Here is a 72,089-nt window from a genome sequence, read left to right on the forward strand (position 1 = left end):
GTGTTTTGCTATTATAGGCCCATTATATGACTTTTTCCTAGGCTCTTAATTGTGCAGTTTAACTAAACTGTAACACCCTAAACGTGTCAAACTGATTCAACAATTCCTGATAAAATCTTAATTTTCAAAGATGCCCCCTCCGATAAAACAGAAAAAAACCGACTCTCTCATTCTTTCCATTTCATTATAATGAACCAAACAGTACTTATTGAACAGATGGCCCCCAGACAATTCAATTTGATAATTTAGAAATGACTCTCTAATGATGAGGGGAAACCAGAACTGATGGGGCGCATGAAAAGAGCTGCAACATCCTCACCCTCTGCAAGCTGGACATGGCTGCACAGTTCTTCATGCATGTGAGCCCTCCGTGCAGTTTCACGGTTCTGTGAGCAAGCATGCAAATATTTTTATTTCATACAGTTTTGTTTTTGAGCGGTTGTTTTTTGAGTGATTGCAATTTTTTGGACAGCGGGACACAGCGCAGTTTAGCTGTAATCCTCATATTTATGTTGGATTCAGCACTTAGTCCCGCAAGATTTATGTAATGCATCTAATCAAAGCTAATTTCAAACCATCGGGCTGTAACAGAAAAATGTGGGTAGCGGCTGCCAGGCTGTTTGTGAGCTGAAACTTTCTTAAGCTCATAATCTGCCAGAGTTGATACTCTGAATGAGCGCTTGGACTGCTCAACATGGTTGATTCAGTTCTTGTGAGGAAAATACAACATTTAAATTACATTTTAAATGTTCACATAAAGTGATTTTGGTATTTTTTCCTCAGAGAAACACTCATGCGCAATGTGGAAAATTCAAATACTGTCGTTCATTCGTTGATGTTGAATTAATTTGACACAAGTAAGCACAACTAAATCTGCACACAAGTGAGTGGTGCAACTGTCCTCAGATTGTTTCCTCTCATTGTGCTGTTGATGTTTTATCGCATAATAATGAGACAAAAATCTGCTTTTATCTGATGCTGGTGTAAACATTTGATCGGATTCTGTTTCGTCTTGTTTTGCAGACACGCGGGCACATTTTCATAGCTGCAGCTCAAGTGACAACGCAGCAAATAGACGATGGATGTTACAGCCTCACTCTGCCCTTTAGTCTCAGTGGGCAAACAGCATGGATTAAACTAATGTCCTCCCCTGAGTTGATGTTTGATAGTCGTGAATACGTTAATTGTCAACTCTAAACGCAGCGCACACACACGTACACACACATCGTGCACAGCTTCTGGCTAAGTGGCTGGGGCGGGACGCTGCGTGGGACGAGGCGGGGACAGCAGGCAGGCGGGCGGGCAGCGTGCTGGTCGGGTTGGTGGACAGCTGATTGTCCGTGTTATTAACTGTGTTTGGGGGCGTTCCTGCTCGCTTTGTAGACCACGCCTCCCTCACCTACTAGTTCTCTCCTGTTTGGCATCCCAGAGATGGTCCAAAGTGATTCCTCAGGGAAGAATAGAGCGCAAATCACCCGAGCAGGATCTGACGAGGAGCGGAGCCGCCGTTGCCCAGGACTGCCTCTTAATTGCGCGTAATCTTCCGTTTCATTCATCTGAACAGAGGAGAATACTTTGTAAATAAAGAGACGGAGCGAAGGAGGGTGAAACGCTGTTTCATCTCCTTGGTTTGCTTTCTCACTGTGGACTGTTTGTTGCAAAAAAGTGACATTTTGCTTGTGTTTTTGTCAGCTGCACCTTGATCCGGGGGACTGTCGCCAACTCAGTGCAGCTTCTCATCCTGCGCTTCCCCTTTCATCGCTCTCAACGTTGTTCATCTTCACAGCTGCTGCTTCCCCCTCTTTTTCTTGTGGAGTCGCTGACATGAGGTGCAGCTAACCCTGGATGCTGACAGCTCCCCTTTTCCTTCCACATGTCGCATTTTTTGTTTACTTTGAGAAACACGCGCGCAACTAAACGCCAAGTGAAATAGACCACGCCACTTTGCTCCTCTGACAGCGCGATCAAACAGACGCAAGAGGAGGAGAGGCAGAGGGAAAAAAGGAGGGAGCCAAGGAGAGGAGGATAGAGAGAGAGAGGAGAGAGAGTGAGAGAGAGATAGCGACAGTGTGAAGGTGCGTTTTGATGTTTGGCATCCACGAGAGCATCCAGAGGAGTGGGAGTAGTATGAAAGAAGAGCCCATGGTGGCCGGGATGAACGCGGTTCGGACATGGATGCAGGGCGCCGGAGTGCTGGACTCCAACACAGCCGCCCAGAGGTGAGCCTGAGGCGGCCTTGGCGCTGCGCTGACACCGGGGCGTGGAGACCGGGGGGAGAGCACGTTATGATCTGCGGTGTTAAAGAGACGGAGCGGCTGTATCACTTGGGGCAGCACGCGTTCCCAGAGGACGTATAGTTGGATAACCACTGTTCCTGCTGGCTTTATAAGTTTTTAGCTCCAAGTCCAACATGATATAATACTGTATGGCTCAGAGTGCTTTAGCATATTTCTGGATGGAAAGCACAGTTAGCTCCAAGCACTTTCAGGCTTGCAGGGTTTTAATGTAGCCTTAGATTAACTTTGCTGTGTGGAAAGTGTGCTGTGAAAGTGTGTTTAAGATTTTCTGCTCACTTTGGCGGTTGGTTGTCTTTTTTGGCTGTGATAAAGCAGAGTAGGTTACTTTTTGCATATATTTTCCAGCTTGAATTCAGTAGCTGTTTTTAATAAAATAAAATAATTTATTATGAATCAAGTTGATCAAGTTTAAAATAAAAAGCAGCCGTGTTATAATTAGAGCAAGTAATCTGTCCAAATTCTGCTTGTAATATAAATGAGTATAATTAACCCTTTAGGCCTGCAGCTTAATATTTTAACTTATTTGTTTCATTTTCGTTGATTAGGCTGAATCGGAAAGGGTGTTTGTGCGCATTAGAGAGAGATTTTGATTCAATTATATGTACTCAGGGATTTTAGAGTGGACAGTGACTGAAACATAAGCGTCTGTAGACTGGATTTTTAAAGCAGATCTCTCTTCTGTTGCATTTTTTATTGACTGAATTTATTTTAATTGCCTTCGTGGTGGATGGTGCTGGTTTGTGCTTGTGTCCGCAGCGGAGTGGGTCTTGCTCGGGCACACTTCGAGAAGCAGCCGCCCTCCAACCTTCGCAAGTCCAACTTCTTCCACTTCGTCCTGGCTTTATACGACAGACAGGGTCAGCCGGTGGAAATAGAGAGAACCACCTTCGTTGACTTTGTAGAGAAGGAAAAGGTGAGTTGGCTCAATTCACAAAATATGTATACATTTCCAGCACCTGACAGTTTGTAATAAAATCTTAAAACGTGCTTATAATGCGCACATTTTATTCGACTGATGCCCGACACAGTGCACCGGCCTGTTAAGTCAAAGTGATAAATTACCAGACGTGTGTTAACAAAGTGACCAGACGCACACAGCAGGGATCATGCTCCTGAAGGCTTCCCTCATGTGATTTTTAGATGTGGTTTCCTGAAAGATTTACAGACTTCTGGTTATTTTAGCTTTTCTTTATAATTGCAAAACCATCGGAATCAATTTTAAACCAATTTACTCGAAGGTGTAAATCAAGTGCATGAACACTTTTGCACCAATTTACCACTAATAATATTGAATGATATTTTTCTGACAGCACAGCACAGCGTGTTGCCTTATTCCTGTAGGTGTTGGGAGAGGCGAAATTTAATTTTCTAAAAAAAACGTCGATATTAACGTTTAATACATCGATCAGGTGTTTTATTGATCTGTTTGCAAGTGGCGTTAAAAGTGAGTGTTTTACTTTAAATGCTTGTTTTATTCAGCAACATTTAGTATCGACTTGTTTATTATTTATTAGATCCGAATGTCTTCTGCTGTTGGTCGGTATTATTTACATAATTTAATATTGCATTACATACACAATGTTAATTGTTGAATATATAATTAATATATGTCAAATTATTCTTTTTATTAAATTTGTTAAAAGCCTGGAGTAACACTGTAAACAATTTCCGTTTCCAGTATAGGAAAATAAAGCTGTAAACAGGCCTATTTGTAAATACATTGTTAAATAACGTAAAGAAAACTTGTACAAGTTACACACACAGCCTTTTTTGCTTTCTTTTGTCTGTGTGGATGACATAACGAAGTGCTTTAAATGTGATCACAGTTAGAGAGAAGTAACATGTTAATATTCTAAAAATACCAAGTTGTGGACGCGCAGTAAAAGTCCCAGGAGGAGATGGTTTGCCTGCTCTGACCGGCTCTGTTTGGTTTAATTTTCATAGGAAACGACGGGGGAAAAGACCAACAATGGGATCCATTATAGACTTCAGCTGCTCTACAGTAACGGTGAGTTTAGCTCCCATAATTTTTATGGAGCAATAACAAACGCAGTGAGTGAATGATACGCCAAACCAGCGCGAGGAAACTCAGGAAACAAATGTTTTAGGAGGTCACATCGTGTTTTGTTTTATGTATTCATTTTTTATGCACCGTGAGGGATTAGTGCTTTATTTATTAGTGCAAGTCAAATGCATTAAATCTTGTTATTTACACATTACTTTTATTATTACTAAATAATTATATTTTTTACATCATTCTTCTTATTATTATTATCATTATTATTATTATTGTTATTATGTGCTTGCTGCTTCCAGCAGTAAATATATCTTCTCTGGTCAGCAGTAAACAACCCAAGGCAGCTTAATAAAATGTTTCCCATCTTCCCTATTAACGTTTGTTTCTTCAGTCTGAATAATTAAATTATATTAATTATAACTCAGAAAAAAATGTGTGTGGTTCTCCCTGCTGTGCCCATTTCACAATTCAGTTGTAAATAAATGTTTTAAGAGATAAAATCAACAGGATTAAAGAAAGTAAATTAATTTTTTATGTCCCAAGCAAACTGACAGCATGCAACAAATATTGAAAGTTATTAGTAACAGTTTGGACTCATTCAGTTTCCATAAAGTGCCTCAGAGGGGAAGTCACAATGAATAAAACTTGCGATCTGAAATATTCCCCAGAATGGGGAAAGCTTCGCCTCAGATGTGATACGAAGCCTGCTGGTTACATTTGAACAATTTCTCCGTCTCTCACTTTCCTTCTCTGTGTGTCTCTGCAGGGATCAGGACAGAGCAGGACTTGTATGTTCGTCTCATCGACTCTATGACTAAACAGGTAAGAGGTTTGCATCAGGCTCAGAGAATTAACCTGTGCATCAGTTTAGTGGTTGTGTTGGTCTGAATGTTGCCCCTACCTCCAATTGCCACCCCCCCCTCCCCCTCGCCCCCACTGCATGCCTGTGTCTGAGACCCTCAACTTCAGCACAGCACAGCCGGCTTGATAAACGACCTGTCTTACCTGTGGAATACATTTACAGAGGCCCAGAAAAGTAGAGGACATGTGTCCTCATACTCTACCTCTGCACAGCAGCCAGTAAGTGGGGATGGTGTGTGTGTGTGTGTGTGTGTGTGTGTGACTGTGTGATTGTGTGCATATAGTGTGTGAATATCTCAGTGAGGTGCAGGAGCGGTTGTGTGTTAGTGTTTGAGAGAGACAGTGATGCATGCCAGCTCACTCTTTGAGGACCTTGACCCTCATTTCCTCAATGTGAAACAGAACAAACTATCCCAGAGTGTGTTATGGCCAATTCAATCACACAAAGAAATACAGAGCAGCACATGTGGGCTGGCGCACACTGAGGGAATTCTCTGGTAGGACGACTTAGATACGAAGAAAATAAGCCTCTTCAACGCTGTTTTGATATCAGGTCTTTTGTTTTGCCAATTCTGCCTCTAGTGCCATTAGGCTTGAAGAGAGTTTGCCTTAGAATGAAAGGAGTAGGAGGGGATGTTGTTTGTGTGAGTGCGTGTGTGTTTGTGTGCGTGTGTTGGCATGTTTATCGGTGTGTGTGTGTGTGTGTGTGTGTGTGTGTGTGTGTGTGTGCAGGGTGATCACAGCCCTGGAGAGCATGTTGAGTGGGGTTGGAGGGGTAACCAGACTAGATTTTTGGACGCTGTGCTGTATGGACCAGATGGTGCACTATACTCCAGTCTGGCAGTCCAACTGCTCACTGTACACAGCGTATAAACATACGTGCACGCACAAACACATATGCACACACAGGAGTACACACACGCACAGGCACACACATACACACACACACAAATGCTTTCTCTCTTACTGTCTCTGTCAGAACAGAGCGTTCCTGTTCAGGAGGACTGGATTCCAACGTTACACACATTTGCCAGATAGACAACACTGCTCCCAGATGAAACACACACACTTTTCTGTTTTTTATTTGCCCCTGTATCACGGCTCGCTGTTTTTTATTTCTTTCAGAATGCCACATAAAAAAATATAAATCAAGGTTATGTGATTTTTCTGTGATTTCTTTTTTTTCCTCCATCCTTCAGGCGATTGTCTATGAGGGCCAGGATAAAAACCCAGAGATGTGTCGGGTCCTGTTGACCCACGAGATCATGTGCAGGTAAGACAAAACACACCCCAGCTACAGCTGTCATTTGTTGGTCCAGCCGATGCTTTATAGTTTGGATCAAGATGAATGTTTTTCTCACATTGGAGGTGTCTGTGTTGGTGTAAAGAGGGGGCAAAGACACGAGGAGCACTGCTAAATTACAATAGAAATCTTATCATTTTCCTCAAAGTGGGTTGGGGAGATGGGCCCTGGCCTATTTCCGTTGGTAGGGATGTGTGTGTGTATGTGTCTGTGTATATGTGTGTGTGTGCATCCCTCTCATGTTCAGCTAATTAGGACAAGGAAAAGCTCATTACTCAAACCCATCCTCCTTAGTCGGTGTAATACATGCAGTTTGCTGTGTCCTGACAGTGAGCTATGTGCAGAGGGGGACAGACTCGGATTACACATAAAATACAGACACTCACACATTCACACACACACAGTCAAATATACTAAGGCAAGCACACATCTCACAGGGCGTCATTTACAATCAATAAGAGCATCACGCAGCATGTGATTGTCCCTCACAAACCAGCCATTTAGAAATACACGTAGAGTTACATGTGGAGAAATGGCCAGTGGCAAAGTGTAGCCACTTCCTGGTTATCACACAAGGCAATTTAGACCACTTGTTTTCATATGCTGCAGGAAACGGTCGAGATCAGAAATCTGATCTGGCTTTCCAAGCCTCCTGTCCTGGGGGACTCAAGAAAGTAGGGGGGAGGGTCAATCTGTCTCCCCCCTTTCTCTCGCTCTCTTTTGTGTCTTTCTCCATCTCCTCCCACACACACACATACAGTAGACACGCACATGCAGTCAGACACAGGTACATACAGACGTGCATACTGTACACACAGACAGAGAAGAAAAGCTAGACGGGATGATACTTTTTGGGGGAAACAGGGGGGCTGACGGCAGACAACAACACTGTTACATTCTGCTGCAGTCAAATGATTCAGAAAGGACTCGTCACATCAGTATGCAACCCCCTTCTACCCAGCATGCACTACTCCCCAGGTCCAGTGGGACCACTCTGTGACCCACTTCTGAGAGAGAGAAAGAGCGAGAGAGAGGGAGAGAGAGGCGGGATAGAGGGAGGGGACGAGCACTGAGGAAAAATAGAGAACATAAGATGTCTGGTTGTGTGATGTCTGACAGAAATGGAGCTAACCTGAGCCCTGGAGGCTAATTCAAGTTTGTATCCAGCCCCATTCAAGCTAGGTGCTTTTGCTCTCCTCCTCCAAACTTCTCCTAAAATCGCCCCGCTGATCTCACCTACTGTAGCGCAAGAGCCCCGGTCTTACCTTGGGAAGCCCGGCAGAAATCCAATTCATGTTGTTTCTTCAACTCTGCCAAAGTCTCACGCCCTTTTACTCCTCTTTCTCTTTCCTGCATGCTCATCTGACTTCCTCTCCCTCTCTGTGATGTACCTTATCTTTATTTCTCTGTTGTTCACATCTCTGTGACTCACTCTGCTTTGTCTCTGCCACCCCTCTTCTCTCACCTCCCTGCAGTCGATGCTGTGATAAGAAGAGTTGTGGCAACAGGAACGAGACCCCATCAGACCCTGTCATCATTGACAGGTAAGCAAACTTTGCCCTTTGACCTCGGCCGACGTGATGCTGTGCTGTCATCGCAAACACAAACACAACGCGTATGGCTGCCTATGAGTGTGAACAGGAACCGTGTGCAGAATACACAGGCAACAAATGTTGCAAAAACATACTGTAGATATAAAAATCATGACAAAATTTTCAGATAAATTTGCAGTGAAGTAAGAAGCGATTTTTTTCAACACGAGATTTGGCTGAGAAAACATAACCTGCAGGCCTAATAAAGCAGGCTGCAGCTTGTTTAAAATTTCAGCAAGTATAATCGACTGTGTGCACAAAATGTGTGAAACAGCAGTAAATAATATTCCAGTGGTATGTGTGTGAAGTGGAGGAGCAATCACAGAGCAGCTGAGCTCTGCTTCAAGTGTGGTCAAACAGTGTTTGTGTGGTTGGGCTGATGACTTAGCTGATGAGCAGTTAGGGTTACAGCTACAGCCTGGCGTGTGTGTTTCTGTTTATAAATCTCACTCTGGCCTGAGTGTGGTATACTGAAGGTTGTCTGCCGCTTTTAACACTGGCAGACACACTCCTGCTCACACACACTTTTCTTTGAGTGCACACCTTTCTCCTGCCTGTCATAAACTACCTCTGACCGATGCAGCAGCTCGCCTGATTTACAGTCAGTCGGGGAAAAAAAGAAAAGCCCTGTAGATTTACAGTCCGGCCTGGGCTGTGTGCATGCGTGTGGCACACGTGTGGACGCACAGCGTAAGGGAAATTATTTGTTTATACTTGAGCAATTGTTGGAGCGTGCAGATTTAAGGCTGCTGCAGGACAGAATGAGAGTAAAAAGGTACACTTTTCGTAAAGTATCACCTTTTCAGACTGAGTTTAACCTGTCCCAACAAATGCATTATCATGTAGTGCATTGTAGGTTATTTAGGTTTTATATCTGATTTGAATTTGTCACATTTGAGTGTGTTTGTGTGAGTGTTAATGAGGCAGTGACCTGTGCTATCTGATGAACACAGCTGTCCTGTGCTCGCTGCTGCTCTGTCAAAAGCTACTCTTTACCTGTGTGTGTGTGTGTGTGTGTGTGTGTGTGTGTGTGTGTGTGTGTATTTATGTGTGCGAGTTTGTGTGTGTGTGCGCCACCCTCGTTCCGCTCCAGTGAAGCGGAAGGCCTCACCTCAGCGCTCCCTGAGACAGCTGCACCCCACCACGTGGCCTCAGACAACACGCCTGCCCATCACTCTGTGCCACATTTCGGATTTTTGTTTTCATGTGTGCATACTTGTTGAATTTCTCATCTGTGCACTCTGTCGCTCTGTTTCTGCAGGCCGCCGTCCTGGCTCGCTTACGGTTCAACTTTTCCCTCCAGTTTGCCGCAGTAATAGTTTGAGCAGAGCCACCTTGGTGAAACAGGCTGATATCTGCTGTGAACAGCTTTCCCACACTGAGCATGTGTTGTGGTCGCTCGCTGGCGGTATTCCCCCGGCGCCCAATGGCTCAGGTGTGAGGGCAGCATTAACGAACAACAAATTAGAACAGGGGGAGGGAAAACAACAGCAATATCTCTGTTTTCCTCTCCAGCGAGCACTCTTTCTGGACAGGAAAATAGGTCAGGTGAGAGGAGAGCGATTGGGGGGGTTGGCTTGCTTTAAAGGGGGGACTGAAGGGGAATAAGGAGAGGAGGGTTTATACATTTGCTCATTTAGTACCAATATATTCTTGGCAGTTGTAATAATCAGGGATTCATAAACAAACAAACAACTGTGAGGGTGAAACTGACTCAATTACCACGAGTTCCCCTCCTTCAAATTCATAAAGAAATACCATCAGCAGCCCCTCTCCACCCTTGAAGTTATTTAGTTCGTTAAATAAGGGCTCGTTAGCCCTCTGCTGTTTCGCAGAGATGATTAGATTTTACAGCCCTAATTAGCTGGGCTAGCTCTAACTCTTCTGGAAGAGTAATGGGTCTGATTACCTAATTAGCTCTCTCTCGTTAAGATGGGAGAAACAGGCCACTGCAGCAAAACCGCAGGAATGAGGAAAAATAAAGTCAGCTAATGAGAAACTTATTTGATTGTTAGGAGAACAAATCTGGTACAGTGTGGATCGGCAGCGCTCTGGGTACTGTACTCGCTCACCGGGAGAATCTCTCTTACCCATCTCTTTATCTCACCTCCTGTTGAAAAGAGAATTTGTTTGGGCTTTAAAGCGTCTACAAGGAGCAATACGATGCAGATTTTAATTATGAAGCATATTTGTTTAGGCTATGATAGCAAAAAGCACTTTAACATTCTTAGATTTTAACTGAAGTTGAAAGAAACATCCCCCACAATCTGTCCTGTTTTCATGCTGTTTTGGTTTAGGGCTATTATGGTTGCAGCGACATCCAGTTTCATAAGTAGCGTTGTCGTCTCTGACTGTCTCAGATTTTCATAGTCCGTCTGATCTGAATCAGTCAGTCTTGCAGATGAGGACAACTCATGCCATATTTTATGCATTTAACCTCTGAGGTGGAGAGTTCTTGGAAATTCAGAGAGACCTTGGCATGACATGTCATGTCTCTATGCTTGACACTGGGCAGGGGAAGCAGCTGAAAGGGGAGAAGCCCGTGTGCGCCTCTCTATATCTTCCCCGGGGAAACATGTGTGGTCCACTTTAGGCTCTAACAGAGGCAGGATAATATGAGGGGAGCCCTTAACCCCCCACCTCCACTTCCACCTCTCTCTATCACTCCTGGTTAGCGTGGGGTTAATCATATGCAGCCACTGCTAGTCAGTCTATCATGTGCCTGGATGGGCCTCAAATCAAAAACACATTTCCCTCTCACCCGTGTACACCTTTGCCATTTCTCTGCATAGATTTTCTCAAAAGTGTCTCCCCACAGAAATGTATTTGTTAATTTACTTGCTGCACATCCATATAATTGTGGACTAATCTCTCAACCTGACTCGCTTTGGGGGTATTACTGTCCCTCCGGCCCCATGTGTCCTCTGTTGCCTCCTACCACCTGTGTCCCGTGGCCCTTTCCTGCACAGCCAGCTCCCCCAGGCCTGCTGCAGGGTGTCTCCCAGGCAGGGAGAGCCTCTCTGGAGGGGGGGAGAAACTCTCTGTGACCAGAGATAAGGATCCACTGGATAGCCTTGCATTTCCCATGATCCCCCTTTCCAGTGAAGGGTGGAGGGGTGTCAAGTTTACATGCGCCGATGATGTTGTTTCAGGTTTATAGCTGTTTTTGAGTGTGTGCTTGTGTGTGTTTGTGTTTGCACACACTCCTGCAACCCGCCGTTGATGTGGCCCATTTCCTTGCATGCGTGTCTGTGCTTGTGTATCCGCATCAATGTTGGTTGTTTCCCCAGGAGTGTGTGTGTGTGTTGATAGAGGCCATTTCCTGGCGAGTGTGTGTGTGTGTGTGTGTGTGTCTTGAGTGAAGAATGTCGGGCAGGAAGTGCTCCTCCCGGGGAGGATGATGTCATCATGGCCGACAGTTTCCTGTTCTGTGGGCCAGTGGAACAGACTGATTCTCAGCTTCACGGTGGGTAGTTAGCACTTGTGGACCAGGTTTTGGTTCATCTCCGCCGTGCCGTAGGTCCACACCTGCTTTGGTTTTACACCACATCGCTTGACACATCTGGAAGGAACAAGTAAACTTTGCAATGTCTTGAGGACTGCATTTTCCAAGCTAATGCATTTTTGCTGCAAAGCTTGTTTGTCACTCTCCCCCTCTTTGTCTTGCTCTGTAGTGGGGAACCCCCTCATTGTTTTGGTTGTTATGTTTGGATGCACTTCCTGGGGTGAGAGGTCATGTGTTGCCTTGGCTGGGCTAACGTGCGCTAGTGAATAATGTATGTCATTGACTTTATGTCAGCCCTGCCAGCCCCCCAAGCCGAGCCCACCCATGTTTAATTCATCCATCTCATTTGTGTGTGTGTGTGTGTGTGTGTGTGCGCGCGCCTGCGAATGTGTCTGCGAATATGTGTGTGTGTGTGTGTGTGTGTGTGTGTGTGTGTGTATATGTCATTTAGAGGCCCAGTCTGCACCTGTCCAGCCATTAGCCCTCTTCTCATTTGCATTTGATGCTAATGTGGTTTACTGGCAGCGCCTTCCGTCCCCTCAGCTTAGTTTCACTTTCATATCCATGACTGTGTTAGTGAGAAGGCGAAAACACACTTACAGTGCAGCTATCCTACATTCTTCTGACTGTATCTGCTGATGTGTCTGACGCCTGAATGTTGAGGTCTTCATTAATTCTTTTTTCTTTCCCACGTCCTGGGTCTGTTTTATCATCTGCATTATTGTCACTCTTTTCTCCCCTGTACGCCACTTGTTTCTCACAGCTGGTTTTCTATTGTGTCTCTGACCACCTATCAGTAGCTCTACATTTTCCTCCAAGACAAAGAGAAGCTAGAAACAGAGTCATGAGACCCCGAGGCTGACAGTATCTCTCTTTTGGTGATTTCTCCTTGGGGGAGGAGAAATCTTTTCAACACGGCCCTTCTCTCTTTAGGAGATTTTTGTTTTTTTTTTCTCGATGATGTGCTTTTTCTTTTGTGCAGTCTTGGGGGGGGGGGGGGGGGGGGGGGGGGGTGTGCAGCTGCATTAGATGTTACAGGAGGCTTTGAAAAGGACTGGCCCTGAGCTGGTTGTGGTGTTTGTGCAGGGCTCAGGGGCAAAGAGGCAGAGTTGCTGGCTCATCGATATGCAGGCAGAACTCCCCTCCCTCAGGTGTTGGCCGCCTCACAAATCTGCCACACACACACATAGACACAGACGCAGCTCTCACCCTCAGATAAACTCATAGTACACAAATTCATATGCAGACGCACGCATGCGCACTTATAAGAATCCACAGGCGGGCAAAAAATATAACACACATACATACACACACATTGACCTGCAGCTCTCTGCATCTGTTTGGTTGTGTTCTTTTTTTCCCTGCGGTGGTTCCCCCCCCCCAAGGGTTGGAGGAAAGCGCAGCCCCGAGGGACAGACGGCTGCGCTGATTGACAGCAGGGAGTTTGGAGGTCGAGGTGCCTCTAAAACAGCGCTGCCTCTTTCTCTCTCATCCAGACCTTCAACACTCTCACCCCCCAACAACTGGCCCACTTTCATTTGCCAACACCCCACGAAGAAATTAACACATCATTCTCAGAGTAAACACGGGTTCGTTTCCATGATATGAAATATCAAATTAACAGCTGTTTTCGTTTTGTGGTGAGGAAACAATGAGGGAACACTGGAATTAAGTATGTTTAATGCTGAAGTTTGTGTGTGTTTTAATTCTTTCTCCAATAAACTAAACAGAGCTGCTATCACACTTTATAGGTAGTTAAGCTAATGCTCCCCAGCTGAATGCAGGTAACAAACAGTTTATTAGGGCATATAAAATGTAATTTACAAATGTCAAAACAGTGAAAAAGTTCTGGGTTTCATGACATGGGGAGGCTTTTTTTGGCGAGAGCTACTGTAAATAGCGCTGTTGTAACTCTATTTTCTCTGCAAACTGCTTTGTCATTACTGCTTGACATTCCCTGCTTGACCTGGCCGCTCTCCTTGGCCGTTCCCACTGCCTTTGTGTCAGTGTTTGTTCTGTCCCAGAATGAAGGGGTTTAGCCGGCCAGAGCTGACCCAAATGAGTAGCGTCCTACTTCTCTGAGAGCTATTTAAGACATTTTTTGGTGTTGGAAATTGCAGGACGGAGAGATAGAGATAGAAGGGGAGGTTAAATAGAATGAAGATATATTTACCATATGAAAGGTCTCATGTATGACGTGTGAACGCGCGCAGTGCTGCGAGTGAGGAAAGGGTAACGTTTTCCAGGATTTAGTCCGTGACTCGCCCTGGAAGATGCGCTCAATTTGCTTTTCAAATGAGGCGTGAAGAGCGCAAGTGTGTGCCTCTCGGTGTGATGCTATACATTTAGACGTGCATGGTTATGTGTGTGTGGCAGGGGCAATGCTTTGTTTTCTCAATGCTCTGATGTGTGTGGACAGTCAAGCACACGGGCACACTAAGTGCTCTCTCACAGCCAATGTGTTACATGTCTGCCTGTGTTGCTGCTCGTAATTGAATAGACACAGCAGCTCCTCTCGGTGAAGGATACTCAGGCCTCCTCTCCCAGCAGGCTGAGCCAGAGTGCCATCGAGCAGTATAGCTTCCAGCCGCCCTGATCTCGGCCCTTCCTGACGATTCATTGTTTACTGATTATTTCTGCTAAGTGAGAATGCAGACTTTACTCCTCATGCCAGCTCTGTATACCCCCCAACCTGGCGTCTCACTTCCTATCAGCCAGTTTCCAGTCCAGACCCCCTTTTGGCGCTTCACCTCAGCTCTGTAGCCCAGGATGTGAGTCCAGGTGTCCAGGATGAGTGCTGGTGACCCGCTGTGCCCGAGCAAGATGTATAGTCTGTTGATTGTTTTCCATCAATCTGTCCAGGAAGAATGGATCGCTGGCCAGGCGCTGTGAGCGGCGCTCTCAGTTTCACACGCCACAATGGAAGGAAAACCTGCACGGCATGGGGGAGACAGGGAGGGAGAGATATGGAGTGTGATAGTGGTGGTGGGACTCTGCAACATAGGAATGATCCCTTTAATATAGTCTTATTGTTTTATGTGATATTTCTGCAGGATGATTTTTAACTTTCTTTTAAAATGCTCTGGCAGCTATATAGGCTATTTAGCAACCATATCATTATTTCCAAGTTCAACCATTTCATATTTGCTCATGAGTTTTGTGACATTGAGCTTGACTAATTTGAGCTGTAATGTTAAGAGACGAAAGGAAATCTTCAAGGGAGTATCTCTGCCGTAATTAAACGTAAAGCAGCGACGTCAACATGCAGACAATTATGGTCAACAGCATGGTTCGATCAAAGGGATGATATATTCTTACATTTCTAATATATTCTTTTTACTTTGCATTAATCATCAACAAATGAGACCCAAGCACATGTCACTGTTCCACTTCAAAAAGCTGAGCTGAATTTAAAGGCCTTTGTTTGTGTTTATGTAACTGATGAGGGGAGACAAAGTAAGGCGTAGGCAATCGACTGAGACACTTTGTTGTTTTACACCGACTCACCCCCTTTGTGTGTGCGCTGCTAACGTTGTTTGTTTGTTTACCGAGTGGCTTGACCTCGCTGGGAGGAATGTTCACTCGTTTCCTTTTCTTCTGCGTCTCCTAATGTGTTTGTCTTTCTGATTTTTCTCCATCCACGTGTCTCTCTTCTTCATCTCCCTTTCTCTCCCCCTATCTGCCCCTCTGTCTATGTGTCTTTTTTTTCTTTGGTCCTCCCACTCGAAACTCCAGATTTAACTCTGAAGGTTTTTTGGTTAATCACACTTGGAATCTTCCCCCTGCGTTTGAACGCTCTTCCTCAGCAGCGCGCTCTTCCTCGATCTCTGCGTGCGGCGCAGGAGAGAGTCACGCTAATTATCCCAGTTATTGGCTTCTCCAACGCCGAGGCTGTGATTTACATGAGGTGACATTCAGTTCAAACGTGCAGACCTTCGCAACCTTTTTCTGGAAAACAATTAACAGCGCCGCTTTCTCGTCTGCCTCCCTCCCGTACCCTCTTTTCTCTCGCTACACCACTCCCTCTCTCTCTTCCTCTGGCTATTGTCTTCACACAAACAGAGAAGATTTACTGCCAAAAGAGTGAGGGCTGTGCAAGGAGGTGAAACTGTTAGTGTATTTTCTATAACAAGTGATCACTTGCTTGTTAATTGACAGCTATTCTTTGTTGTAGATATTCAGAGAGGAGTAAAGCCGCCATGGCGAAGGTATTAACTTCACTTTTGCAGGGTTGTAGCTGATGGAAGTCCTTAAATTGTGTCACATTTGCACAATAAAAGAACCCAGCTTATACGCCTCCTCTACATTTCTGCTGCTGACCCTAGGAAATTCAAAAAACACCATTACACACTTGTACGGACAGACATGTAGCCCACACACGCACGTTCAAACACAAAGACAAACTTACAAGCATGCTGTTAATGAAGTGCGTCTCTCTTCTGTCATGACGCCCGTGTTAGCATGACAAGATGTTTACACACACAATCACGGCCGCGCCTCTGATGTGGGCCAGGATGAAAGAGAGATGAGAGGAAAGGGAAAAAGAGGAGGCAGAGACGTGACGGCGAGCGTCGTGGTATGGACTGCTTTTCTCTGTTTGACAGGAGGACAGTTGTAACAGTACCCCACTGAGAGCCGAGAGAGAAGGTAGAGAGAGACACAGAGAGAGATAGATAGACAGCAGAGAGGGAGGAAGATGTACCTGGAGGGAAATGTTCTGAAAAGGAAAGATGTTTTTTTTTTTGTTTTTTTTTTCACAACCACATTCTCAAATCAGGAGTAAAACAATTAGATCCACCCGCTTCCCGTTGTCCCGCAGTGTAGATTACAAATGAGCAAACCTGGCATTTATCACATCACTACAAACATTTATTAAAGCCGGTTCCCCTCAAAAGCTGCAGAGATAACAGTGGGTAATTGCAGAGACTGGCTCTATTAGTTAAGTATGCCTAATGTCACTGCCTCAGAGCATTAATGGACGCCGTAGTATTATGTTCCTGCGCTCATTACCACCCCACTCCCCTTCAAACAGATACACACACACACATATCCACACACCCTCTCCCCCTCCATTGACCCTGCAGCAGGAGTCTGTGCCACTCTAATGAGAAATGGAAAACACTACTCCGCAAGCTCCAAGACACACACACACACACACACACATACGGACACACACACACACACACACTCGGCGGGAGCCATTACAAGGGGACAGAGGGGTACAACAGTATAATCACACACGCCCAGGGAAACAATTGTGCCGTTATCAGAGTGATCACATTATAAAAGTTTAATAAACACCAAACGGCCTAATGGTGAATTAGCCTGCATCTGCCCTGTGTTGTGCCAGGCTATAATTAGTGATTTAACAGAGACAAACAAATGTTTTTAGCCAGAGCTTTTCACAGTCAACAGATTTTTAGTTGGACGTAAATTATTCGGCTTGTCCAGAATTAAAAGAAAATGCGCGGCTGGTGGTGATTTGTGAGAGGTTTTTTTGTTGTTGTTTTTTTTTTTGTTTTGTTTTTTGTTTTTTGTTTTAATCCCACAATCTTGACTCCAAGACACCAAAAGTCACACAAACACAGAACCACTGAGAGCAGAGTTTGGCTCAAGCCCCAGTCTGGTTTTCTAAGTGGCACTTGAGATGTGTATGGAGAGAGGCGGATGGGTGCTTGAGATTGTTGAGGAGGAGGAGAGAGTGAAGGAGGGAGGGTGAAGGGGGATAGAAAGAAGAAAAGAAACAGGAAGAGATGGCGTTGAATGACGTGGAATAAGTTAGTCAAGAGGAGGGAGAAAATAAATGCCACTCCTCATTCTCTTTTGGGCAAAATGAGCAGCTGTGTGTCTATTTTGATATGTGTGTGTGGGTGTGTGTGTGCGCATTTGTATGCATACGTATGTGGGAATTGACGTCAAATCGATGACAATCTATAATTTACAATCACAAGGACCTATCACTTTTTATAGGGCCTCCATCCCTGCTCATCAATATTACATCAGGACCCAGACTTTCAGTGTGAGGGAGCAGGAGGGTGAGAAAACGGCTGAGGAGAGAGAATATGGCTTTGGTCCAGTGTGTGTGTGTGTGTGTGTGTGTGTGTGTGTGTGTGTGTGTGTAGGGGGGGGGGGGGGGGGGGGGTTGTGGGCGCAGGGGGAGGGGGAGGGCATCTGCTGCTGAGGTTGTAGAAAACATCGCTTCCAGCATACACAAATGTGCAAACGCATACCCTACCTTGTGTGTGTGTGTGTGTGCGTGTCTGCATCTGTCCGACTGCCTTTGTGTGTGTGTGTGTCTGTGTGTGTGTGTGTGTGTGTGAGCTTGCCAGCTGAGTGACAGTTTAGTATTGATCTGTGGGAGGCCCCGGTGTCATTAGACCCAGTATGGACCAGCAGGCACACGTGGAGGTCAGGGCACGGAGTTTGTGCATGTGTCTGATTGAGAGTGTGTGTGTGTGTGTGTAGGCGTGGGGGGACCAAGTGTTCAGTAGTGACAGGCTCAAGCCTCTGAAAGAAAATCAATCGTGTCATAAGAGGAAGGTTTCCTCCAGCCTCCTTCTCCCTCTCTCTCCCCTCCTCCTCTCATCCTTTCTCCTCTTTTCTCCCCTTTTCTCCTTTTTTCCTTTTCATTCTTTTCAGCTGGGAGATCATCTACAGACCCTCCATTTATACTTCCCCTTCTTCTCTGTCTTTCTCTGTGTTTTTGAGTGTCTCTGCCTCTCTGCCAAAAACACACGCTCGCACAGGAGATGGCTCTCCTGGGTCAGGATGGGGGTTGCATGTGTGATGTGTGGATCAATCCGAGGGGTTATCCTGGCAAAAAGGAGCCATTAGTGACAGAACTGATCCTGGATCAGCCCTCATTAACTAAAAGGGCACAGGTGCTGTTTGTCCAGATAAAAGAAATGACCCCAAAGCAGGGCCAATTAACTCAGAGGGCAGAAACTAGTTGAATTGATGGCATGCGTTGTTTTGTTTAATAGAAGTTTGATGCGAAAGGAAGCTGATTAGACTTTGTTTTATTGTGAATTTAAGCTTGTCCCTCAGTTATTTATTATTAAGGATGAGCACACACACACACTCACACATACACACAGGGCAAGCCTCCACCTGTTCTCCTCTCTCCTCTCTCGCCTGAGGGGACTAGTATGGTAGATAACAGTTTGAGTGGGCCTGCTGCAAAACACTAATCAGACCTAACACTGCCTAATTAGCACAGAGTCCGCTGATTGGCTTACAGCAATAATTAACACAGGTGAGAATAATTAGCTCCCCATAGACCTGTTTGTGTGTGTGTATGTGTGTGTGTGTGTGTGTGTGGAGGATGTTATTATGCAGCCTTGGTCCCCAGTGAGACTGAGGAGGCAGAGAGAAGAATCAAACTCATTACTGAAACCAGGCCAACCTGTGTTAGGTGCTCTGCTTTCCCACACCCAGAGAATTAGCCACAGAGAGATCCACCTCCCATCTCTCCCTCTTTCCCTCTGTGTGTGTGTGTGTGTGTGTGTGTCTCCATCCCTTTCCCTTCAGCCCCCCCTCTGCTGATGACTGAAGGTGCGTTTGAGGAATCTCACCGCTAGGTGAACCTGCTAAGATAAGATGAAACACAGACACGGGGCATCTTTGTATCATATTCTGTCACTCTGGTGGTCTGCTTCTCTCTTTTATCCTCCGCCCAGCCCTCTTTCAATCTCTCTTCAGAATAGTAAGAACAAAATAGGGGGGATGTTGGCGAGCCCTGTCTTCCTCTCCATATAAAAAGCTTGAGCTTATAGCCTCTCCCTCTCCATAAAATTGTATACTGTACACTTCATGAACTACTACTTACCGCCTGGCTGTATATAGAAGATACTGAATCATGCTCAGCCAACGCCTCATGTTGCCTCTCCAAGAGAGAGAAAGAAGGAGATAATGAGAGAGACTGGGAAGGAAAGACAAAGAAAGGAAAAAGGGGGACTGTTTTTGCGAAGAGACTGGCCGTCGTTCATCAGTCTGCAAGCAGCATGGTGTCCTCCATCTCACTCTCCCTGGTTATTTTTGCCAAAGTGCTGCTTCTTTGATCAAGCCAACATCACAGAGAAGAAGACGGGCACGCAGACATTGAGAGGGGGTTAATATTGGAACACAATTGACGGCTTGTCACTTTTAGCTCCCAGGCACCAACATCGCCGAGTAGTTAGTTAGGTGCTGGAGAGGGAGATAGAGGGGGGTAACACACACACACACACACACACACACACACAGAGGTTTTTTTGCTAAATAAATAACAAGCGACGATGTAAATTGGTGTTTTCCTGGAGCGTGTGGCTGCTTCTGGGATGTATTTTTCATGTCAAGACATTTTAGAGTGGTTTAGGAGTGCAGGATGTACGGGTAATGAATTTAACCTGTGCACAGACACAGCTTTGCTCTCATACACACACACACGGGGAGGGGAGTTGAATATTCACCTGACCACAGGTGCATCACAGCGTCAATGTGAGGCACACCCATGCTGACTCCTGCCCCCACCTCCCTCTTTAGACTATTGTTCTCCACTCACCAGGGCCCGGGGAGGTGCCAGGGGTGACATCAGCCTATAACCATACACTAGTAGAGACACTGTGGGAGAGGAAGGCTCATTGTTGGCTGACTGATCTCCAGTCTCGCGGTGACAAGCCCCCCCATGTTTACTAGATTTGTTTTTTGTTGTGTTCGCTCCTGGTAAACACTTGCCTCTCAAAACAGGCAGCTACTACCTCTGTCACACTGAGGCTGTCAACACAACGCTCACCCGCACTGTACTCCACATCACAGTGAGCTGTACACATACTGTAGAGATGTATGTACGAGCTAAATGGATGTACTCAAAGGCAGCTTAAATGCATATAAGAGCTGTTAAAGCGGTGTTTATGGGAGGCATTTGCATAGTGTTCACAGCACTTTCTGCCTCCTGTCTCCTTTCCCCATACACACACATGCACAAGCTACACTTTTCCCTCTCGAATACTCTCGACATGCCTTCCTGACTAAAGAAACAAAATGAAAGAAGGTTGATTGAGGCAAAACAAGGAAGGTTGTTTTTTTTTTTCATATTTCCTGTTTCAATAATTAATATGCATGAGTTTTATGGCCGCTTAAGATGCGATCAATTATTCATTAACAGCATGTTAATTGCATCCACAGTCGTGAATATTTAACCAAACACTAAATCAATGGGGTCGAATGAGCAGCAATATGGACATTTTATAAGCTTTGCCAAAATTAGGTTAGGCTTTAATGAAAACAGCACAGAGCAGATTGGAAAGGGACAAATGTGAAGAAGGAACCAACTTCACGGAAAAGGATGGAAGCTGATGTTTGGAAAGCAGACCATATGAATAAATGCAAGGTTGTTGACTCGTAATAGTATAGTCAGTGACTCTTAGCCTTTTCTTCTGTTTTGTCTCTTTATTCTCATCTCCTCCTTTTTTAAATGGAGGGGATGTAATCTCTTCATCTCTGCCCACTGTAGCCAGCCTTTTTCGCTCTCAAAGACTCCAGACTCCTTTGTCCTGGATCTTTGTGTGCTTGTGTGTCTGTGCAGCTCTTGTTTGTGGGTGTGTGTGTGTGTGTGTGTCACAGCGGTGTCTGGACGTTGACATTTCTCTGCTTGGATAACCATCGCGCCCTCTGTCCCTCTGTCCCTCCAGCCATGACGCAGGGTAATGTCACCTGTCAGTCTCAAACTCCTACTTACAACCGCTGTCCCCCTTTACTCTCCCCACCCCACCCACATGGAACACCACCACCGCCACCACGAGTCCGCCACCCTCTCACCCCGACCCTAACCGCACCTCCTCTGGACCTCACCTGGGAGACAAAGCCCTCACCATCTCCCCCTTCCCACTGCTTTTGTCTTCCTCTCCAGTACCTCATATGACTCCATATCCTCCTGCTCTTTCGTTATCCAAATGGCAACTCACCCCTTCCTCCCCCTTCCATTTGCCCCCAGGACTCCAGAATATGGAATGGGAAGACAGCACATAGTGAATGGGAAAGTCAGGGGTGGGAAGTTGACTTTTTGTCTGGACCCCGGTACTTTCTGCGCCTGTTTTCAATTACTCTCCCAGCACAGGCAGGGTGGAGGTTTATGCGTTATATGGGAATGTAATTGACTATAACTGCCCTCTTAACATTAACCAGGTGTACTAGCTGAGTGTGTGAGATTAGGCCCCGGGTCTTGGCCGTTATGTGTGGACTGTCTATGTGTGTGTTGTTGTTGATGTATTTATACCCTGCTCCTGTGAGGTGCTGCCCATTAGCACCGCATTTAAATCTGACATTTTTCCTGTGTGTTTCTGCGCACATGAGTGTCTATGTGCGTTCACAGTCCTAGTACTTGTCCCTTTGTGTAAGTTTCATCATCCATCTGCCTCTGTGCATATAAGAGTGAGAGGGAAAGTAAAAAAAGGCAGGATACAGATCCAGCCTGCTTCAAGGGGGGGCCTGACTTTACAAGGACAAAGTCAAAATGGGCCCATTCACAAGGCTGACGCACTGTGATTTGTATGTATAGTGCTGTGCAGCCTGCGGGGCACTAGCCCAGGGGCTATCACAGACACCCAGACCAGTTCACGAGCATGGGGAGGTGTGTGTGTGTTTGTGTGCGTGTTGAAGGAGAGGGTATTGTGTGTGCGGTGGAAAGAGAAGCATCAACAGGCTGTCAATCACGGCCTGGCCACAGCCTGTCACTCCTCGATAGAGCTCGTCCAGGGGAGAATGGGAGTCCCTGGGACCCTGAGAGGAGAAAGAGAGGGAGGTGGTGCAGGAGAGGAGGTGGAGGAAGCAGGGAGGAGGTGACTGTCTGTCTGTCTCGGTGACTCGGGCTTGATTTGATATTTGATACCGAGCATGTGGCATTTGAATGCAAATCTATTTTGATTGTCCCACCGTCTGATAGGGTTAAAAGGAAACTATAGGGGATATGCATGTATGCATGTGTATCAGAGAGCTAGTCTGGAGACACACACACATACAAAATGATGCGAAGAATTATTCAAATGGATTATATTACTCACCAATTCACTTGCATCAGGCCTTTTGTTTTTTTTCCCTCTAAAAGCAATATAAAGATATTTAATCAGAAAGCAAGATAATGGGTCAGAGGTTACAAAAATGTGTAGTGATTCTTTTCCCCTTGCAGTAAAGTAGTTCCCTTTATGTGGAAAAACTTGGCGGTGTATGCATGTATACATCCTGTGCATTACTGTGTGTATGTTTGAAAATGTGAGCGTGTGCCGGATAATTATTTTTCCCCACGTGCATGTGGAGGATTGTGTTTAAAAGCAAGCATGCCAAGTAGGCAGACAGACAGACAGGCAGACAGATAGACAGGCGGATAAAGCCGGTATTACTGCAGTATGGAAATGCGAGGCTCAGTTCCCTCCCAATTAGAGCAGTGACTTCTGAAATGCCATAATACCCATTAATTAGCAGGCTGCTATTTTCTCAGTGATATGGCTAATTAGTCTGCGAGGCTCTACACTATCTGGACCATTATTATTGGGTTGAAGCCATGCAAACACACTCACGTACACACACTCCTGTTCGAGTTGACACGCAAACACTAGTGTACTCACGTTCGTATACATACGGTACAAGGGGAGGAGATACACATGCAGCGCACATTACAACAATTTCCCACAGTTGAATGACCCTAATTTAAGTGACGCCATTATACGCTTCAGTGGCAGCATAGCACAACATGAGAGTGATAATGGTGAAGAAGGGGATGTTGATGAACAGGCCGCACTCTTCTTCAACTATATGCTCCTCATAACGTGTTATTATACCCTGATAAAACCCAGCAAACAGCAACACTGCTCGTCCCCCCAGTGAGAAACAACAGGGAAACATTTCAACCCCCTGTAATGACTTGGCGTGTGTGTGTGCGGCGCTCTCTCTGCCTCGACAGTCCATCAGTGTCTCCCACCGGACAGACAGGCCACTGACACAGCACCACGAGGCCGGGAAACCTTTTCAATCACTGCCTCACTTTTCCCTCTCTGTCAGGTGGCAAAAAGGCGTGATTGATCTGTTGTTTCTCCACGGCGGTAAAGGAGTGGAAAGAAGTTGTGTTGGGTAAAAAAAAAAAGAGGTCTGGCATGTGTGACAACCACTTTCATAAGTTTATTAATCATCTTCATCAATAATGCAGCCCTGGACCTGCTGTTGGTTGTCATGCAGCTTGTGAGTGTGTGTGTGTGTTTGTATGCATGCGTGCGAGTGTGTGTTCACACCCCTCACAGCCCGATGAACTTCATAAGTGTCCCATCACCACTTTAATCAAATTACTTATGAACCAAAATTGACAGTTTTCATTAATTATAAAGGATTATTCTAATTGCGATTCAAATTTATTCATTTAGAACAGACGGCATTCAGTAATGTTTCAGGAAATTTGCATATTAAATGGAGAGGGTAGGCCATTAGCTATGCTAATATATGCATGATTCCTTATTTTGTGATTGGTGGGCCATATGTAGCAGGCTGGGGGTGTGCAGGTGAGGAATCTAGAAGGAGCTGTAATATGTTTGATAAACACAGAGGGATGCAAGGCCAAAACACACATGTGCACATGTCCACACACACACACATACACACACACATGCTCGCACACACCCGCCAAGCCATACGTCTCTGCTCAGTATCAATCTCCCTCCGTCACACACACACACACACACACACACACACACACACACACACACACACACACACACACACACACTCTCTCTGTCCTCACATTTTCTCTCCCATTCTCTGCTTCCATATTCCTCCCTCAAGACCCATTGGAGGGAACAACTTTTCACCCGAGAACAAACACGGCACACTAATTAAGTTTCTGATTTCTGATCCTGCTGCATTTAGAAACATAACCTTGAGCCTGTGTACAGTCACAGTCATAGTTATGATTTAATACGGTGCTTAAATGGAACAAAAAGAAAGAACTTTTGCAAGCGGCACATTCATCCCCACAATGTATGGGGCTGGTCCCAGGTTGACACAATGCTCTTTATCAAGCTATATATAGTCGATGCATTATGCATTAAGTTTAACATGTGCTTAAATCAACACTATTCAATATGAATACATCAGTCTTCAACTAAGGTAGAGAGGAGAACAGTTAGGGTAAATGACTGCGCGGGGAGGCATGCGGGTGAGCATAAGCATGCGGTCACACACACACACACACCTAAACGCGGTCACACACACCCTTCGGCTGTGCGGCGGCGTCTACCCAGGCTGATGACAGGGCCATTATTCACTGGTCAGTCCCACGAGGGCAGGGCTTGGGCTGGACAGGGTAGCAGAGTGTCCCAGCATGGCAGGACAGCACTGAGGTGAGAGGGACCAGGACCCTTCATTACTCTCATGGTCCGGGGGCCTGGAGCTTTTCTCCCTCTCTCTCTCCCTCCCTCTCTCTTTGTCTCTGTCTCCATCAGATTAATGGGCCAGGCCCCGACAGAGGAAGTGTTTCAATCAGCACCGCCTGCCAAGCTTGTCCATCACCCAGACAGCCTCTTATTCATCATGGCTTTGATACACATACACACATACACACACACATGCAGAGATGTTTATTTGGTTGCATTTTTTCCACGGCGTTCTGGTGTGAATTCAGGCCACAGTTAGCGACGTTATCAGGCTACAAGTTGTTGAACCCAGCACTCCTTTCTCCTACACTCCTGCAAGCAGGAGAGATCTCATTGCCTGTCTTTCAATGCTCCCTGCACGATTTCTCAGTTGAATTTTGAATGATCCTTTTCGGATGAAATGGATGAAACACAATTGGTTAAGTGTCTCTGGGACTTCTGTCCCCAAGCTGGGACTGGAGCTCCGGCTCCAGGGGGAAGCGAGGAGCAATCTCTCCCAAGTGGGGCCTCTCCCTTAGCGGCGAAGGCACAGCGTGGATCCTCCCTGACCCACCGTCTCCCTCCTCCAGGGTCCATTTGTTCTAAGAAATATTTAACAACGGGGCAAATTCAGCTGACATGACATGAGCAGATAGAGACGAGGAGGAGGATGGGACGATGCACAGAGCGAGCTGGAAATGAATTTTTCAGCGCAGTGAGATGTTCTATTTGAATAAATCATGACACTTAAGATAGACATGAGGGCAATATAGAGGTGCTCGCTGCTACTTTGAGGAGTAGCACTCCAAAGGAATGGAGCGCAGTGTGTGCGTGTGATGGTCTCTCTTTTTCTGTCTACCCCCATGTTTCTGTGTGTTCAGTGTGTGTTTCTGCATATTTTCTTTTATGTTTTGTCTTTTTTAAGTCAAGGTATCTTTGTATCTATCAGTCTGATATTTGTGAGGCATGTTGAACTGGATGTTTCTCTCCCAGTAAACTGGGCCACTGCAGCCTGTTACAGCCTGGTGTCCGAGGCCCAGGGCCAGGCCCAGAGACAGACCTGGTTCTGGATTATTAATGTTCCCCCCTATGGAGCCAGGCCCCCACCCCCACCCAGTGCCCCCCTACACCCGTGGGGTCAGCCTGCATGGCTCCTGGTGCAAGGCCCCCCTCATAAATCTCCCTAAATTAGTGTGTGTATGTGTGCATGTGTGTGTGTGTGCTTCCACACTTAAACATATACTGCAGGCAGGGAGACAGGTCACCATGAAAACAAGCCAGTCAGGCTCTTGGTTGAAGTGTCAGTGATGCATAGCGGAAAGAGTGAAAGAAAGAGTTGCAGAGAGAAGAAAGAATACGAGAAGTGAAACACAAGGGGAGGAAAAGAAAATACACAAAACAGGACTTGAGGAAGACATTTGATTCTCTGAGAGCGCCAGACTTCACTTTTAGTTTGCTCGCCTTTTTGTCAGCCCTTTTTTTGCGCCGTAACTTTATATTTGCTTACAAATATTTACACTTAATTTGAACTTGCCGCTGACTTCATTAGGATCGATTTCCTGAACAAATCTTAATGCTTAATAGCTGAAGTGCAGGATCTCCCATTCCTCTACCTGCCTAGATTAGTTCAACATGTCCCACGGTGGTAACAGGCATGGGGAAGTGCTGTTGTGTCACTTAGTTAACCCCCGAGACAAATGGCTCCCCTCCGGAGCACAGTGAATTACACACCTCATGAAGCATATTAGGAGGCAGACACAGTGCTTTTCTTCTGGAGATGATCTGTGCGGCAGAGATGGATGGAGGGAGACGGAGAGGAGAGGGCTGAGTTATGGCATCACCCTCAGCCATTTTTACAGCGCATTGGCATCCGAGCAAAACAGAGAGAGAGGAGGGGCAGAGAATAAAGAAATGAGGCACAAAGATATACAGCACAGTGTGAAACAAAAGGCTGAAAAGATGAATAAACTAGAACTACTGAGGAAGATAAAACCACACAGCTCTAAAGTTATCCATGTTAAATTTGACAAGGAAAACAACTCTTTACCTCATTTGTTGCTAATGTAGGAAAATTATTAGAAAATATAACAGAATTGTCCCTCGGAGGCTTCCTTGTTGTTAGCTAATCGCTTAGACAATCTTTATCACCACCGTAATAATATTTAGATGCTACAGGGATTACTTAAAAGTTGTGTTATAATTGCTTTCCTTGTTTTGTTTTTTATGGGCAGAGGGTGATTTTGTGTTTAATTGCTCCAAAGTGACAAATAATGCCCGTTATTATATGATGAAAGTGTGAGATCATTAAATTACTACGGCAACCGGCTGCATGTGTTTATTCGTTCGTTTTCGCTGTTGCAAATTTATGCCATGAGGCTTCAAGAGGCCAAGCAGTTATTTACACAAATTCACTTCCACAGCCATTCCTGGATTTGGGGGTAATTACGTGAGAGCAAAATGGTTTTATTTCATTTAATCCAGCCGGCACAGCAATTTGCAGTGGTAATATTTGTAGCTGTGGAGTCTGCACAGTAAAACAGCTTGAAACCAGCAAGAGTCTCAAATACAAACAAGGTAGAGGGGGCAATAATCAAAGCAAGAATGTATGCAGAAGACAATATTTTCTAGAGAAAACTGAAAATGTTTAGAGTTAAGATACAAGTCAAGTTTTGCAACATCATTTGTTTGAGTCTGAAACATTCAGAATGCATGTCCCCACATGTAAATATTTCAGATTTCTAATTTTTTTTTTTCACATTTTATTTATTCATTAAACTGTTTATCAATATCCTGTATGTTTCATCTCACTATATACTGATATAAATGCGGTTTCAAAGCTTTTTTTTCACTTTTCCACATTGCTTAAAAAATCATATTTAAAAGGTCATATTTAAAGATATACTCTTAAAAATCAACACGCGTAATTTTTGTGTAATTTTAGAATTTTTACAGTGGCTCCTAAGCTTGTTAAAATCCCCAAATTTCTCAAGATAGGGATTAATAAAATATTACCATACTTTGTCAAAGATAATTTCAGATTTCATTCACTACTTTCTGCTTTAAAAGCTGGATTGAACTAAATCTTTGTGCCATTGTGTAAAGCAGTTGTCAGGGGGTACATAAAAAGATTGTAAAGCAGCAAAAATATGTAAATAAAAATAGTAATATATTAATATTTTTGTGTTTAAGAGGAAAATAAGCATCCAAATGGGATTATAAATGGGTGTGATGCAGATCTTTAGTGATTTTATTATCACAATAACCAGTAAGCTACCAGCCACAGTAAGCTGACTGCCCGGTGCACACCTCCAGATAATAAACAATTCAAATAGTTAGCTAAAAGTGATGGATGATGCAAACTTGACCGAACTTAACCAAAGATAGACTTTTTAGTTGTAAAATACTGAAAAAAATGATTGCACCATGTTTTTTTTTTGTTTTGTTCAAGGTGTATTTATCTACAGAGACCCTGTTCTCTGCCTGTATTTTCTTATTTTCTTCTTATTTTGCTATGATAGGGACGTTCATGGGCACAGTGTGCAGGTGAGGTTGGGACTTTACTAAATGGTAGCAAACTGGTGCCAGACCGTAAGCAGCACGCATCCAAACGGAAGCTATGAAAACTGCGGATATGGCGCCGAAAAAACACAAATATAACAAGGCGAAACGCCAAGTGGACCAAGCTCGTTTGAATGGGAGTGTGAATCCGGGGTTGGCTTTAATTTTCACTTGTGTTGGCAATACTGTTTACCAACAGTTATCCACAAATCCTTCATAGTATACCTACAACACATTTGGAAAATGATGGGTGCGGTCATTAATACAGGGGTACTTGAGCTCATGGGGTGGAGATGTGAGGGTAAAAGGTTGTCCAAGTCAACATGAGAGACAGAGCAACAGTTGTGAAACAATAAAAGATCTTTTTCAATGATAGAAAGCGAGGAAAACATGATAATAGACAGCTGATCTGAGTAAATGAGAGAATTATGGGCTATCATCAGTTATCTGTCCATATTTACTGGTCAGCTGTCAATCAGATTATCCATAAATCCTTATGGTAATCTCTTTGCTATTGCATATCATCACGCACTGCTCTTTATCCACCCCCCCTCGCCACACACCCACACTCTGTTGATCCATGTAAATGTGTGCAGCGGTGATTCCAGTCCCCCGGCTCCCAGGGAGATGAGATAGAGCACCGAGGAATCAACATGCTGCAGTTTTGTAATGTTTCCGTGCGGCTGACTCCAGACACCTTAAGTCATGTAAATAATGAATCAGATGATCCACGCGTGCAGGAGATCGAGGGGACACGTTGACATATGGCTGAGCGAATGAGACATGCTGACTTTCTCTTACAGTCTCTTCTTTACACTCCATATCTCAGCGCAGTCTCACTTTTCCTCCACCTTCACCTCCTCCTCCCTCCAGTCCAAACTCTAATATTTAACCCCCTGATTTGGTCACCTCTGACTCTGGTGACCCTTACTTTCCTCTACCCACTTATCCATCATCCGTCAACTATGAATACCTCAGAGGAGGAGGAGGAAGAGGAGGAGGAGGACAGTTGGGGAAAAGAGCGGAGTCAATGAATTAAACAGGAGGTGCAGTGGGGAAGGTGGAGTATGTTGGACAAGTGGATGTGGTCCACAGCTGTCTGCGAGGCTGCTCTCTGACCTCGAGGAGATAAGAAAGTTGGGAGACCCTCAGCCTGTGGGGTCCAACAGCCCCTGTAAAAAAAAAAAACTCCATCTCTCTGCTTCATGAATTATTGAGATATTGGCCTACAGCTTCTAAAATATACAGGAGGGTGGTCTGCCTCTCCTTTCCGATTTCACAAACTCTCCACCTCGTCCGTCTGTCTATCTTTCTATCATTTTCTCCTCTCACTTTCTACATCCCTCCCTCCCTCTCTCTCCTTTTTCCTCTCCCCCTTCTCATTCAGATTTCGCCTCTTGCGCCAGCGAGATCGTAAATCAGAACACAAACAAAGCAGACGAAAAAAAAAGAGAGCGGCAGAGAAAGACAGTTTGTTATTCAGATCATAAGAGGCTTTTTCTTCGTCACTTGAAGAAGAGCGTCTACCACTAACCAGCTGTCATGCATTTAAAAGTTGTCAGGGATAAATTCACGAGTTCTTGTGTTACATCAGATGCTTGTAATGCGCACAGCAGTAAGCTGGCCCTTGAAATGAGACAGAACTCTGGTCTGTCCATTTATCTTCTTTGCGCTCTTGTTTTTTGCCTTTTTTTTCTCTTTCTAGATGAAGCAATTGTCCAAGGCACGCCGCTGCTTACTGTGTGTCTCTTGACATGTCTGTGTGTGTGTGTGTGTGTGTGTGTGTGTGTGATGCGTTTGCTCGTGCATGATTATATCTAAGGCAGTTGGCTCCAAACGCGCTGCCCAGTGCAGAATCCTAGCCATAACAAATGAACAGAGGGTAGAAAATAAGACATATGAAAGAAAAGCTGAGCAAAGGAGTGATTCTCTCTCTGGCTGGTGGAGATCTGTATTGTAAGCAGTTTCAGCTGTCAGCACTTCTTTGAGCTACCTCAAAGGGAGGAGGAGGAGGGGAGGGGACCGGGAAATGTTGTAGTTTTATTTTCCCCCTTTTGAGGGTTCCTGTTTATTTGTACACGGCGCTGTTTATTTTCGCGGTTCATTTGATATAGGTTTTTTTTCTCCTTTTCAGAGAGACAGACAATGCAGAAGGGTGAGCAGAGAGATGTGCAGTACTGTAGTTTCAGTTAAAGAAGAAGTTGTCAGGCTTAAAGCCTCGGGGTGGGGCTAGGGAATAAATTGTCAGCCGTCCCCTTTTTGCTTTTCAGGCCTCCGGTGCTCCCCCCTACACACACTCCCCCCTTTACTCCTCCGACCCTCCCTCCTCCCTCCCTCCCTCATTAAGTATTGATGTGGGTAGCCATACTTGCCATCTCAGCCTATTAATAATGCATGGCAGGTGCTGTTGATGTGGTCTCTCACACTGAGATTGAGAGAGGCAGGAATGGCAACACTGTGCTGCATAGTAGCTACAGCACAACCTCCGTCACACAGCTCTGCAGCTGGGAGGTGGAGGGGGGGGGGGGGGGGGGTCTGCCCCGGTGAGTTTATGGCAAGCTGTGACAGCAGCTCGGAGATGGATATACAAGGTAGCATCTTACTCAATATCCCGGAGCTGTTTTTACATAGAAAACTCCCTTTGTCATAAACAACTGATGGATGAGGGTGGGATAGTGTATGAGCCTTGTCTGCCAGTGCTGTTTTATTAGTTTTATTTGTATCTTGTGTTTTATTGAAGTAGCTCATACTGTACTTTCACTGACAGACAGCTGCGGTTTCACTAACTCATATCTCTCTCTGCCTCTCTCTTTCTCTGCACATGCAGGTTCTTCCTCAAGTTCTTCCTGAAGTGTAACCAGAACTGCCTGAAGAATGCAGGGAACCCTCGAGACATGAGGCGTTTTCAGGTGAGATGCAACTGCCTGCACGCGTACAGTGTGTGTTGTATAGAGGACGAGGACCACACTTTCTGGAACTGTCTTTCATAAATTTTTTTGCAAGGCATCAGACATGGCAACAGCATTACCTCCCAGCACTTGAAGAGAAACAAAGCTTTCACAGGGTCTCTCTCACATAAATGCTGAATGAATGGTTTCCCAGGGATGAATCCAGGGAGAAAGAGAGCACAGTATGCACTAACATTACAGACAAATAAAATGCTCATAATAAGCTGAACATACTTTAAAATTTTCCAGCCAGCAAACTTTAATATTTTGGTTCACTCTCACTGCTCACAGTCACAGTTTACAGCTGAAGCAGGCACTTTTCAATTTTAAAAAAAGCTCAATGTACACTACTTGTACAGCACCAAACAGACAAAGTTAGCAGCTAGCAGGTAAACACAGTGGAGCAATTAGCAACAAAAGAGCCAACTGTTCCCCTCAGGAGTTGATGGAGACCACAAACAGAACGAACTGGAGAATTAATATTGAATTTACATTCACCAGATCACAACTCCTGTTCTTTGTCTCCTCGATGTGTAAATAGGCAGCTGTTTGCTAACAAGTTTGATGTATAACGTTAATAATGTGATAAGATAAGTTTTGTGCTCACAGTTTGTCTTTGCTCTAACCAAAAATATTTTATTGTGGGTTTAAAATAACTCAACGTCACATTTATAGTAAAAAAAAAATCAAACAGAGTTAGTCTAGAACAAATATTTAAGGTTTGTAACACATACCATGGATGTATAAAGAGAGCTAGATACAGCATTGGAGGCAGGGCCCCATTAATTCCTATGAAAGTTGCTCAGTGGTGCACAAAGCCAAAAAGGTTCAAGTTCCTGGGTCTAAAATAACCCAGATCCTTCACATAATTTGGCCCCCTAGAGGCTTTTGCCTGTCGAGCGGCTTACATGTTTTAGCACTCCACTAACTTGAATGGGTATAAAATGATTAAATCATGTGGCTCTCCTAGACTTTTAAAATGTAATTGGACCAAATGTAACAAATTCTGATGAAAAAAATGTATCCACTGATTTACAGACATCTCTTTCCTAGTGTAAGAGACAGGAAAAAGTCATTTTGGGCCCTGTGGCATCACATGATGAACCCGAGGGTTGTAGTTACACAGCTTGGCCACTATGTCAAATTGGCCTTAAAGTCTGGCGCACTTCCTGGGGACCAACATGCTGTAAAATTTGTAAAATAAATCAGGTGCTTAACTTCCTGCGCACTAATGCTACATTAAAAAATATTTACTTTCTTAAATTATATAAACAGGTCTTTAGGAAGGTTAGGAAAAATGTGAAATATAACATTGGAAGTGTTACCATGTTCCCTTCAAAATAAAAGTCTGTGAGTCACATTAGATTTTCCAGGAATTCATAATTCCCAGTTTATAATTAGAATAAACACACGTGTACTCTACTAGTTATGTAATTTGCAAGTATCATAGTGAGACTAATTTTGGTTTCATGGTTACCATCTGTCTCCCCCTTTCTCAGGTGGTAGTGTCGACTACGGTGAGCGTAGAGGGTCATGTCCTGGCCGTCTCCGACAACATGTTTGTGCACAACAACTCAAAACATGGGCGCCGAGCTCGAAGACTGGACCCATCGGAAGGAACACCGTCCTACCTGGAACACGGTATTAAAAGCAGGAACAAAAAAACCCAGACTGTCTCGCCAAGCTTTCTTTGTCTTCTTCACTTTCTTTCTCTCTTTTCAACTCTCCTCCCCTTCCCTCCCTCTCTCTCCCTCACCCCCTTCCCCCCGTCTGGCTCCGCACTCAACCCCTCTTCTGTCTGCGCTCTATCCCTCTCAAGCCTGCTCTCTTGCTGTCTTTCTTATCTCTCTCCTGCTTCCTCCTGGATTCTCACTTTCCTCCCTTGTAGGGTTTCTAACTCAAGCTAAGAGAGGAGAGAGTGGTAGCTAGTGAGTCTCTTGTCTCTCCCTTGTGGCTTGCTCCCCTCAGGTCTCTGCCTCTGGGCCTTCTACTCTGCCTCGCATAAGCACTATGTGTCTTATGAGGTCTGTTCTGCTTAAAGCCAACACTGGCTTTATTTCCTCGGAGACCTGCTTTTATCCTCCAGCCCTCCATCACTCCCCATCCCTCAGGTTTTCAAACACACCCATACACACACACAGAAAAAGCCCATGCACACGCATACACACCCCCGCATGCACAGTCAGACCCAAACCTTTAATACTTCATAATGACATGTGCACATGATTTAGGAGCCCGCACTGATTCCCAAGTCCCTAATCCAGTTATTTTCTCATTTCGATTTCCCAGACATTGAATAAGAGAAACATATTTTTTTTTCTTTGAGGAAAGTCAAGCTCGGGGATGATAATGACAAAAAAACTAAGAAGGGATTTACATGATGGCCTCCAGTAGATTGCATTAAGATTGAATGTTATGGTTAAGTCTTTCTAATGACCATTCTCCAGAGGTAAGGTGGACCACTTGTCCCCGCGACTGGTCTCACAGACGATTAGAAAAGTTCACAAAGACGAGACATATTGGAGACGTCAGCCAGACTTGGATCTCACACTGAAAGGAGAGCACACACAGTACGCTAACAGATGTTTTCTGTGTCAGAGAGATTTGTTTGGGAATTTCCTCTTCTCTGATTTTCTACTCTCCTGATGACGGCGGGTGGAAGGAGGACAACAGCAGGAGACAACAGGAGAGAAAGAAGGAGATGGGGGAGATGTAGGGGCAATGAGAGGAAGGGGTAAAAGTGCATGATTGTATAAAGAGAAGATGAAATGATAAAAATGAAGACAGCAGTTTCTTTTTGTTTCTGGTGTGTGTGTGTGTGTGTGTGTGTGTGTGTGGGTGTGTATGTGCTGAGTTTGTGTGCAGGATACACAACTTTGGGGGCCCATTTCAGGCGGTAATAGATGAGCAGTGCATAGAGTTGAACAGATGGCACCGAGGAACACCCCAAAGTATAATCCTATCACATGGATTCACGTTCCACCATCTGGTTAATCCAAACACACACATACACACAAACACACACATGCACATGGAGCGCAAATAATATCAGCGGCTGTGAAAAGGGAGGCATCTTAGGCCATGATTACGGCCACAGATTGCTGCTTGGTGAACGTTGATCTCTGCAGGCGTATCGGGGGGCTAAATATCATTCCAGCTTGTTGGGGAGGATCAACAGAACAGGGAGTCAGGCAAAGAGCAAAGGCTAGGCTGCGGGGGGAAAAAAGTCAGCCTAGTCTAAAGTGGATTATGCCGCTTTACAGAATTACAGCATGTCTGACAAGCTGCATATCTGTTAAGGAGAGGAGATTTAGCTTGTATAAACATGTATTTTCCCAATGCTGTTCTTTTCTTCAATCACATCCAGTAATCTCCGAGTCCATAATACCAACTGATAAGGTCAGAAAGCACACTGAACACCAGTTATTGGAAATGTGGTTTATTATTTCTGTTATTCTGTGTACTTTGTCCGATAAGACATGAAGAATATGTTTTAAGAGAAAATATTGAAAGCTTACAAAACGCATTACAGATATCCAGGCAGGAGCAGAGATGACCCTGTGTGGTCAGACTCTCAGTGGCCAGGCGCTGAGATACAGTAGCTGCACAGATATGTGAAACAGACAGCTGAGCAAGAGCTAAGTATTTGGTTAATGAAGGCGGCGTATTCCGAGGGCAGAGCTACTGTTGGCTCTGCTCTGCTCCCCGGTCGCGTGGCCTTTGATCAGACACTCAGCACACCTGACATTTACACGCCTGCACGCTTTGCCACATGTCATAAAACAAGCGCACCGCCGCTGCCCTCACACACAGGGCAGGGGTGATGTTTAATAACGGGGTGCGTATAATCACTCTGATTAGTATTCCTTGCTCGCCCCCGACCCCAGGGAGAGAGGAGAGAGAGGTGATGTGATGTGTGTGTGTCTGTGCGTGTGCGTGAAAAGAAGGGGGGACTGTACATTATGCCGATAGCAAAGACCTTTATGGGCTGTCATTAGGTTAGTTAGCATCTAATCTATTTTGTCTGTGACTCTTGCAGCGACCCCCAGCATCAAAGCCATCAGCCCCAGTGAAGGCTGGACCACAGGGGGCGCTACCGTCATCATCATTGGGGACAACTTCTTTGATGGCCTGCAGGTCATCTTTGGAACCATGCTGGTCTGGAGTGAGGTTAGTCACCATCCAGTCATCTGAAAAACAAGCCTGTGTGTGTGTGTGTATAGAGGTGCAACAATCAATCAATTAATCGATTCATTGTCAAATAATTTAAGTAATATTAAGAAACAAATTAAAAATTCTTTCATTCCAGCTTCTTAAATGTGAAGATTTACTTTTTTTTTTTTTTTAACTCCTCTATGACAGTAAATTAAATATTTTTAGGTTGTGGACACAGTTAGACATTTAAGGATGTCATCTTGGGCTTTGGGAAACACTGATTGACATTTTTCACCATTTTCTGATATTTTGTAGAACAAACCACTGATTGATTTATCCAGAAAACAAAAACAAATGAATCAACAATGAAAATAATTGTAAGTTGCAGCCAAACTGCAGCTCGCCACAATAATAAAAATTTTCTGCAGCCAGGAGCTGTGCTCATGTGTTTCAGGCAGGAAGAAATTCTTGTTAACATAGGTCAACATGTCACTTGAGTCACAAGACTCTGTTTACTGATTGGCTGTGAATATTCTCAGGCCGCAATTCGCAGCTTAAAGTTAAACTATCCCCAACTTTTGGTGAGGCAGCAATTTGCTATCGCTCACAGCAGGCCGCACTTCACCGCTTAGTGAGTTTTTGGTGTTACCAAGAGCCATTAAACTGATGCCTTTCCACTGTAAACCAATAGGTCCCAACCTTTTTGGGGTTGGGTTCATTTATACATTGTAACAGGTTTATTCCTTCTCAGTTTGTTTAAGGGGTCTAACGCGTAGACTGTATATAAAGATGGATGCATGACAGCTCCCCGAAAGTGAAGCCTAAACATTTCGATGTCCCCCTGGTGACTGGCTGCAGTACAGGTCATGAACCCCCCACCTTTACCATGTTAATGGATGGGATAATGGGCCAAACTAAAAGATCAAACGTACAGATCGGACTAATTTTTCCCAAAGATGGTTTCGTTATTTTAGGTAGTTCTTAGCAAGTTGATGTACAGTACAGGCCAAAAGTTTGGACACACCTTCTCATTCAATGCGTTTTCTTTATTTTCATGACTATTTACATTGTAGATTCTCACTGAAGGCATCAAAACTATGAATGAACACATGTGGAGTTATGTACTTAACAAAAAAAGGTGAAATAACTGAAAACATGTTTTATATTCTAGTTTCTTCAAAATAGCCACCCTTTGCTCTGATTACTGCTTTGCACACTCTTGGCATTCTCTCCATGAGCTTCAAGAGGTAGTCACCTGAAATGGTTTTCCAACAGTCTTGAAGGAGTTCCCAGAGGTGTTTAGCACTTGTTGGCCCCTTTGCCTTCACTCTGCGGTCCAGCTCACCCCAAACCATCTCGATTGGGTTCAGGTCTGGTGACTGTGGAGGCCAGGTCATCTGCCGCAGCACTCCATCACTCTCCTTCTTGGTCAAATAGCCCTTACACAGCCTGGAGGTGTGTTTGGGGTCATTGTCCTGTTGAAAAATAAATGATCGTCCAACTAAACGCAAACCGGATGGGATGGCATGTCGCTGCAGGATGCTGTGGTAGCCATGCTGGTTCAGTGTGCCTTCAATTTTGAATAAATCCCCAACAGTGTCACCAGCAAAACACCCCCACACCATCACACCTCCTCCTCCATGCTTCACAGTGGGAACCAGGCATGTGGAATCCATCCGTTCACCTTTTCTGCGTCTCACAAAGACACGGCGGTTGGAACCAAAGATCTCAAATTTGGACTCATCAGACCAAAGCACAGATTTCCACTGGTCTAATGTCCATTCCTTGTGTTTCTTGGCCCAAACAAATCTCTTCTGCTTGTTGCCTCTCCTTAGCAGTGGTTTCCTAGCAGCTATTTGACCATGAAGGCCTGATTCGCGCAGTCTCCTCTTAACAGTTGTTCTAGAGATGGGTCTGCTGCTAGAACTCTGTGTGGCATTCATCTGGTCTCTGATCTAAGCTGCTGTTAACTTGCGATTTCTGAGGCTGGTGACTCGGATGAACTTATCCTCAGAAGCAGAGGTGACTCTTGGTCTTCCTTTCCTGGGTCGGTCCTCATGTGTGCCAGTTTCGTTGTAGCGCTTGATGGTTTTTGCGACTCCACTTGGGGACACATTTAAAGTTTTTGCAATTTTCCGGACTGACTGACCTTCATTTCTTAAAGTAATGATGGCCACTCATTTTTCTTTAGTTAGCTGATTGGTTCTTGCCATAATATGAATTTTAACAGTTGTCCAATAGGGCTGTCGGCTGTGTATTAACCTGACTTCTGCACAACACAACTGATGGTCCCAACCCCATTGATAAAGCAAGAAATTCCACTAATTAACCCTGATAAGGCACACCTGTGAAGTGGAAACCATTTCAGGTGACTACCTCTTGAAGCTCATGGAGAGAATGCCAAGAGTGTGCAAAGCAGTAATCAGAGCAAAGGGTGGCTATTTTGAAGAAACTAGAATATAAAACATGTTTTCAGTTATTTCACCTTTTTTTGTTAAGTACATAACTCCACATGTGTTCATTCATAGTTTTGATGCCTTCAGTGAGAATCTACAATGTAAATAGTCATGAAAATAAAGAAAACGCATTGAATGAGAAGGTGTGTCCAAACTTTTGGCCTGTACTGTATGTTCAAGTATTCGTTTGGTTTTAATAAGTTATTTGATGCTACAAAATGGGGGTCTGACGTCATGTTTGGCAGCTGTGTGAGTCAGTCGGTGTGCTTGCAATCAGTGGCACAGCTCGCAATTGGTCATATGGCAGGACCTCAACACCGATGAGATCACTCACTTACTACATTGCAGACTGGCTCCAAATGGCATCACCATGGCAATGATGGCAGAGGCCGTATCTGGGATATCTTGCCTTTATTTTTGTACAGTGAGAGGAGGTGGAGACATGTTGTCCATATTTATATACAGTCATATGTCTAAAGAGATGAAAGTATGCAATATTTAGACAAAAAAAAATGGAGAAAAGTCAGAAGAATTTTGTTCAACAGAAATACATTTCTTCTTTATTACTTCGATCATCATGTGACTTCATCACATATATAGCATATTGGGATCCCTAGGGGAGGAGCTGAAACCACAGGTTGGGACCCACTGCTGTAAAATAATGCTGAATTGATTAGTCAGTTAAGAGCTGATCAACACAATATAAGTCATTTTAAGTAACATTAGCTTTAGAATTTAAAAACTTTCCTCTTTTCTGTCGTTCACATCAGTGTAAATTGAATCCAATTGAGGTCAGGTGACTGGAAAAAAAGACAGATAAATTGATCACAACAATGATCATAAATTGCAGCCCTACTGTAAACCCATTTTTGAAATATATCAGAATTTCAACAGCCTGCTTTCTCACGTCTCACTGTACCAGTTTTTATTTTTGTCATATCTCTTCTCAGCTCCCTCCTGCCTTTTATTATATTAGTATCTGCCTTCTTGGAATATGTGCACACCACACTGTATGAATCTCTTTGTAAGGAGCATCTGCCACATGACTAAAATGTAAATGTAGTGTATGTGTGAAATTGAAGGTCAGTGAGCGGCGCAGCTAAACAGCTTTCTCTTTAGTAAAGGAATAATTCTATAAAAAGCTCCTATATTATCTCACTGAGAGGTGAGTGGGGGCCAGACAATGGTGGAATGAAAGCGTAGCTAAGTGAGCAATGAAAGGGACAGTTAGAACAACACACACACATATGCACACACACGATAGCTGCTGGCAGAGGCATTGATAGCTTTTGAGCGCTGCTAGCTTTGAGTGCTAGTTGACTATAGCGCACGGAAAATGAGCACTCAGTGAGGTCTCATCTGTGTTTTGTCTTGTTACCGCTTTCCTTCAAAGACCCTTCAGCATGCACACACAGACATATGTGGCGAGTGGGCTCATCAACCACAATAAGTGAGCCTGTTTAAGACACAGTGGTGCTTTAATGTGGCTAACGGCAGCTAGACAGCCTCAGCTGACAGACACAGAGACAGGGGCAGCAGAGACGAGGGTATTATACGTTTACTTATACTGTGTAATAGATGTATGCAGAGGAAGGTGTGTTTTATTCATAAACAGATAACTGCTTTTGAACCCCTCTTACAGAGTCCATGTCAGCACTGATAACCATCCTAAGCCTCACAGTGACATTGCCTCAGGCTACGAGGCCACCTGAGGGCTTTAGCGCTAACACATCATTTTCAGGCTGATTATACAAAGAAAGAAAGTCAAAAGCTGCGAAGGAAAGGTCTGAGGCGAGCCTAGAATAGTCCCCTGAGCACATGTTTGGATATGAAGTTTCATTGCATTAATCTTTCTGCCCTCCCTGCCTCTCCGTAGCTGATCACCCCCCATGCCATTCGCGTGCAAACTCCACCCAGACACATCCCCGGGGTGGTGGAGGTCACGCTGTCCTACAAATCCAAACAGTTCTGCAAAGGCACACCTGGACGCTTCATCTACACAGGTACTGTGCACTAACACTTACTAATGACACTAATTAACAGAGATAATGCAGCCCCAGTCTATCTGCTGGGTACTTTTATGCAATTTTAAACAGCTTTCCTTTAAAATAATAGAAAAGACATAATCATATAACAGAAGTCATGCAGTGACTTTATGTTTTATTACAACTGTATATTTGCAGTATCTGCTAAAAGTAACCTGGTGCAGTTCAGAAGCTGTCATTTTCTCTCACACAGTTTCTAGAGAAAATGTGCATGCTAAACAATTTGAAATTCAATAACACGCTAATAATTCAGTGCAGAAGGCTCCTGATCAGAGGAGGGAAAGTGTTTGCCCTCTTTTATGAAGCAGGTGAAGGTCAGGAGGAGGTTTAACCTTTTGATTAGAGGGATTATTGAGATTTAACCCTGTCGAAGGCGTGATTCACAAAGGAAGAGCCTGATTTTTGACGGCGAGTGCAGGGGCATGAATAGCTCGAGTGTTACATCAGAGCGTATCGGCACAGAGTTATAGCCGTGCGGTGAAAAGAGCGGCAGAGAGAGTGAATGTGAAGCGGTGATTAACCAATGCGAGGCCACAGGTCCCCAGGGAGGTTGTGAATCACATAAATCTGTCTGTAATCTCAACCACTGATAGACTTAGGCTGTAAGCCCTGGCTGGAATTGCCAACATTTGACAAAATCACAATTGAGAGAGAGCGTGTGCGTCACATCGCCGCCATGCATTTCCTGCATCTTGTGTGTGTCCTAATTACTGTGCATGGACAGAATCCATGTCCATGCGTCATAATTATGACTCCCTGTTTGTGTACTTACGGGAAAGGCTGCCATAGGCTGCCTGTGTTTGTTTGCACGTATGTATGTATGTGTGAATGTACTCCAAGCACACACATGCACGTTGACAAGTAACTGCATTACTAAGACAGAGGGCAGATGGGTGGGCAGCCTTTGCCATGCCAGAGCTGTCCAACAGCCCGCTCTCTTCCAAACCCATAGAGCTGTGTGTGTATATAAGTGTGTGTAGGTGTGCATATGTGTGTGTGCAGCCTTTTAACGTGCCAGACATGTGGGAACCGTATGCATAAACGCCCTATCTCTTCCCAGCCCTCCACTCTTTCCCCTTGTCGCATTCACTTATTCAAAACTTGCTTCTTTGGATGAATTTATCCCCTCTCTCCCCTCTCTGTCTGCCTCTTGGCGTCTACGGAGGCACATAGAAGAATCTCAACAGGTGAGGGGTAGCAAGAGGTCATCCAGTGGGAGCTGAACACACACACACTGTGCCGCTGCTTGCCAAGCGCTGGCACCTTCACGGTGACACAGTCAACCGTGTCAAGGCATAGATCCCAGCTCTACTCTTCACACACTTCACTTCAGCCACTGCTCTGTACCCTCTGTGGGTATTTGTACCTCTCCCACAGCTCCTTTATCAGCCCTTTTTTATCATATCACGTTCTCGTAGCGAGGGAGAACCTGCTCACATTTGGTATCTTGAATGAGAGGCAGAGAACAACTAAAGGATGAGCAGAACATTTGGAGCAAAAAAAAAAGCAATTGATGAGAGTGGAGAGAGGTGGATGAGAAAGGGAAGAGAGAAGAAGGATGGTAGAGAGATGGAGGATTACCATGGGCCATGTTGCCCTCCTGGGTCTGTTTGGCACCAGTTTGAGCCCAGTTGCCAGTGGGTACTAATCATGGAGGATTGGCAGCACTGCGTGGCAGCTGGCAGCTAGCACGCACACACACACACATCAACACATCCCCACACTCGCAGACATGCATATACTCCTATATTACATGTGCATGCACGATCACACACACACACACACACACACACACACACACATGCGCACACTGAATTACATTGGGGACAGCTGGCATTGCTAATCAACTTCAGCTGAGGAGAGGAAAGCGAGCAGCTCACAGACCTAATTAAGTCAACACATACCCAATACTGCTGCTACCGCTACTTTGCAAACATAGCCAACACATACGCACATACATAACCCATCTATAGCTTTACCACCCCCTCTCCACCCTCCTCTGCCTGATCATTGATACTCCACAACCGGCCGGCACTGAATGGAAAAAATTCAGCTGTAGTTCATGACGGAGGAGACAAGCAGGAGACTTTTGATGCAGTGGAGATTCAGAGAGAAGCTATTACAGTAATGTGTCCTCTGTCGTCTCTGAGGACTCCTCTGCCATTAGACTTCAGAAAGCTCCAATTAGACTCATCAAAGGCAATTAAGCTCTCCACTGATAAGAATAAAAGAATGTTATTTTTTTCATTCTCTGCTCTTCCTCTGTCTTTTTATCCCCTTATCCCCCTTCTGTTCCTCTCTCTGCCCTCTGCCTTACCCACCTCTGGGGCTGAGAGCTCTCCCTAATCTCCCTCTCTCTCTCTCTCTCTCGCTCTCTCTCTCTCTCCCTCTCTCATTATCAGGTCATTGCCCACCACCCTCTCCCCCGTCCCCCCTGTACAAATGCATCCCCATGTTTGGTTGTGCATCACCTTTTACTGGATTGCTGATTGCTGTAACATTCATCAGAGATGCTCTCCCTTTTCTTTTCTCTATGCAATATAGGGTGATAATACTCTCTACCAGTAGGGCCCATGGGTGTGTGTGTATGTGTGTGTTTGTGTGCTTGTGCGTATGTGTTTGTGTGTGTGACACAAGGAAACTGGCCATAGATTGGGGAAGCTGATGAATCGCCCTTGTCGTTCAAAAGGCAATCCCTCCCTCCTCAGTATGCAGCCTTGTCTGCTTAGTGCTTCCACTACAGCTTCTGCTGATATTAAAAGGCTCTGCTGGCTCACATTAAGGCCGGCACCACACGCGCCGACACGCATCCACACACGCGCACGCACAAACATTAGGGGTAGTTTTTCAGTGCTGAGTGCAGATTAGGTGTGTAGGAAACATCACTCAGTTGCAGTGAGGAGGAGCAGGAAAAGTGAGGTAAAAGACAAAAGTCAAGAACAGAATTTAAACCAGCCGGGATGCTGCTGAAATCTTCTCTCTCGGCCTGCCTTTGTGCTCCAAATTAGTTTTAGGAGTGGAGGAAGGACCGCCAGTTATCTGTCATTCTTTCCACTACAGACACTGGAGTGAAACACAGATGACACTCTGTAAAGTTTGTATTTATTTTAGCCCTAATGAAGCTGCTAAGTGATGAAATCTGCTTACCACACACACAAAGATTACTTTGCTTAGATGGTGCCTGAGTGCTTCGAATTAGTAACATACCTGACGGTGATTGTGTTGATATCTGCTGGTGCAATGTTGATTTGCCAGTGCATCAGTGAGAAAATCTGTTGTTAACGTAGACTCACAGACATATTCTTCATTCATATGCACATGTGATCCACCTACACTCATGCACAAGCACATTCACACATCACAGAAAATGCAGCATGTAGTCATCTGGCAATAAAAGTGGGGTGCAACCACGAGCTGGTCAATTACTCGTCTTGCTCCTATTTGTGAATGCTGTCTTTTATTGAGCTTGGGTGGAGGCCTGCTGTTGATTAAAACGGCTGGTCTCCAGCTGGAGACAGAGCCAGCTGAGATAGCTGCACACATTCACGTTTACTGCGCACAGTCTTAACTGTGAGGAAATTCACACCTCTATTTGAGATTGAGATTAATTTTCTGCACCATGTGGCTTGTCTCCCCTCTTTAGCGCGCTCCGTTCTTATTACAGGAGCATCTGGTCCATGATGATGATGTAAATGAATTTCGAACGAAGATTATTTTATACCCCGCTGAAATGAGCGGCGTTCACCGGGAGGGGGGATGATTTCTTATGTTTTCCTATATCTTAATTCAACCGCGCACTTTTCCTCCAGATTTTCAGAATTTGCATTCTCCCAGCGAGGATCCATGCTGTCAGGTATTGTTAACTGTCGACATGCACTTTTTGCAACAGATAATTAGAGCTTAGGTTGTAGTAGCATCCACACCTCCATTGATTTGTAGAATCTCTTAGCGCCCCCCCTTCTTCCTCAGCCTCTCCCTTCCTTTAGGAGCGAAAAGCTCTACTCATCTGTTTTCTGTGTATGAATTTCCAGCCATGCATTAGTCTCCCTGACATGTTCAAGCGATGCTTTATTTAGCTTGTCGGATTCTGCAAATAAACGCAATCTTGGGGTTTATGGAAAAATGGATAAAAATTAGATTGTAAGGTATTGATCTGGATTGTGAGTAGTCGGTGGGGGTGTGGTGTATGTGTGTGTGTGTGTGTTAGTGTGTGTGTGTGTTGTTGGTGGTGGTGATGGGGGGGTGCGGCTCTCATCTGTGTGAGGGTGAGGGGGGGAGAAATGAAGCCGTAATTCAGGACTATTGAACCCCCTGCCACTGGCGGCATCGATCGCAAGGCAGCGCTTATGAGATCACACCTGAGCACTGGAGACTGCAGAGGGGAGGGAGAGAGGGCGAGGGAGAGAGGGATGTGAGGAGGGAGAGGGGAGGCAAAGGAGTGAAGAGTGAGAAGGAGGGAGAAACAGAAGGTTGTGATATGATCAGCTCCTTTCCTACTGTCTGAGGGCCTGTTAAGGTGTTAACATCAAGCCTCAGAGCCAATTACCTAACCCTGCAAGTACACTACCCACTCACCACCGCCCCCCACACACAGTGTTGTGACACGGGAGGAGAAGGAGACAGGGCTACTGGACACTTACTGTAGCCTCCCCCTCCTCCTCCACCTCTCCCCCTCCTCTCTTGTGTTTCCAGGACGACTCCACCGTGCTGACCTCTCAATTATCCCTCATCCCCCCCACCTCCTACTCTTTGCACCCCCTCTTATTCCTCCCCTAAAGCTCATACGTCCAGCACCCCTCCACCCTTGCCTCCTCTCCTCCTTCTCCTACCCCCTCACCCCTTCATACACACTCCCCCTGCGGCTCTGTGGGTTATTATAGTGAAATATGAAGCGGTGTGGATTCTAGGCTTCATGAAATTTCCATGAGCATTGATCTGATCTGATGTGGGTGATTGCTAGGTGAATCCCTCCAGTCCAGGGCTGTTGCTCATCTATTCATTTATTTATGGCAGTTATGTTTTACTGGCTTTGATTTGCTCTTCTGGAGAGCGACAGCTAAGGATTATAAATATACCTGTATAGGAGAGTGTGCTTTGAATCCTGGAGTGTACCGCCACAACACTCCTCTTTCGAGGCAGGAGAGCTTTTTTTTCCTCCAGTACTAATTCCTGTTGTGAAATGTGAGATATTGAGCATAGATATAAGAGCATAAAACGCCAAGATAATCCCCAAAGAGACACAGCCAGGTAGTTAGTGGTGCGCATTGTCCCCCACATACTCCTCTTCTGGTTTATGGTCCTTGAAAATGAGCAGAGACAATATCACTTCCTCTCTCAATTACCAAAATTGTCTCTTTATTTGTAATAGGGGGTATCTCTGTATGTCTTGGGGTTTTTATGCTATTGTTCACTCGAGGCTCATTTGGCACATTGTGGAGAACTGATAAAAAATTCATCATAAAAACAAAAGCCTTTGAGACGAAAGAGAGGATGTTGTCGGAACAATCCCCTCCTCAGACTGCGGGCCTAATCCAGGGCAAATCCTCCTTAAGGCTTTAGAGAGATCAGAGAATGGGGAAGTAGTGTCAAATATTTGTCCTCAGAAATAATTCATAGTTTATTTGTTGCATGTGATCATCTCATTGTTTTGGCTTATTTTATCAGTAGACCAGCTGGCCTGTAATGCGTGTCATTCTTCAGAAGTTGAGCCTGCCTCTGGCGCCTCTACTTCAACTTTTTTTTTCTCTCCCTCCGTACTGTCTTTGCTTCCAGCTATTCACCTTTCCTTTCTCTCACTCTTATGGATTACTGGAACGGTCCACTGGGAGAGCTGTCCAAATACGTTTGTGTTGCCAAAACAGAGCAACACCGATTCTCTCTCCTTTTGCTCTCTTTTGGTTTGTGTGTCTGAGCGAGTGGCTCAGGAGGAGCCATGGTGAAGTCACTAGAGGTCCAGCAGGACAGCTTGTACTCATAGCCTCTAGGGGCCTTTTTTCTGGGGGCCGCCTAGTCAGCCTGGTTGCTCAGATGTGAGGCGAGCAGGGCATCAGCCCTCAGGAAACGTCCAAGCTGCGACCCACAGGGGAAACAGACGGACGGCACAGACACATACAGGCAATCCTCACGCATAATGGCTCCTTTTCTCTCACTTCTTTTACACACATCTAAATACAAAAACACACATGCTAAAGCTACAAACACAGGCACAGACTCTGTACAGAAGCAGCATCTTATCGGCTGTAGCCCAGAAAAGTAGTCAAGACTGTTAACCATGTATGTGCATCGACTCCCCAGGCAACCCACAAAGAGAAACGGAGGAGGAGGGTAAAAGACAGAGAGGAGAGAGAGAGAGTACATTAGGAATGAATTATGTGGAGAGAGCACTTATCCAACAATCCTCCTCTGAAGTGTTTGTACTATAAGCCTCAGATCTTCATTGTATTTATTCTAATGTTTAAATATTCATGGTAAATCTTCTCATATTCAATTACCGTAGCACGACCACAGCATGCCGAGAGAGTGCTTTCTCCCTGCTGCCTGGATGATCTGACTCTGTCTGTCTGTGTGTATGTGTGCGTTTGTGTGTGCATGTGAGTGTATGCGACTGTCTCTATGTATGCATGTGTGTGTGTGTGTGAGTGTGTGTGTGTGTGTGTGTGTGTGTGTGTGTGTTTAGCTTGTTCCCCGGAGCGATCAAGCCTTTGTTATATTGGAACCAGTCTCTGTAATTGCTTATATTAGTCGCTGATCAACGCAAGACCACAGGACACACACACACACACACACACACACACTCTGCCTGATTCCTGACAGTCTTTTTATTAACCACCAAAGCAGGCGACAGAAAGAGATTCATTACATCACAGGCAAACAAAGACACACACCAGACTTAATAGAGAACACCCACATTTTCAGCGTGTTTAGTTTAATGTTGAAATACTCGTGTAAAAACCATGCTTAATTCAGTCATTTCTACAGCAGGAGAGAATCGCTCGCTCCTCCTGCTGCATCTCTCTGTTGCTGCTGAACAGTAGGTGTTTTCATTATTAAGAATCAAGCATTAAACTTTACCATCTCTCTCTCTCTCTCTCTCTCTCTTTCTCTTTCTGTTTGTGATCAGCGCTGAACGAGCCAACCATAGACTACGGCTTCCAGAGGTTACAGAAGGTCATCCCCAGACACCCCGGAGACCAAGAGAGATTACCCAAGGTACTGTGCCTCCACTCCTCTCATGTGTCTGTGCTCATGCTGGTTGCCACATGCAGTTATTTTACAGGAATATGTCTTGGTAACATTGGTACAGAGACGTATTGACAACTTCTAGAGTTTCATAGCATGTATGGATACACATGGCACAAGGGCAGCATGACCTCACATATACAGAGGACTCACTGTGCACTACAGACAGTAGGCTATACATGACACTATGCAGTATGCATATAAACATTTTATCATATGTTCATGGTCATTTTCTGCTCAAACAAACGCTTTATTTGCATAGCGAACGCACAAGCGACTCTATTCATCCTTCCACTGAGTATAAGGTCATTTAGATTTGGCAAAGTGGGAGAGGAAAGGGATGGATGGAGGGAGGAGAAGAGGGAGAGAGGGAGGAAAGGAGGTTGAGGGGGAGAGAGAGGAAGAGAGAGGCAGAAGCAGGTTAGGTGATCCATCATAGCTGTCCAGTCTTACCTCCTGCTGGGTCAGTGGATCGAAGTCAACCCCGGGTGGACTTTATTACTTCCAGCACACACACACACACACACACACACACACACACACACATACACAAACCGGCGCACACATAGAAATGCACACACACACTTCTCTGTGGCTTTACGTGCGTGCACACACACACACACACACACACACACACACACACACACACACACACACTCAGTGGAGGGAAGTCACCATGAGGCAGAGATGGAGAGCCCAGGTAGATGCAGAAGGAAGATAGAGAAATCACTTGTCCTCGCTGTGTGTCATGTCTGGTGGATACAAGACTTGTCCTGGTGAGCTCTGGTCTTTAGCCTATCAACCCCCTGTATCTCTCTAAATATCTTTGTATCTATCCATCTCTTCTCCTCTTGTCCTCCTCTTCCTCCCTCGCTCCGTGGTGTCTCTTTCTCTTCTAAATGAACAGCGGTAGCTGGCAGGCCCGGTTGTTCATTTCAGCTCTATTGATTTGTGCCTTTATTGAGGTAATAACAGTTTGTTGACCGCACTTCTCTCAACTGTTGGCCTCAATCATCAGAGAGAGGGGCAGGAGAGGGGCATACACTGGCAACTTCCTGTGCTACAAACATCCACTCATGGTCACCTTGGCAAAAAGCCTCCTTGTGCTTGTTCTTCAGTCAATTTTTAATCGAGATGAAATTGATTGGGAATATAATGTATTCTGTTCTGGTTGCTACATTTTCGAGCGGATTCTTAATGAACCCACGCGCACACACTGAGCCGGGAACAAGCAGGATATCTGCCGATGCCTGTTCTATCTCTGTATGTTGTGGTAATGATCCAGTGTCCAGCTGAAAACAGCCCCCATACTGTGCTGTAGCTAATAGTCAGGCCGACAAGAGTGAGGAGGGAGTGCTGGGTAGCTCAGGCACAGCCAGACTGCTAAGGCTGTGGCGGAGCTGGGGGTCTGGGGCCAGCTAATGAGTGACCGCCCTGCCAGACGAGGCCAGGCTCTGCTCTGGATCAGGTTCCCCTTCCTGTTGACGTCTCTGTGGGCCTGACTTTACGGGAAGAGACCCTGCGCCCAGGAAATGGTCTCCCCTTACAGCGGCAGAGCTAGGGAGGCAGCACGGCGCTAACCACATTTATCTGTTTATCAGAACGACTCTGGAGCGCTGCCTAATCGCGTTTAGCTACTGGACAGATCCCTTTGCTAACGAGAGACTGATAGGTACAGACAGGGCACAGGACCACGAGAGAGAGTGATTAATAGGGGGAATGGGGGAGAAGAAGAAGAAGAGAGACAAGAGAAAATAGTTTCAGGTGAAGAGAAAGTGCAGGAGGAGGTGGAGATGGAGATGCACAGACAGACAGGAGGTCCTAAGGAGAAAGAGCTGAACGTCTGTGAGACTCATAGCTGGTGCAGAGGGAGCAAAAAAAATGTTTTAAATGAAGTGACTGAGGTTTCACGTGTCCTCCCTGAACACCGTTACACTCCAGCTGCGGATCTGTTTGTGTCCTAATGCCTCACACTTCCCTCATTTCCCCTCCTCCTCCCTCTCCCCCTCCTTTCCTTCATCCATCCATCTACCTATCTAGCAATCCCTGGGAGGCATGGGGCGTCGAGGAAAAGCAGAGAGAAGGAAGCGAGGAGCGGTGCATACATACTAAAGAACCACTTACCTTCCTAGGGCCTCTACATCTCTCAATCACACCGAGCAGGCCTCCTCTCTGGTCTCCCCTCTTTCCGTCTCTCCCCTCCTCCCTCCCCCTGCCTCCCTCTCTGCCTCCCCCAGATAGTGCTAGTAATGGGAGGTTAACACAGAGGCAGCGCTCCCATTATTGAGTGAATTTAGCACCTCGGACAGCGCTCTACAATCTTTATTGCTTTGCTGACCCTCTCGTCATGTCCTGGGCGTGCTCGACAGCCTCCACATGTGCGTGGCTGAGTGTGCGGCTGTGCCCGTGTGTGTGTGTGTGTGCGTGTGTGATATGAGGTCTGATTGAAAGGCGGTGTGTCACGGAACAGAGAGCACACATGCTCCAGGGCTTGTTCACAGCGAGGGATACACTCAGGAGGGTATAGCGCTCAGCGTGTGTGTGCGCGAGTGGAGGAGAGGGAGGGAGAGAAAGAAACGAGAGGGAAGGTTGGAGGGGAGGGGGCTGCAATTTTCTGGTTGTCGCGCCTCCAGCATATATCCTGGCCCCGGCACATTAACTTTTAAAAAGGGTTTCGTAGGGCTGTAGGTGTCTACATCACACACACATATAACGACTGCCTGGAGTCACACACTCATACACTCAGGGAGGGGAAAGAATAGAGACAGGGAGAGGAGAGAAAGGAGGGTAAGCGGTAGAAAATGAGCGCAGAGGAACGGCAAACACTACAGAAGGATAAATGTTTGATGTGGGAAATTCCACTCGGCGGTTTTCACCTGAGCAATGATGTTCTACATTTATCACACAAAGTGGATGCAGGGCTATTCACTTGGATCATTACCAGGGTTAATACAGGGCAGGAGACGGGTGTGTCCCCGCTGACGAGGGGAGTTGTATAGCCGTCAACCTGATGATATGTTGTGTTAAATGAGATTGATGTGTGATCACGTGCAGTAGATTCATGATCCGGCAGTGACAGTAGGGAGGAGAAGATGGCTGACTGATAGAGAGATATAGGCTCATGTTTTATTCACAGATAACAGTATCTTACCTCTGCTCTTCCAAACTGCCCCGGCTAGTAACAAAGTGCCGGGACAGGCCCATTTCTCTTCCTCTCCCTTCCTCTGTCTGCCTCCTTCCTCTCTCGCACTCTCTGTTCTGCATTCACAGCATAATGTAAGACGTGAAATGTAATAAAAGTGACTGAACTCTTTGAGCCGTCACACTCGTGATCAATCCCTTCCCTCTTTCTGCGCTTGATTGTTAGGAGGTGATCTTAAAGAGAGCAGCAGACCTGGTGGAGGCCTTGTACGGGATGCCGCACAACAACCAGGTAAACACGAGCACGAGCATGTACGCAAACATCAATACGTGTTTGTGGTTCGGACCACATGGAGCATCAAAGGCGGTGTCTCCGCCAGCCCGGCAGCACCCTGCTGTGTTCATGCAAGATGTGGGACCCACAAAGACACACATGGGAATAAGTTGGTGCTTTTACCAGCTCATGTTGAGGAGGAAAGGAGGAGATGTGCAATGAAAACTGGATGTAGAGAGAATGTTGGAAAGGAGAATAGGAAGAGAGCAGAAGGAGGAGGAGGAGAAGTAGGATTAAGACTGGGAGGAAGAGAGGAAGAGGAAGGCTAAAGATTTGATGAGTCTGTTAATGAGGCTTTCCTCCATTTACTGGAACCAATCCCACCACTCCCAGTGACCACTGATAAAAAACACTCAGCCTACTAGGTTTACATGCACAATATCTCAAGTGGAGATCTAGCATTCTTGTGAAACCATAAAGCCTGCATCAAGGGCATATTTCCTCCTCTCCTCTCCTCTCCTCTCCTCTCCTCTCCTCTCCTCTCCTCTCCTCTCCTCTCATGCCCCCATGTTGCTGACCACCGCTCTTTTCTTTTCTTCCTCATTGTCAGGAGATGATCCTGAAACGAGCAGCAGATATCGCAGAGGCCCTCTACACAACAGTGCCACGGGGGCACAACCAGCTAGCTGGCCTTGGCAGCGGCCCCGTCCATGCTGGCATGATGGCCGTAAACTCCTTCACCGGGTCAGAGGTGGCGCAAACAGCCAATCAGGGTGAGCAAAGTCAACAGGAAACAATTAAAGGCTATTATCATGGGAAATGTGGCGGTGGTTTATTTCTTTTTTTCATTTTGTTGAGAGAGGGATGGATAGTAAAGATGAGGAGCGTGATAGGGTGATTTTTTTATATTTCATGTAGGAAATTCAGAGAGGGTGATTTAAGAGCTTGGAGAAAATAAAGAATATTCTGAAAAAGGAGGACAGGAGGAGGAGGCGGCAGTAAGAGAGAAACGGGGAAAACTTGAGACGAGGAAAGAACGAAGGTGAGAGAGTGAAGAATGGAGAAAAAGAGAGCCGTGGATGGAGTACGATGGAGAAATATGAGTGGGTCCTAGGGGTGTGTATATTAGACTGGGGTCGGCCCCTGTCTGACAGAGAGAGATGTGGGTGCAGTCAGTGGTGATTCATCACATGTATCAGGGGAAGGAGAGGAGAGTGGATGGACCAGCCTCTGGATATGTCTCAATACTTCCAATGAGCTTCCTCTGTCCTTCATCTTCATCTGGAAACATGCTCAGATGTGAGGAAAACAACAGATATCAGCTGTGTGACTTCCAGCCCACAGTTTCCAACTCATAACAGATGAGGACAGGGAATTGGTGGAACCTAATTATCAAGAACTCGCAGCTCTCGTTGGACTAGAGAGTAGGAATTCCTGATGTTCAGTTCCAGCTGTTTTTCCTCTAGTGTCAGCACGTTGAACCTGAAATGTATATTTATAGTCTCGTTTCCATCTTGTCCTCTTTCTGGTTGCTGCCCCTGTAAAGCATAAAGAAGAGAAAGGTCCTGTCAGAAATACTGGCTTCATTTTTTATAAACTACAGGAGAGCTGCAGAGCCCTTTTAGTGTTAATTGCCTTATCAATAGATCTAATTTTGGAGATGAGCCAGTGAGGTTAAAGGCCTCGTGTTTCAGTAGTTGGATTGCAGCTAGTTCCATCTCATATCACTCTTCCTCTGCTCTCTTCATTGCTTCCTCGCTCTGCCATATGCTGTCTAAGAGTTTCGAGAATTTCTTTTGGCTTATGTTGCTCTGTCCATTAGCCGTGCAGGGGAAAGAGTATTTGGCAGCATTGCATGTTCTCGTTTTGTTTTGTCTGCCATCTGCTATACCCCTAACACCTCTTCTCTCTCTGTCTCTCTCTCTCTTTCCTCGTCCATAGGTTTCAGTAGGAGTACAAGCAGTGTGTCCCCTCACGGTTATGTCCCCAGCTCCACTCCCCAGCAGAGTAGCTACAGCTCTGTCTCCACTAGCATGAACGGCTACGCTAACTCTGGCATGGCAACCTTGGGCACCTCGCCCAACTTCCTCAATGGATCTGCAGGCAACTCACCCTATGCTAGTGAGTAAATACACCACATCCTAGACATGAAACCAAGGGGGTGGGGGGGGGGCAAAATGAAAGCTTGGAAAACGAAAAGATTGAGTTTGAGCTTTTCGGTCATAAAAGAAAAAGTATTTGACAGGACTTAAGAAAGGGAGGTGAGAGGTGGAAATAAAGAGTGACACACAAGGGGAAAGTCGCAGTTCAGCTGGCTCATCTGTTTCTTTAAGAACAGAGTCAAACGCAAATCCCCACTTTATTGGCCAGGGGAGCAGATCACCTAGCAGCCCCCACCACACACACCCCAGCACCTCTGCTCACACACACACACACACACACACACACACACATTCACCCTCTACATTAAAGACCCTTGATTAAATCAATAAACTAATTGCTAGAGAAGCAATTCCATTTCAGCTCTTTGATTCCTGGGTGTTAACAAGTATTTTAACAGGCTCATCGGCCCCACACAGACACTTTCAATCAATGGCCCCTCAGCCTGCCTTTGTAGGTCCAATTTTCATTAATTGATTAGTTAGGCCCCTTCATAAATGGATTATGACTTTATTGCGAGGATTTGTCAGGAAGAGCCATAAAAGCTAAGTGTTGGATAATAACAACAATAAAGGCAGGAGCAGATATCAGAGAGCAGGTGAAATACGACTTGGTTGATTGTAAAATCGCTGAGGGGGAAAATGCTCTTAGTGTATTAGCAGACAAAAGACAAACCCAGGAGGATGGATGGGATGATGTCAGAGGGAGACAGGATTTGGGTTGTGAAGATAACCTTCTGGTCATATTTGTCAGGGGATGAGTCGAAGCCAAAATCTGGCTCACAGCTATCTTGTGTAAAGCCTAAATGTCATAAAAATTCTCTTTGGAGCTTTTTTTTTTTTCAAAATGTTGCGCTGTCTTATGCATGTAATCTTAACAAAATTTATTCCAGAGCTCTAAAGATGATGTCATTCATACTTCCTTTACCTACAAAGGTAGATCCGTTCATTTCAAACGTCGTCACCGTCACTGCCTACATACTTCCATGCATCTGTCATGTTGCCACAGATATATCCACTAAGTGGCAATAGAGGGCGCAATCGAAAGTTTTTGATAACAACAAATGTGGTGACGGTGGAGGAGGTCATAATAACGTAGCTTTTAACAGAGATAGCCCTGTAGAAGGCAGTGGTCTTCGTCATCCTAAGGTTGTGTCTTGCTTGAACTACGCTACACTGTCCTGAGGGTTTCTGGTTCCGCTCCATTTGGTCTGTATCAGTAAGCTATTAGAAAACATGCACAGATACAAATGAAATAAACGAGCACACACAGAATGCTCCATCCATGTCCGTTTACATATTTGACGTTGGGCATAAATCAGCCTTAAGAAAGAGAATTGCCAAAAATGCCAAAAAACAATGGCATACCATGGCAATAACAATCATTTTCCGTCCATGTTATGTGGCAGAGCACCCGGACCTCATTGTCCCCCCAATTTGCAAATATTTCCAGTTGCTGTTCATCCCCTTTGAGTTAGCTGCTAACTGCTATTGACTGCTTTTTAAATCTACTGGTGGTGGGCTGCACACATAACACATTGTCAAAATGCCACACCTTTCCCCTCCTGCCGATTCATACGTTTTACACAGATGTTGCCCCCCAGTTCCATGTTGGTACCTTTTATACAGAGCAGTGAGACGGCATAATGGAGCAATATTCCCGCCTTAAACAAGTAGTGTAAAAGGCACTAGTGATTATTGTCAAGCAGATGTTATCAGCCCACATGTTGGATTTTGCTTTGGTTGTTCAATGAAACCTTTTGCATGATTTTCTATAAGGAAGGTGATCTGGGGGAGTCTTGTTTTCCCTGAAAACAAATTACGGGTACAGCACCCCAAGTTAGCGAGATGTTTATCAAGTTGTTGCACCCCTTGAGCAACAAGATGAGTCATCAAAACAGACTGATCAGAGGGGGAAAAAAGCTTTGGGCTGTTTTCGGTGCAAGTTTCCAACTAAACACGTTTTTGTCTTGCTTAACAACAACAAAAAAGATTGCAAAAGAAAAAGTCTGAGCCAGTTGATCTGAGTCCAAAATATCATCCCTCCTGTCATCATCCATTGACCAGTCCCTTTCTGTTCGTCCCGTCTGCCCGTCCTCTGCCCTCGGCCCTCTCTCTAACCTTGTCTCTCCCTTCTCCATCTTCATCTGTCCTCCCTGTCCTTCTTCCCTGACATGCTCCCTTTGACCCCCCTTAACCCCCCTTTCCTACCCGTCTCTCTTCTCTCAGTCGTCCCGTCAAGCCCCACCATGGCCTCGTCGACCAGCCTGCCCTCCAACTGCAGCAGCTCCTCCGGCATCTTCTCCTTCTCTCCAGCCAACATGGTGTCTGCCGCCGTCAAGCAGAAGAGCGCCTTTGCCCCCGTCGTACGACCCCAGAACTCCCCTCCACCCACATGCACCAGCGCTAATGCTAACAGCCTGCAAGGTAAGCTGCTAAACAGGTAGCATTCATATACGAGTTCAGAGCTACTGTTTCTGTGTGTTCATATAGAAAAAATGTACTTTCTTCATCAAGCTTAGTCGTGCTCTTCTTCACCTCCTTATGATAACAACTTTTACTCCCACTTCCTCCTCCGTTTTCCCCTTTCTTCCTCCTCTTCACTCCCTGTTTTGCCTTACTTTGCCCTCCTTGAACCCCTCCACTCTCCTTCCTCACTGTAGATCAGTCTTTTGTGGACTCTAGCAAGTACTCATCAAACAACTCTCTGCAGGGCCTGGCCTTCTCCTGAAGTACGTTAAGTTTCTTCCTTCTCTGTTCTTTTCCTCGCCACGCTATCCTACAATGCTCATTTGCACCACCAGCTCATCCTGCCCTACCCTTCCTTCTCTTTTCTGTTTTTATTTGTCACTCTTGACTTGTCAGAGAGACGGCACACCACGCCACATGTGTTCCATTTCCTGTTTTCACTTCCTGCTTCCTGCCTGCGCTCCAGTGGTTGTCTCTGAAGGGGGGGTGGTGTTGCGCCACCACGGGTCATTCTGTTCTCCCATTTCCATCGAATGCAGCGCGGGGTCTGTTCGTCTAGGCAGGATGTTGTATGGTGTTGAGATCCTGAGAGAGAGAAATGATGGATGGGAATCTTTATCAGAGCCCCAAGCTAAGCACTTCCTCACTTCCTCTGTCGGCGTTGATGAGCGCTGACCACAGTGACCCAAAGGGCCATTGGCCACTGTGCGCTGATCACACTGACACACACATGCACGAACACACACACACCATTCTGTTAATCCCAACAAGCTGGAGACACTTAGGAAATAACCAGGGAATTAGTGGATTGAAGGGAGAGGGGAATCAATAGGGAGCCAATATGTTATATGAAAAATTCCTCCCTGTGATGGCTTCTGTGTAAAAAAAAAAAAAATGGGGGGAAGGGAAAGGGTTGGGAGCGAGGAGGTGAAGATGTCGGAGCTAGTGGAGGGCAGAGCGTGATATAAGAAGGTAAAAATGTGTATAAAGCTCATGGCTTCCATTTCCATGTTCAAGTGTTGAGCATAATTTCATCACCTCTGTCATCTCACGTCACTCCCTCTCTCATGTTTGAATTATGCACAATGAGCCTACACAATGTAACTGCTAACAATTAACAGCAGCAGCTCTTGCATGAAGCTATTCAGAGAGCCCTGCGAAAAGTTGAATGATGTTGTCGGCGCACGCCAAGTTAGCGGCGCAGTGGAGAAAAATGTTTTGATTTCGGGGGCCTTGGAATGAAGAGATAATGAGGGAGAGTCGTCTTTGTTCGCCAGATGCTGGAGCACATTTCTGTTATGTGACTGTTGTGATGACAGATGAAACCCAGCAATCACATGACTGACCTCTCTTTCTTTCTTTCTTTCTTTCTTTCTTTACCCCCACCCCCCCCCACACACACACACACACACACACCATCTTCCTCCCCCTCTTTTCCCACAACGCAGCGATTCCCGGGATGATCGTTCCACCCATGTAGAGGATCTGGGATAGCTGGAGATTTGGGAATGTTGAGAGGAAAAGACACAGTAGCAGAGTCTGGCGAGTCTCTGTTGTGCTCCGGAGCTGAACTGAAGGAAGTCAAGATAAGACGCAGGACTCTGTTAAACTCAGGCCTTTCCATTGGGATTTCATCTGAAGGGTTAGGGGAGGAGAGAAAAAAAGGAACAATACGAACCTTTGTGATGTTATTTCCCTCTTGGTTGAATTAGTGTAGCTTCTCTGACACCGCGTTGGATGGAGTGTATAGAGACTGATAGTTTACCCACAGTGTGACACTGACCTCATGAAAAGAGCATTTATTTATCTTTATGTTTATGCCTGTAAGGTTTGGGTTTGATTACTGGAGGCCCCCACGCCGTCTCGCAATCCGTAACTCGCACAAACAACAGTGAAGTGTTGGTTTGGCCATGACGTTTACGTAACCTCTGTCACAACAGAGGACGCTTTCCTTAGCTCAGCCTGCTCACTTAAACCACATAACAACACACCGGCCAAATGGGACTAAGGTCAAATCAACGAAATACAGAAAAGAACAAAATCAACCCTCAACTTTGCTGCTAATTATCCTACAAATCTAAAAAACGGCATTACAAAATCGGCCTATGTTAATTCAACATCAGAAAACATGCCTTTTTCCCCCCCCCTATTTTTTTTTTTTTTTTGAATTTTAATAAAACTGTGAGGATTGAGCTGTTTGCAATATGCTTTTCTGCTTGTCATGTGAAGAAAAGGTGATGATTTAGCCAAAATTGACTTTTCGTCTGAGATTTTAGTGAAGACTTGAAAAGCCCGAGGGTGTGTGCGTCCAGCCAGCACTGTACTGAAGGAGTCTAGCAAATATCAAATTAGAATAAATGCGTGATATATGTGATATATTTTTGTATATAAAAAAAAAAAAAAGAAGACGTTGAATTTTTCTTTTCATTTGACATTTCTTTTCTTTTTTGCGATAGCTATAGTTTGAAATGTAAACATTAAATGTCTTAAGGCAGCTTCTCAGTACAGAAGATAGATTTACTGTGTGTTGTCAATATCTCATCTGCTAAACATGACAAACATGGATTTGGATACAAAAAGGGGATTCCTGTAAAATATCCTATAAATAATGTATTTATCCCTTGTATTTGTACATTGCCTCTCACCCTCGTTTAGTTGTGTTGTGTAAGTTTAATACAGTAAGTGAACATATTTCACAGTGTTTTGTTTCATTATTTACTGTTGTCTCTCACTATTTAAATGTGACTTTTTTTTTATCTTTTTGTTTCGTTTTGTATGTTGATTGTTTTGCATTGGTATACCATGCTTTCATTTGTTGATTCAAAAACATGCCATTGTCTATTTTTGTATTATTTGTAAGTTAATAAAAAAAAAAAATCAGTTTTTTTTTCCTTATGAAAATGTTTATTGTATGGCAAAAAAAAGTAGCATCTTATTCAGAGTATTTGGTTGAAGTAGATTTTTTAAGAATATATACACACATTAATATATACTGTAAATCTATATCTTTTTGTTTGAACTCTTTGAGGCTTTCAGATTGATACTGTTCTTGAACTGATAATATGCATGGGTTCTTCTCTTGAGTGACACTTTCTTTTTTTTCGTGTGTGGAAACCAAGAGAACTAAGAAATTGCTCTGTGTTTTTCTTTCTTTGAGTTCCTCTTTTTCCCCCCTCTGTTCTTTCTTTTCCTATGTTATTTATGCCTGCTTACACACTGTATCTATATACTCTTTCTTTTCTCTGCCACTGTAATCTTTACCAGCAGTCTAGATGCCTTAACAATGCAAACCCATTCTTCATTCAATCACGTGTACAGTTTTCTACCCTCACCACAATTGTCTATTGCCACAGAGGAATTCATGGGAACTTGGGGACAAAGCACAAACCCACTCTGTTTGGTGGTGAAGCCAGACTAGAATACAAAGAGCCATAATTCAACAATCACACACACCCCGATGTACTATAATACTACAGCAATGGCACGCTTTGAAGGACAGTCGACGCTGAGAGGCCTGTCTCAGCTGTGCTCATTGCACTTTAGTGTTCCCAGAAACACTTTCTTTTGTAGCCATTATGTAGCTTTTTTTCCGATTAATGAAATAATTTCAACCGCATGTTGGTAATATTTCTCATTAACCGCAGGATCACAACAGAATGACAACGCGGAGCTGTTTTAATTGTAGTACAAAGGGGCGCACAGTGAAGACAAGCACTGTCACAGCACAATTTTAATCTCACACATGGAGTCGTAGGTCTGACTCCAGTATCTGACAGCCGATCCCCCAGTCCCTCTCTCCATGTTTTAGCCTTTGGACAATACAGCTTCATTACAAGCTAAACAGAACAAGAACAAGAAGTGAGGAAGCATGAAAGGGAGCTCCTTGGCCCCTCGGACATTTCTGTAGTCTTTTCTTTGTGTCTGCCGTGTGTCTTCAAGCTGTTGCTGGACAGAGAATAGGGCTTTTCTCTCTGCTTTTCTTTTCTAGAGCCTGGTTTTGTTAAGTGGGTAGAAAGGACCGTTTTAACAGAGGCGCCTGCTGACAGACGAGTGTTTTTCAGGCACTTGTGTGCCTGTGCTGGTCGGGGCCGGGACGGGAGGGGCCGCACCGTATCTGTTTCAAATGAACTACAGAGGTCTGTTGTCATACAATGGCTTCTTTGTAAGCAAAGTTCCATCCTGATTATGAATATTGGTAATGGGTGACAAAGTTTTGTATTTAGGTAACAAACAAACAAAAAAAAGAAGATGCAAACCAAATAGCTGGTGTCTATTTTTCCCTCTGTTTTGTCTTTGACTGCAAATACACTGAACAGCTCTATGATATAAGGGAAGAAAAAAAATTCTACTGTATAGATTGTTATTGTTTTTGATGAAAATTGAGCTGTAAGATAACTTTTGGACTCTCACAATGTTGAATTAAAGTTACCTCTTGTCTGTGACCTTGTCAGTTGTCATTCTGTTTTTTTAATGTGCCACATTACGGATTTCTGTGACCACATCACCAAACATAAAGTTTGTTTCACTCAACTACGGTTTCTGGGTTAAACATGTTTCTTTGAGACAGCGTGCAGTGGGCTTTGAGGCACATTTTCTGGTGTTACCCAATCAGCAGCAACATATGTTCAATAGATCTTTAGTAACTGTACTTAATATTTTTGTTTTATATTTAACACTTGCTTTGGCAATATGTCTCCTGTGCCAATGAAGCCCTTTGAGTTGAATCAAACCCTACTGTACTAAAGGCAGTTCGCTTCTGTAACACAACAGGGTGTTAAACGCACAACTGTTTTTATTTAAATAAACGTTTTGCTACTTTTTGTCAGGCCTGAGTGCAGACCACGAAAAGGGTTTTTGAGACTTTCCTGTCTTTTGTTGACTGCAGACATTATCTCCAAATGGCTGACGGGAGGTTGACTAAGAATAGAGGAGAACTGGCTAACACTAATTCCACAGGTCAGAAACAGGCCGGCATCCCCTCCCCCACCAAGGCTCCTTTCTCTAATGAATCTAATTCATTAATGCATTACTGATGGCATAGTGAACATGGTTAGCCTGACAAGTTTCCTCCTAAACATATTAGTTAATGATGATTCCAAGGTTATTAATTGCGAACGCACCAGCCCACCATAATTGAGTCATCATTTGCATACCCGGTCATCAGCAGAAAATTAATTTCTTTTTTATTTTTTGCATATCTAATTTAGGGGCCTGCGATTGGATTAGCTTGTGAAAATAGCGGATCCCAGGATTCTGCTGACCTCAAAGTGTTCCAGGGTCTCCACGGTAACTGGAGGCTTCCGCAATGCCGAGGGGGGGAGAGAACAAGACGACCTGGAAGTACTGATGAAATGAGGACTCGTAAACAGCGTGCATGCTTGTGCGAGTTTGCCTCCTTAATTGCCCAAAGGTTCCCAACTGCAGCGGGCTTTTTCTCCTGTATATCTAATAACAGAGTTGATAGTTTGCTGACAAACAGTAAAGTGGGCTGTATAGTGTGCACGATTTAGCAGTAAGAGGTGGGATATTGAATTATGGAGGTTACACACTCAGTGCCGGAGAAAATGAGTCCTGGAGCCTAATGTTTTTGATTAGCGAGCCGAGCACCGCTGCCATGTTGCACCACGCGGCTCCAGGGATTCCGCTTCCCCAAATGCGGCTTGCAGAGCAACACACACACACACATTCAAACACACACTCATAAATCATAAATACACATAGACAAAAGGTGAACCCACTTTGCTCTTTATTTCCAGCAGCTTTTCAGGCCCAGATAGACTGGTCAGTGTGGGAGGAGGACAATAGGAGTGGGAGGCCGAGGGCAGCGCGGAGCCAGCAGACCTCAGCCCTCTGGAGACATAACATTAGACACTATTCCTGGAGAACTGCTCCTCTGGATACAGACGGCAGAGCTTCCGCACATCAAGAGAGGTGCTGTTCAGGAGCTTCTGTGCTACGAGTATCCTAATGAAATATATTAATGCACATATTCCTCACCATCCCACTCTCCTCCTCCTTCTTTTTCTCATTCTCCTCCCTGCATGGACACATGAAGGGAGGAAGAGCGGAGAGGCGTGTTTGAAAGAAAAACAGGAGTCCCCATGGGGATCCCGGATAAAGAAAGGAAAGGAAAGAAATGGAGAGGAGAGAGGATGGGATATGCGCGGGGGGGGGGGGGGGGTATTCAGAATGGAGGCAGACCTAGACAGTGAGCAAAAGACAAGGAGAGGAGGAATGAATATTAATAATATTCTATGTTGGAAAATAGTCACAATGGACATCATAAAAAGATGAAGAGAGGCAATGGGAAGCAAGTTCCATTCCCGGGCCTTGCTCAGTATATGGGTGTGTGTGTGTGTGTGTGTGTGTGTTTGCAGGTGCACACTTTCTGCATCTGCATGAACACGCCTGCCAGCAAGACAGAGCATATTTGAGTGCAGGCATACCTAGTGTGCACTCACATTCAGGTTTGTGCTCTCGCTTACGAGGGTGTGTGGTCGTTTCCCACAGTAATTATCCACGACGACTGTGGGTGTCTGTCTATGATCTGTGTGGTACCTGTCAGAGGGAGCCCGGCAGAGCCCGTGCTTTATATTCCCTGTAATTGCTGCTGCTAATTTACTGTGCGTTGGCCTAATGAGTAGGGAGGTGAGGGGCTGGGGTATGTAATGGATGTTAGAGAGATAGCGATAGAGAGATGGATTTCACCACTGCCGGCAGAGAGAGGGAGAAGGGGAGGAGGCCGGCGAACTGTGTGTGTTAAGCAAGCATGTAGAACACTTATCTTTATTGTTCTACTAAAATGAAAAAAAAAAAAAAACACAAAAGATAAGCTATTTGCCCCCCCTTCTACTTTCCCTCTCTCTCTCTCTCTCTCTCTCTCTCTTCCTCCCCCTCCATCCTCCCCTCAGCTGACAGTACAGTGGCGACTGCAGCGAGCACATTAGACAAGCTTTTTGTTATGTTGATTAATGATAAAAGCAAATCCATAAATAATATAGATTATTTATTCCATTCATTCACATGCTAATTAGTGCTAGAAGCAGATACCTCAGAGAGATGGCCTTTTTTTTCTCCTCCTCATCTGTTCCAGTGCAGCCGGATAGACCGACTGACATTCAGACAGAGGCAGAGACATTCACATATTAATGTCATTCACACTTTGAAGCACCAATGGTATCTTGTGATGGGGACACGTCCACCCTTCATTTCTCCCTAATGAGGTCATGATAGAGGCCAGTGGTTTTCTGCACACACACACACCCTGTGTCTTTACTCTCCTTGCGCTCTTGACGAGCGCTGGATTGACAGGGTCGCCTTTGATTGATGCACCGCGGTTCTTCCACATGTTCTACAGCTCAGTCATTTAATTATGTTTCCTAAGCATCATTAAGTACCATTATATTCTATCATATTCTAATGAGAGAGGTGGCCAGTCGCGGGACAAGCTAATTGGTGATTAATGTTGTGTATCAGTGAGAGACAATGCAAGATTGGCCGTTTAATGACACAACACTGTATTTAAGTGCTGAATATGTAAAAACACAAACAGAGAGGGGGGGAATTAGAGAGGCCGTGATTGAAATCAAAACAGATATATTGGCTCTTAAAGGTCTAATCTCTCTTGGCCTCGCACACAACCTGCCTGTCTCCCCCACACACACACACACACACACACACAGACTTCCTGCATCATTCTGAATTGTTCACCTCTTAGCCGCATTACACACACTTACTCAGATAATGCTGGAAACCGTCTCTGCAGGCATAACTCACCTGCTCCTCGAGGTTATCCGCTAACTCAGTATTGATGCACTGCTTCGCAGGTACGTCCAAGAGCGCGCACACACACACACACACACACACATAACACACAGACACAAACATCCTCATCTGGTATTGACATGCCGCGCGGCTGTAGGTGTTTCCATTTAAGGTCAGTCGATTGCCTTAAGTATGTAATGTTAGGAGGGGGGTCCGTAAACATGTCAAATTAGCAGTAATGAATGACCAGGCACAGGCAGGGGGAACTGTCAGGGTGCACGCCCAGCACAATACATTACCCTGAGTTATCCTAGTCTGCCCTCCTCGAAACACACACACACACATACACACAAACTAGTGGGACCCATTCAACAGTCACACAGTCTGCTTTAATGGGCTGTGTGGCTGATTGGTGTCCGAGAGATGAAAAAAGAAAAGGCTTGAAGTAGAGTAGTAGTTAGAGTATGGAAAGTTCAGAGGAAAAAAATATACTATATAAGTTGAAAAGATTGACGGACAAGACCGTGATGATAGAAAAAAAAAACAGCAAAAAATGTATGAAAATAGATAGAGGGAGAGATAGAGGACCAAGCTAGAGGGAGAGAAAACAAACTGTGGTATTTATTTTTTCTTCTCAGTGTTGAAACAGGAAAAGGACCTCTGGTTTAATAAACCATGAATCCTTTCACAGAGGGTTTGTATGTTATTCTTCGGAGAAACAGATACGTGGGGAGGGAAGGGGAGACAGAGGGAGAAAGAGAAGCAGAGAGCAACGGGGGTGAAAAAAAAAGAGAGAGAGAGATGCTCTGCAACCATATGAATTCTGCTCTCACCAACACACACACATATATACATACATACCCCTCAGCCCACTTCCAGGCTGTATGTTAGTTTTGGGTTGGAAGTGTGTGGGATGAGGAGGAAGAGGGGGGCCACACATCCTCCTCAGTCCAGCCTGACAGAGAATGAGCATAAATGAGAGGTAAAAGATATACTTCCCGTCTGTAAATGATTAAATCCTTCTCCTCTTCCCCTCAGCGCTTTTTAACAGTTTGTGAAAATAGCTCTCTAACGTATTCGCTCCACACAAAATCCCCCCACAACAATGCATGTACACCGCTATGTGCCGCATGCATAAGCAAGGCGAAACTGTCCACTTGAATTCTAAAGCTTTTTACTAGGTGCACTGTGGATATAGTGATAAATAAACATGTACACAAACATGAACCTACTGTCTCTGTATGTTGTCTCCTCGCCTCCCACTCTCCTCCCCCTCTCCCGTCTCTCTCTCTCTCTCTCTCTTTCTCCCTCTCCTTCCTGTAACAAAGGTTACATTGATCATGTTTCTAAAAGAGACTCTGTATTTCCACATGGCCCTGCCTCTGATATGTTTTTCTTGGCAGGTCGGACTTCTACTTTTGTCATTCACTCAGCATATTTTAACAAATTAGAAACATTAGAAACCAGGATCGCAGCAATGTTTTGGTTTGGTTTCGAAACTCTTACGGTCCCCACAATTATATTTCAAAACACGGGAGAATTGTTTGACAGCCGGGCGGAATAAAACCCTAAAACAACTTTTTCATTAGAAACACATGCTCCAGCAATTAGAGCCCAGCATTATGTTAATGTGTGTTTGCACTGGTTCATTTGTTGTCGTGTGAACGGTGACGCCGCGGCAGTGTGTGCATCTGCGTGCACACATATGTGCTCTTATATACGTGTGAGGGTGTGTGAGTGACTGTGTGGTTGCCTGCGTGCGTGTGTGTGTGTGTGTAAGGGACAAAGGGACACAGTGCTCCACATAACAGCATTACAGATGGCTGTTGTGAGTGGTTGTGACAGTGAAAGCGAGTGAGTTCCCACTCCATACAGATGTACTCTGAGTGACCTTACAAACACAGTGGAACTAAAACAGGCCCCCTACCTCTTGCTCTAACTCTGGCACACACTGTCAATTCTCACTCAGCCCTTGCGGGGCACTAAAAGTTGTTTCCTGAGCCAGGAATACATCAAGGGCCAAGAATATATAAGCAGGGAGCAGGAGAGATGCATAGCTAGGGTCCAGGAAAGCATAACTTGGACTAAGTAAATATTGGACTGAAGGATTAGTAGCTTTTGCCACCTATAAAAGCAAGACAGGTATGCCAGCCTGACTTAACGACCACACGCTCTGACTTTACCCTGGATTGTTTTACCAATGAGCTGCTGTGGACAAAGAGGACATTTCAACAAGTTCGCTTTATGGAGAAAAAGTGGGAAAAACTGGAAATGACTTTTCTTAGCTGAACAATCGGCCCCTTCCTTTCACCATCTCAGGGACTGTATGAAAATAAGTGGAGTGGGGGCGGTGGGGTTGGGGTGGACTTTATGTTTTACTTTACTAAAAAGCATGGCCCTGCCCAGCATTCATTCAAATTTTTTTCTTGCAACCTCCCCTTAGGTAAAAGAAACAATTCAGCAAACTACCCTGATGTCTCAAAATAATGTGACAGTACTAAATTCATGTTGCCATTAATAACTTAAATAATTTAAAGGTGTAGTGTGGAGAATTTAGTGGCATCTAGCGGTGAACTGAAACTTCTACCATGTGCTAAACATGTTGGAGAACTATGGTGGCTGATAGCCAGTATGTGATTTGTCCATTCTGGGCTACTGTAGAAACAACATGGCAGACTCTGTGGAAGAGGACCCTCTTCATCTGTAGATATAAAAGGCTCATTCTATGGTAATAAAAGCACATTTTTTTAGTTTCAGGTGATTATGGACTGACGAAAACATAGTCATAAATATTATATACCATCTCTGCCAATTGATGCCCCTAAATCCTACACACTGGAGCTTTCACACAGTGTAATTAAATAAAGTTTAGTATTTTAAAGTGGAACTCTGATTTTGTGGCTCTAGATGGAGCTGTGCAAAGTCTGATCAAGTGATGTCACTTAAGGCAGTGTAGGTTAGGGCTGAAGACTAAAACTCTAGGGCTAGCAGCTCGAGACTACATTAGCTGCTACTAGAATAACACAGCTGATCTGTTGATGGTTGCATTGCATTGTGGGTAATGTAGGCACCAGGTTTTTGCAAGGACGAACAATGAAAGAAAGAAATTGTCGATCATGAGTCCCACAATGTTCTTGGAGTGTAGTGCGAACCTGGTGAAATGTTTTAATGGAATGATAATATTCACAAGGCCACCAACCTTATCTCCTGTACCCTGGCTTCCTTTTACAGTCCTAAGAGCATGTGTGTGGACTGTGGCAGAGAGCCAGAAGAAGGTAAGGTTAATTGTTGGCTCTAAATTGCTCATAAGTGTGAATGTGGGTGAGAATAGTTGTCTGTCTCTTTTGTCTGCATGGTTCAGCTTAACTCTACACAACTCACTTTTGGTACCAGTTGCTTTTCTTTGTTTTGTTTATCACTGCAGATAGCACCTGGTCAGTGTAGGCGAGACTCTTTACTGACCGTCATGGTGATGCTGTGTGAAACTGCAATGACATCATCTTCAGCGCGACATACTGTAGCTCATGTTGCTCCATTCGGCTCTCACTGGATCTTTTCATCGGCAACCAAACAGAGGAATGTTTGCACTTTGTCTATTAACCAGTCCCTCCTGGGTTTCACAGGCTTTTTTGGGGATTGCTGACAGCAGCTTTTTAGAAAATTGCGATACATGTTGTGATTTTTTTAGGTGTTCTTTTGCAATGACATTGCCACAGCAAGTGTTTTTTTCTGAAAGGAGAAGAGATTGAAGGCAACTTGTTACAGTGAGGAAAAAACTGCATTACTCTGAGTTGGTGATTTATACTACACTAATGTTACCATAAACCATGCGTATTTTATCTTACTCACCTTGATTCTGTGTCAGTCAATGACTTTCCTTTGTGTTTAACCACAACGCTGCACATAGTGCAAAACAGTTTACTCTACTTTCATGCAGAAAAACAGGGAATGGCCTTGAAATGTCTTTAGCAGTACTTTTTGTTGGTAAATCTAAGATGATGATGATGATGATGATGATGCACATGTCTGATCTTCACAACCAGAAACAAGAAAGTGAGTTTGGTCTCGTCAGTGGGAAGATTGCTGTGATTGGTGAAACTCACAAAAAACTATGATGATGGGTAAAATTTGCGGAAAAGGTGCAGTTATTGGACAAAGTTGCAAAGTCACACAGATTCCACAAAGATTTATTGAATTTGCATTAATTGTTGCGATGACACCATCACAACAAGCTGACTTACCATGGTGTGGTTTTGCGGGCTGCCATTTAAAAAGAAGTAACTTGGCAATTTAAAAATGAGGAGTTCATGCAGGATGCATGCAGGACTCGTGACAGTTCTCTCTGACCTGCAATGTTTTAATTCCACCTTCTTGTATCAGCTCAGCTTGCTTGGAACCTTGACTGCGATACCGTAAAACTTCAATTAATATCCTGGGCTATTATTTGCTTAAATCACTGAAATCAACAGGCCTATGTTTTAGAGCTTAGATCGGGCACAAAAAATCCAGCCCGACCCCACCTGAGCCCGTGCATGTTCTGTCCAAGCCCGATCTAACTGTAATTATTTTTTAAGGATACGAACGTGGACATTGAAGGCTGACTCTCTTCTTTCTTTCCATGGCAAGCCTTTGTCATGTACCTCTTAAGTGTCGAGGTCCCCGTCTTTTTGCTGTCATATACCAGCATCGTGCTGCACTCGGTACACTTGACAAAGCCGACACACACGTTGTCACCATTGACAACTCACATGTGCGCAGCCAGTGGTGCCGTAAAGGGGGGGGGTTCCATAGCCTAGGTCTATTATGAGGAGCCCGACCCGTCCGAGCCTGAGGATAGTGGCGGGAAATTACGGCCCGACCCGGCCCCGACCCGGCTCCGACCCAACCCGGCTCGGGCAGAGAATCTAAGCTCTACTATGTTTGGGACAGGCCTTTGATTCCTTTCACACAAAAATGAACTACTTGCCAATCAGACCAGACGTCTAATTGAGATAGATGTTTATTTGTTAAAATGTGTTGTGCCACACTGAGCTAGTAAAAGGGACTGGGCCTTTAAATGAAGTTTTACAGTAATACCAAAAAAGTATCAGGTACCATGTAATATCCACAAGTTTTGCCACAGTTCTAACTAAGTTGAGTCAAGCCGTGCCAGTACCACGCAGTGGAAATGAGGCTCATGTATCAGCCCTGTAACTGTCTTGCAACCTCTTGAGAGTGTTACCCTGCCTCTCACCCTATGTCAGCTGGGAACTGTGGTGCAAACAAAAGCCATGTAACTAAAAAAAAACACAGTAAATCTGACAACAGATTTGAAGTGAGATGAAATATAACTCTGGAATTGGAAAAAGTTAAAAGACCCTCCCATACTGTCGACCCTCTCTTCAGCTGAAAGATAATATACATAACCCTCCACACTTCTGACCCCCCTAATAATTTTCGTACAGTCCCTTGTTACGCTTGTCTCTTTTTCAAATACAAATATATCTTAAAAGGGTCTGTCTCGGAGCATTCCTCTGCCTCCTGTGATGTTAAAGCTGATTTTGATTTTTGTCTTTGCTTGCTCATTCTTTTATTCCTCCTCTGAGCCAGCTCTTTTCTGGTGGTGGATTGTGAAACAACAAGAATGTTTTTTATTCTCGTGCGGTCTCACCCACAACATTTGTTTCCAATTTGACAGATTTTGGAAGAGAAATTCTTGGGAGAGAAAATGATGGTTGCATGATGGTTCAAACATAAGCTCTTTACAAAAATCCTCCACCTATCCCTCAAATCTCTCTCCCGCTGCTCTAAGGCTCTCTCCCCTTTACTTCCTTCACCACCTTGGTTTAAGTCCAAACAAAGTCACCTCATCTTGTATTGTGGGAGAGATTGTAAAGTTTTCATTGAGCCCATGTGGAAGTGATTTAGCTGTAATCTCCAGTAATTGTGACTGTAACACAGAAACAGGCTGGAACAGATTGGCCTCATATTTTTCTTCAGGGTCACTACGGGCTTATCTCAATATTTAGCGTCTTGCTTGATTGAGTTATCATATCACATTTGCTGTTAAGAGCTGAGTGATGTCAACAAATGTAACCAGAGAGCACAAAATGTTGCTTTAAATCACAAAGAGGAAGATTCCTGTTTGAAGAAAGCACACACATCAATGTCAGCGCAACCCGCCGAGACCTGACTTTTTAAAATGCATGACATTTAAGAGCGCTGTAGAGATGTGAAACAAAAGTGCTGTTAAAAAAAACCCACACCATTACAGTGTGACCTATCCTACATCTGAACCCAGTTTCCCCCGACCCATGTCACACACACTCTCTCTCTTTCACACACACACACACAGAAGTCAAGAGCACTCTGCTCAGTTGCTGCTGAGGTGCAAATGGTTTGTCTCTACGCATCACTGACCCAACGCTGCTCCTTTACCTCCTCTCTCCTCTGTCTGCTCCTTCTTGACTCTGTCCATCAGTGCTCCACCTCAGTCACCCCTCTCTCCTTTGCACTTTTGTCTCTGCGCCCTCTTCCCCCGTCTCTCCCCCCATACCATAATTTGTCTCTTTGTCCTCTGCTCATCATACTGTAGTTTCCATTTTTTTTTTTGACTCACGATTTGTTTTCTCTTCGCCTCCCCAGCCCCGTGGCCCTCACTCACACATCCTGATGAATGAGTAATCTTGTTGCATTGTACTCAGCCATCCTTGTCCATGTTCGATAATGGCTCATTTGATTCTTTCCTACCAGTGTTCAGACGATGGCGGAGACTGAGAGCTGGAAGCCACACAGTTATCATAAAGAGCATGTCAACTGCGAAGCCACAAAGCCTACAAGTGATTAAAACCCTTCAACTCAGGGTTACTTCATCACAATCATTAGTCTTTTCTTGTCCTACCTTCTGGCTGTAAAATCCACAGAGCCTCACCCTCCCCGTCCGTTAATAATATTCACTCTGCCTCTGATACATTAGCCAGTGAATGATAGGGCAAAGTCCTGGCCTAATTGCTTTCTTCTTGTAAAGTCTCAATTCATTTTTGCTGAGGAGACACAGAAGATGTGTGCCTATAGTGCGTACACACATGAGCCGACACACATGAGACGCACACACAGAGCCTGGCGCGCACACTTTCACACACTCGCACTTACACTTACACGCAACCCCACCTTCCCACTGCCGTTTTATGATGGATGGGGCTGAGGATGCACAGGGGAGGAGGGGAGAGAGACTATAAGACTGCGTGTGTGTGTGTGTGTGTGTGTGTGTGTGTGTGTGTGTGCGCGCACGAGGCAAGTGTGTGTGTGTTGGTTGGAAAGAAAGAAAAAGGGAGAGGGAAGGAGAGAGAGAGAGAGAAGCTGAGCTGAGAAGCTCTGATTAACGACACAGAGAAGGGGTCCCAGAGGAGCTGGGGGAAGAGCAAAACTATCTAGGGCCAGCTGAGAGAGAGCGCGAGAGAAAGAGTGTGTGTGTGAGAGAGGGAGAGAGAGGGCACAAAAAACAGAGGTAGAAAATGGGGGCGGGGGGGGAGATGTTTTCTTTTCATACGTTTCATTAAAACAGATTCACAAACACATGAAACTCTGCATATCCATCTTCATCATCTGCAAAGAGGAGTATGAGCTTTATCCCTGTTAGCCTCGCTGCTGCACAAATGCTTTCCTTCTCCTCTACCTACCAGATACGACACACACCCTTCAGATTAAATCTCCTTGCCTTACGATCCTGGAGCCCCACGTCTTGGGCTTCTGTCCACAGCGCTGTCAGAAGGGGAAACAGGGTGTGTGTTGCCAGAGCACAGGCCATCACCTCTCCCTGATTGCACATGAGAGTAGAGGTAATGGGAGTGTAATAGCACCTTAAGTACCCTGCTCTCACTGACACTGGCTGTATAGCATTACCCCTTGGTCTGACTGTGTGGCAAAGTGTGTAGATGTGTGTGTATGAGGAGGTGTATCCATTGGAATATGTGCAAAGTTTTTTTATGTGTCAATCTGTTTGTCTGCGGTGGATAAGTGTGTGTGTGTGTATCTGCTGAAAAGACCGTGGTTTGAGTGTGTTGTGTTTTCCCTGAGGGTCGTCTGAGCCGCAGCGATCAAAGAGAGAGATGGAGGTTAACTGACCAGACCCGAGAACCTCCACAGAAGGACCTGAGGGACTCCGCTCTGTTAGCCCAGGTACCAATCATCTGACACACACACACAAACACACACAATCAGTGGAGCGGTGAGTGTAAAAGGGGGCAGTTTGAGTGATCCAGGGGGATTTAAAGATCTGTAAGGCCCAAACTAACTTTGTCACTTCACTCACGCAGCCATAGCCTTTCACACAGTATCCATTACCTCAGATACGTTCTCTACAAAACATCAAATAGCTTTATCCCCACTCCTACCTCAGTGCTTTCACAGAGAGATGCCTTCCACTGATATGGAAGTCCTGTAAAGTGAGTATAAGTTATATAGCAAGGGTCCCCAGAGAGAGACTCAATGACTAGTCTTGTACTAGAAAGTTAGACTGTATTCCCGAGTAGCTCAAAGTAACGACTCCTGCTGAAGGACTGAGAGTGGCGCGCTCCTGCTGGAAGTTAAGCTGGAAGTTGTGTTGTCAAAAAGGGAAAGGGAGAAAAAGAACAAGCATGTTCGAGCGTGTGAACGTGTGCGAGTGTGCAAATGTGGAAGTGCGCGAGATGCAAGAGTGGGTGTGTAAACGTGCGTGGGTCTGAGTGTGTGTGTGTGTGTGTGTGTGTGTGTGTGTGTGTGGCTGTTTGAAAATGAATGAGAGATAACCATCACAGGCAGCTGCCGTGGTGAAGAGAGACGACCAGCACCAGCTAGATGCTGCGGGGAAGTTTCCTTGAAAACAACACTGAGTACTTGTTGATTCCACGGGTGCTTACATCTATGACATATTATTGCGGAAATCAAAAGATCGTGGGTGCTTTAATTCCAAACAG

The 72,089-nt window shown here is 45.0% G+C and overlaps 1 protein-coding gene across 2 annotated transcripts; it reads left to right on the forward strand.

The window, feature by feature from the left end:
* Positions 1–1,481: 1,481 nt before the first annotated feature.
* On the forward strand, positions 1,482–57,195 carry LOC117260976 (transcription factor COE1). 2 transcript variants are annotated; one of them, XM_033633135.2, is made up of 17 exons: positions 1,482–2,219; positions 3,054–3,210; positions 4,242–4,305; positions 5,081–5,136; positions 6,375–6,448; positions 7,954–8,022; positions 31,334–31,415; positions 32,954–33,095; positions 35,494–35,624; positions 39,942–40,068; positions 47,231–47,319; positions 50,717–50,782; positions 51,375–51,537; positions 52,706–52,885; positions 55,153–55,350; positions 55,587–55,655; positions 56,841–57,195. In XM_033633135.2, the coding sequence occupies exons 1-16, from the start codon at positions 2,086–2,088 to the stop codon at positions 55,652–55,654; spliced, it is 1,800 nt and encodes a 599-aa protein (XP_033489026.1). In that variant the 5' UTR covers positions 1,482–2,085; the 3' UTR covers position 55,655; positions 56,841–57,195. The 2 variants fall into 2 exon arrangements, with proteins under 2 accessions (XP_033489026.1, XP_033489027.1); XM_033633136.2 differs by lacking the exon at positions 55,587–55,655.
* The last annotated feature ends 14,894 nt before the right edge of the window (positions 57,196–72,089 follow it).

This window comes from Epinephelus lanceolatus, chromosome 7 (assembly GCF_041903045.1).
Source record: "Epinephelus lanceolatus isolate andai-2023 chromosome 7, ASM4190304v1, whole genome shotgun sequence".
NCBI lineage: Eukaryota > Metazoa > Chordata > Actinopteri > Perciformes > Serranidae > Epinephelus > Epinephelus lanceolatus.

Bases quoted from the DNA above. Each gene is read 5' to 3' on its own strand.
- LOC117260976 (XM_033633135.2), top strand. From the start codon at position 2,086: ATGTTTGGCATCCACGAGAGCATCCAGAGGAGTGGGAGTAGTATGAAA. The intron at 2,220-3,053 runs GTGAGCCTGAGG...TTGTGTCCGCAG, and splicing joins TCCAACACAGCCGCCCAGAG to CGGAGTGGGTCTTGCTCGGG. The intron at 5,137-6,374 runs GTAAGAGGTTTG...TCCATCCTTCAG, and splicing joins TCGACTCTATGACTAAACAG to GCGATTGTCTATGAGGGCCA.